General features: G+C 38.2%; 1 long non-coding RNA gene across 1 annotated transcript; it reads right to left on the bottom strand.

Moving 5' to 3' along the window:
* Positions 1-45645: 45645 nt before the first annotated feature.
* LOC145806758 (uncharacterized) lies at positions 45646-49066 on the bottom strand. Its single transcript, XR_014350244.1, has 6 exons — positions 48793-49066; positions 48500-48552; positions 47429-47522; positions 47040-47120; positions 45871-46123; positions 45646-45778 (listed from the first exon to the last, which is right to left on the bottom strand). It is a non-coding gene; the product is annotated as an uncharacterized LOC145806758 (long non-coding RNA).
* Positions 49067-72089: the final 23023 nt, after the last annotated feature.

Below are 72089 nucleotides of genomic sequence, written 5' to 3'. Positions count from 1 at the left end.
TTGAGATAGTTAGGGAGTTGTGTGGACCAATGGCTCGGGGGGTCCAGACCCCTGTGTATAGAAAACCATACCCAGAATGGGTCGATAGGGTACATGAATATCCAAGAGGTTTCAGGATACCAGATTTTGTCCTCTTTCATGGGAATGGAAACCAATCCACAGTAGAACATATTGCTAGGTTTGCCGCCCAATGTGGTGAATTTACCAATCATGACTATATAAAGTTGAGACTATTCCCAAATTCTCTAACCGGAGGAGCATTTGTATGGTATATTAACCTTCCACCTGGCTCCATCCAGACTTGGCAGCAAATGGAAGAGGCATTTCATGCCCAGTTCTTCCAATCAGAGCCAGAAGTTTCCATGGCAGACTTGGCCAGATTGAGTCAAAGGCCTAAAGAGAAGGCTACTCAGTTTATTTCCAGATTTAAGAGGGCTCGAAATAAATGTAGAGTAATCTTGCCAGAAACTGAAATTGTAAGATTGGCCCAAAATGGCCTAGAGTTCAGGCTTCGAAAGAAGTTTGATTCAACAGAGTTTAGATATTTAGTGGAACTGACTTATAAAGTATCTAGATATGAAGCATTACTAGAAGAGGAACAGGATCGAAATAATGCATCATATAGGACATACTACAAAGATCCAAATTATGAGATTGATGCAGCAGAGATTGTGGGAAAAGAGCCTATGATCTGTGAAGCATTAATCCATAAAGATACAACAATTGACCAGCAGTTTAAAAAGAAAGATCTCCACAGGAAATATTCTTTCGATTTAACTAAGGCAGATGACATTTTTGATCATTTGCTTGCGGCCAACTTCCTTAAGTTACCAAAGGGTGTTAAAATTCCATCTCTTGATGAACTTAAAGGAAAAATATATTGCAAATGGCATAATTCTTGGTCTCACTCGACTAAAAACTGTGTTGTTTTTCGAGACAGGATCCAAGAACAAATTCGGAAGGGGAGTTTGAAGTTCCCAGCCAAAGCTGAAAAAGCCATGGGGATCGATAGCAATCCATTTCCAGAAATTGGAGAGGTGGCAGCCAATGTCATTATGTCAGACTTTCAGAACTTGTCTCTGAAAGAATTGGAGGAAGTCAATGTACAGATGCATGTGGCCAACCAGACAGCAACCAAAAAAGACCTTAGAAGTCCACCAGCCATGGGACGAGAGTTCCCACATCAGAAGGAAGACTCTGATGAAGAAGCACTGGATGATGACTCCCTAGAAGCAGCCGTGATGCAACGAATGTGTCCCAGGTGCAGACTGAGTTATAAGTGGTTGAAGGGCCTTCCAGTCGATGGGAAGCAGTATTACAGGGATGTGCAGAGGCGTCCCAAACCAACCAATGCTTATAACAAAAGGCCGTATCCGGCTAATGTCAGGCAGCAGCCATTAGTGGTTGAACCTGCAGTTGGTAGAATGTATGCTAAAGGCAAGAGGCCTTTTTATGAGTCCAGATCTCCTAACTATTACAGGTTGGAGAGTAGTCATTCTGAAAGAAGGCTGGAGAAGAGTTCAGGTTTTGGTATCAAAGCCAGGAATTGGCCCCTTGGGCCAGCTTCACGAAGGACAGAAAATGATCACCATCACCGAGAACCTGAATCAGGCTTAAAGCTTGGAGACAGGGCCAAACAATTGTCTTCACAGCCAGCCTCGAAGGTGATCTCGAAAGAAGAAAGAGGCGGTTCAATGTCTGGGTCAGTAAGTTCGTGGGTACCTGGAGTCCCAGATTGGTTTGTAATGCAAAACAAACCTAGGGAAATGTCTTCCCAAAGGAATTTTGGAAATCAAAGTAGGATGGTTAAGCCTCCTTTGGTGGCCCCCAATAACTGGGTATTGCTGAAACACCCAAGAACGAAGGAACCAGATATGGTCCCCGTTATTTCCAGATCACAAAGGAGAAAAATTCAGCGTAGGTACACCCAATACCAAAGAGACCTGAAAGAAAGTGGAGAGAGTTCTTCGACGATCCAGATAGGAGAAAAGAAGAATCGAAAGTCAGACCATAATTCAAAACTAGTTATACAAAACGAGGTGGACCGCAGCAGAGAACAGATGGCCAAGGTTCATTCTGAACTAAAGGCCAGAGAGAAGGAAAGTCTAGTAGGGATGGAGAAAGCTCTGATGGAGAGTGGTAGCGAAACGGAAGGAGATAGTGGCGTAAGCCAGAAGAAAGAAATGGTGGAAGAAGAAATGTTCGAAGCCTTCATGGCTGAGCAAACATTTCTGGTTGGAAAGCCAGCTGAGGAAAATTATTCGAAGGGACCCGTTAGAAATGAAATACCAGAATGCATCATGCAGGATGTTTCTGAAGAAATTGACCAAGGTGACCAAGAGGGAAAACAGGTACAGCCAGCCATCCAGTTTGGCTCGTTTCCCCCGGTATCAGTAAACATGGTACACATACTACCACAGGAATTCCAAGCTGGAGATGAGAATCAAGAGGGGCAGGAAGCTGATCCAATTCCGATCTCTAGTGAAGATTCACAAGCGAGTATGGTGCAAGATAATTTCGAAATGGTTACCTCAATGGAAGCTGAATATGAGAGCGAGGAAGTGGTAAACATTAACCTCTCGTATCCATTCGAATATCCCTCGAACTCCATGATGCAGCATGTTAAGCCTTTGTACATTAAGGCCTTCTTCGATGGGGTTCAGTTAAACCGAGTCTTGGTGGATAATGGAGCGGCGGTGAACTTATTACCGAAATCCTCCTTGAAGAAATTAGGAAAGAGGAATCCCAGGTTGATCCCAACCAGTACAACCATTGCTGGTTTTGCCGGAGACAAGCAGATGGCCCAGGGAATTTTACCCATCAACCTCAGTGTGGGAACCAAGGACTGCATGACGGCATTTTTCGTCATCGATAGCAATGCGAAGTACAATGCCTTACTTGGTAGAGATTGGATCCACACTAATAAATGCGTGCCTTCCTCTCTGCATCAAAAAATGATAATAGCTCTAGGCAATGGGAGGGCGAAGGAAATTAATGCAGATCCTCAACCTTTCGTAGCCTGTGCTGATTTCGCAGAAGCCAAGTTCTATATTGACGGTGTGGCACCGCTCAGTATACTGATGGAATTCGATGGTTCAGCCGAAGAAACCGCTGATAAGGAAGTAGCACGCCTGAAGCATTTAGTCCAGGAGAGTGCTGGTGAAGAATTAGAGGTTAAAGATGACAATGATGCCTGGTTATAGGCAGCAAGATGAAGCACCAGAAGCCAGGCCTTTGGCTTTAATCAAATTTTCAATATTGGATATAAAGTCAATAGTCCAGAAAGTTCGAGAGCAGGAGGAAGAGGTCATGATGATTGGCTGCAAGCGGGAGCAGAAACAAGCCAGAGTTTTAACTCTTGATAAATACTGTGCATTGGACATAGAAACAAAAGTCCAAGAAATACAGGAAGAAGAATCCTTTTGGACAGATTTTGTCCATGAGGAGGAAAATAAAGAGGAGGAATCAAAGAGCCTGGAAGCAAAACACAGCAAGGAGATTCCTGTGGAGTCAGAGAAGATCAAAGAAGGGGTTCCAGTAGGTACTCAGATACAAGACCCCTTAGAAGAAATAAATTTGGGGGAAGATTCTGTACAACAACCCATTTATATAAGTGCTTGGTTGAGTTCTCCCGATAAGGACCAGTTGTTGGTTATTCTAAGAAGATATAAAGATTGTTTTGCATGGTCATACAATGAACTACCAGGATTGGATAGGTCATTAGTGGAACATAGACTTCCCATGAAGCCTAACTTCAAGCCATACAAACAAAAACCAAGAAGAATGGGTTCAGAGGTGATCCAAAAAGTCAAGGAAGAAATTCTTAGACTACTCAAGGCAGGCTTTATCAGAACAGCCAGGTATGTTGAGTGGCTATCTAATATTGTACCTGTAGTCAAGAAAAATGGCAAAATGAGAGTATGCATTGATTTTAGAAACTTAAATCTGGCAACTCCAAAAGATGAATATCCTATGCCTATAGTAGATTTGTTGGTAGATAGCTCAGCAGGACATCACATTTTATCAATGATGGATGGACACTCAGGCTATAACCAGATTTGCATTGCGGAGGAAGATGTTCATAAGACAGCATTTAGATGCCCTGGGAATATTAGGACCTTCGAATGGGTCAAAATGCCGTTTGGCCTGAAGAATGCTGGGGCCACATATCAGAGGGCTATGAACACTATCTTTCATGACCTTATTGGTGGGTATTTAGAATGTTATATTGACGACATTGTGGTTAAATCCCAGTCCATGGAGGAACATTTGTTTCACCTAGAGGCAGCCTTTGAAAGAATGAGAAGGTTCAAATTGAAGCTTAATCCTCTTAAGTGTACTTTTGGCGTATCATCTGGAAACTTCTTGGGCTATGTAGTACACAAGAAAGGAATACAGATCGACCAGAATAAAGCCAAAGCCATCATTGAAGCCAGACCACCATCAAGTAAGAAAGAATTACAAAAGTTCCATGGTCAGGTTAATTTTCTTCGAAGATTCATTTCTAACACTGCAGGGAAAACTAAAATTTTTTCTTCTTTATTAAGGCTGAAAGATGAAGAGGAATTTGTGTGGACAACGGAGCATCAAAGTGCTTTCGATGGAATCAAAGCCTATTTGGCCAATCCTCCAGTACTGATGCCACCAAATGGCGTTAAGCCTTTAAAGCTGTACATAGCCGCAGCAGAAGACTCATTGGGAGCTTTCTTGGTCCAAGACAATGAGGAAGGCAAGGAGCAAGCTGTTTATTACCTTAGTAGGTTTTTAAATTCTTGTGAATGTAAATATTCAGCTGTAGAAAAGCTTTGCCTTGCACTGTATTTTGCTGTAATGAAATTAAGATATTACCTTTTGCCTACAACTGTCTTGGTAATTGCAACCACAGATTTGGTTAAATACATGTTATCTAGACCTATGTTGAGGGGAAGAATTGGCAAATGGGTATTAGCTCTGTTAGAATTTCACTTAGAATATGTGCCCCCAAAGAGCAGTGAAAGGACAAGTTTTAGCCAATTTTTTGGCAGACCATCCATCTCAAACAGAGAGTCAAGAAATAATGGAACTCAGTATGGCTAGTGTCGAGCCATGGCAAATGTGGTTCGATGGGTCGAAAGCCAATGGCCTAATTGGAATCGGTATAGTAATCAAGTCACCACAAGGAATAGAGACCACACATGGTTTCAGAATAGATGAAACTGCTTGTTCTAATAATCAAGCTGAATATGAAGCTTTGATAGTAGGATTGGAAATTCTTATTGAATTACAAGTACATGCAGTTGACATATTTGGAGATTCCCAATTGGTTGTTAACCAAGTAAACAGGATTTTCAAGTGTCAAAGTATAAGTATGCTGCCATATTATGTTGTCGCATTACATTTACTCTCTCAATTTGAAATAGTAAATGTAACTTATGTCCCGAGATTCTTGAATAATAGAGCTAACGATGTGGCATAGAAAGCTTCGAATTTCAAGAGTAAAGATGGTACCCATTGGGATGTAAGCCAAACGACATACCAAAAACCTATACCACCTCTAAGTAAGAGGAACATGGTTCTAGAAATCAATTATAATGATTTGCAGGAACAGGATTGGAGACATCCAATAATACAATACTTGGCTGGCCCATCCTCGAAAGCCAGCAGAAGAGTTAAATTGCAATCTATGCAATATATCATATACAACAATGATCTCTACAAAAGAGGGGGAGATGGTCTATTGTTAGAATGTTTAGGGCCAAAAGAAGCATTAATAGCTATGGCTGAAGTTCACGAAGGTATCTGTGGTGCACATCAGCCTGGTGTAAAAATGAGATGGCTGCTTCGAAGACATTCCTATTATTGGCCGACTATCCTTAAAGATTGCATAGAATATGCAAAGGGCTGCCAGGCATGTCAAAAGCATGGTACAATAAGACATGTGCCCATAACTGATCTACATGCAGTAGTAAAGCCTTGGCCATTTAGAGGATGGGCCATGGATATGATGGGGAAAATACACCCTCCCTCGTCGAAGCATCATTGTTTTATTTTGGTGGCTACTGATTATTTCACCAAATGGGTCGAAGCCAAACCATATAAAGCTGTAGATCAGACGGAGGTTATTGGGTTCATTAAAGATTTGATCCATAGATTAGGCATCCCACAAACGATAACGGTCGATAATGGGACTGTTTTGGATGGGAAAATGGTGAAGTCTTTTGTGGCTGAGTTCGGGATTAGCCTTGTGAATTCCACTCCATACTACGCACAAGCCAATGGTCAAGCTGAGTCGTCTAACAAGTCCTTAAAAAAGGGAATACAAAAAGTTGTGGAAGATAATCCGAGAGATTGGCACAACTTATTGTTAGATGTATTGTGGGCTTATAGAACTTCCCCAAGGTCAAACACAGGAGTCACTCCTTATGCCTTAGTTTATGGGCATGATGCAGTGTTACCAGTGGAGATCAATGTTAAATCCTTAAGGGTAAGATGCCAAGACCAGTTGGATCCTGAGCAGTACTATCAAAGTATGTGCTTGGAATTAGAAGATATAGATGAAGCTAGAATTTTGGCATTAAATAGCATTCTCTTTCAGAAGAAGAAAGCAGCCAAAAATTATAATAAGAAAGTCAAACACATTGGCTTTGATGAAGGTGATTTGGTGTGGAAGACAATACTCCCAGTAGGGATTAGAAGCCATAGATTTGGCAAATGGTCACCTAACTGGGAAGGACCATATCAAATTCATAGAGTTTTGCCTTTTGGGGCATACCATTTGAAAGATCTAAGTGGTCATGTGCATCCCAAAACGATTAATGGCAGATATTTAAAACCTTATTTTCTAACTATTTGGGAAACACAGGGAATAAAATAAACAGTGAATACAAGAACATAAACAAGGAAATGCTTTATAAAGAGTCAAGTACATTGTGCCACAAGTTCGCCCAAAAATCATTACAATGTTTTAGCTGTTTTTGTACAACACATTTCCTATTGGTAAACGATGCAAACAGTTGAATAGCTGCAGTCATATCTTTCTTTTGATCAGCCAGTCCTTGATTGGTGATTTGCAGTTTGAGGTCAGTTCGGAGTAAGGCTTGATTCACTGCAGAAAGCTCCTCTTCGAGTTGAGCTTTCCTCTCCAGTAATTGAGTTCGGAAGTGAGAGGCAGAGGAGTGTTGTTCCTTAAGCGTTGATACTTCAGTATGCACTTGAGAAACAAAACTTTGATCTCTGACCAATTTCTCATCTGCGGCCTTGGCAGCATGACAGATGCTGATGTAAAAATCAATGGTAGCTGCTGCCTGGGATAGATGGTTAGAGACATCCATACCAGACTACTCAGCAAGTTTGCAGCATTGAAGAAACCCGTTTTTTATTATAGGCCTTTGTAGAGCCTCGAAGGGAATCCTCAAAAAAGAAATTAGCAGGTCTAGACAGGTGTCCAAGTCTATCGAAGGCACAGAAGGTTGGCTGCTGGAGGAAGGAGAGCTCTCAAAGATTTCCAGCAAAGAATCAGCTAAAACTAATGGCTCAGTCTCCTCATCGAATGTCGGAGAAGTAAAAGTGATGTCAAAAAGACTAGCTAATCTTGCTTCAAAAATATCAATCTCATCAGTAGACATAAGGGGAGCAGAAAGAGTTGCCTTGGGAGACACAGAAGATTGCATAGCAACAGGAGAAATGGGTGGAGCATCTTTGATGGTCTCCATGGTCCTGGTCACCAATGAATCAAGAGAAGGAGGGCTGGAGCTAGGTAAAGATGGTGAGTCACGAATTGGAGAGCTGTCAGCACTCATCAAAGACAAGGTAGCACTTGGAGCCTCCTTGGAAGGGGAGAGAGGAGAAAGACTCAGTAAAGAAGTAGATTGGGGAAAGTCAAGAGTCAAGTAAGAAAGATAGGGAGCTAGGCCAAGAGGAAAAGGTACAGGAATGCTTGGCCTCAGGAAAAGTGTAGAAAATCTAAACCCCAAAAATGGAAGTATGGTCTGAGTAGTCCCTACATCCTGCGTCTGATCTGCCTTGAATGAAACTGAGAGAGGTTCCATCGGAAAGATGAGTTCAGAAGTTGCTGCTTCATGAGGAAGAAATGTAAGGCAATGTCAAACCTTGATACCAAAGGCTAATAGAGGAAAAATCGCAAAAGCGTAAAATTACCTGCTCCAGAAGTATCGGCGATAATGGGGGAACTGCGAAGGGTGTAATCTCTGGCAGTCTGTTGTCTTCTTACAGTTTCCCTTTGCAGTATGTCAGCAGCAGCAAGTTCATCTCTCAGAAACTGTTGCTGCCGTCTCTTCTCAGCTCTTTCAAAGACAATCATGGCTTTAGGATGTTCTTGCTCCATTGTCCTGACGGCTGCTTTATGGATGGTATCTTCGACTGAGATAGGAGCGGAAGCAGACACCTTTTTTCTCTTCTCTATGGCTTTAGCGATTGTCTCAGAATCAGAGTCTTTGACCATATCGAAAGGAGAAACAGTCATCTTTCTTTTCCTTTTCCTCTGTATTGGCAGGGTCTGTTTTTTCTCAATTTCTTTCTCAACTTTTCCCTCAAGTTCTTCAAGCTGCGATCTAGATTCCAGAGAAATGAATTCATCTTCTGACTCTCTGGCAGTTACCGAGTCTGACGAAAAGACGATCGCTTTCTTCTTTCTTTTTAAAAATAACTCTTCCTCTTCATCTGATTCTTCCTTTTCTTCCCCTTGAATATTGGATGTTCCCTTCTCGAGTTCAAAGAGGCTCCTTTTCTTTTGTAATTGGCCACCTCCACAAAAGAAGAATTAAAGATAAGGCAAAATGCATTATGAAAGACAAAAGGAGAAGAGACAAGGGTATACCTTTCTTCGAGGCAGCCCGAGTGACTCTGGGAGGAATTGAAGCAGCAGGAGCAGCATGTGCCAATTCTGAAACAGTGGAAGAAGTGACCTCCCCGGTTTCTTTGGGCTTGGTCACATCTAACACTGTTAGTAGGCTTAAAGGTGGAATGGCCAGATAAATCTCCATGTTAGTCACCCACCATTTTTGGTACCTCTTCAACACGGTACCTTGAGGAATGAAAGGGGTGTATTCAAAGTTGGCCAAGTCATCTACAAATTTCAAAGTTGCCTCTTCTAGCCTGGATTTCCGGACTTTCAAGTCCCTTCTGGTGAGGCTGAGATTTGTGTTGCTACAGAGGGGTATTGGGACCCCTTGTGAAAGGCCAAATTGTCTAGCAAACTGAGCTGGACAGTAAGGTTCAGCAATATATTTATATGCCTTTGGGTTTAAAGTCCCGATAAATAGCTCTCTGGGAATCAGAATGGAAGCCCATATATCCTGGTGAATAAGTGAAGTACAGGATTGGTCACTTAGAAAATTCCTCAACCAAGATGGACCAATGGAAGTTTCGAAGGGACGAAAGCGGTAAGTAGGAAGGGAGGCTGGAAGCTGATGAAAGAAAGAGAAGTAAAAAGCAAAGGTAGAAGGGTAAAGTGAAGCATTGGCTATCCTTATGCCATGAGTAAGAGGGTTTGGCTCGGAAAATTTAAGGCATTTGGATTGTAATTCGGTAAAATAGGCGAAAAGCCAAAACTGAAGGATCCAGAATGGCCCCCCTTGATTAGCATCTAAGGGTTTCTCACAAAAAAGGGAGCAGACTCTATATACATGCCCTAGAACATGTGGGGCTAAGGCCACATTTTTCTGTAAAACAAAGGCTTTAGCAAGAGGGGCAAATTCAGGCATAATTCTCTGAGAGGAAGTGCAAAAAAGGAATTTACAAAGCCAATACAATAAGAAAGAAAAAAATTCCCTATCAGTCACAGGGCCCTGTCTTTTATTCTCAGCCCTAGCGAAATCACTATAAGATGAGTTAAGGGAGGGGAGAGAGAAAGGGACTGCTAAATCAGGATAATCTGGTCCAAAAGGAGTGCCAATAGGAGATAGTCCCAATAAATGGCAAATATCAAGAACAGTAGGGGCCATCATCCCACATCTAAATTGGAAAAAGTTAAAGACAGGATTCCAAAAACATAGAGCAGCGGGAACAAGGAAAGGGTCTTCTGAAATAGTTACCCTAGACAGTCTGAGAGCATCGAGAAGGCAGAGTTCTTGAAGGTCCAGGGTCCTAGCAGGGATAACCTAATCATACCACTCTTGTCACTCTGGTCTCACCGTGGGCCAGCATCGGTGGGGGCGATTCATCCTCCAGTTCCTCCAGTCAAGACCACCTTCATAGAGAAGACATTGGTTTTCCAGTCGGGGATACAGGGCTGGGAGTTCAGTGAGGACTTCTTTGAATATGGGCCCGAGCACATAGTCTGACTGCACATGGCGACGAGGGACAAAGATGCGTCCATCAATAGCGCTCTTCTCCCCAGCTTTGTACTTTTTGCATTCCGCGTCAATAATTCTCTTCAGGGCCACAGATGGGCTCATACGCTCTACGAATGATCCTGAAGGAGAAGCCATTGACGGTATGTTTTTCTTCGGGAAAGGAAATAGAGAGAAGCCGACGATTGGTAATAAAAGGGGTTTGTGCGATTAGAAGAGCAGGTGATTTCAGAACACAAAACAAAAGGGTTTTTAAAGCCCTCGTATTTGAAAATATATTACATGAGCTGTTAAGTATAAAAAGTACGAGTACAAAAGCTTCTTTCAACATTGATGCTTTTGGAGGGAAAAACAAAGCCCGGTTGTTAAGGCTAGCTTCGAAGTAAGATATTTTGCTTCGAAGCCGAGTCAAACGGCTTCGAAAACAGAGAAGCCAGCTTCGAAGTGGGTTGCCCTACCCAAGAAATAAAAATACTCGAGTATTTATTTTTAAAAGGGCTTAAAGACCTGTTTTTAGAGTTTTTCAACAAAGATAATGTCCTTCGAAGCAAAACTTGAGTTTCTTTAACAAAGGTAATGTCCTTCGAAGCAAAACTTGAGTTTCTTTAAGGATGGGATTTGGTGTTCAAAACATCAAAAGCAATGATGACAATGATTAGATGTTGACTGTGGCCAAAACAGGTTTTGAATGAAAGATTGTTAGATTCGAGGCACTGTTTCCAATTGAAAATCAGCCAAAACTCAACTCCACAAATTGGAAAGGTTACAATTGGCTCATTTAGTGTTTTATTTAAAACAATTAAGTCCAAATTTAAAGGATGAAATTGTTCGAAGTTCGAAGCTCTGAGTTGACTTTTAAAACACAAGTAAATACAAGTGAAGACAGAATCAAACAAAGACAAATTTTGTTTATATTAAGATCAGAGTGATTACATCTGCTGACCCTATCTCAGTATGAACTCGAGGTCATAAAAATAAGGAATGGAATAAATAACAAGATCATGAAATTTGGTCCAACAATGATCAATGAACTTTTGTTCTTTCCTTATTCTATCTTCTAAATTTTCTACCATCGGCTGCATAAGTTGATGTGCTCTCACTTCATAGTAGAGCTCTTCAGCCTTTATTTCGAAGGCCACTTCTCTTAACCCTTGTTCCAATTCATCAATGTCTAAATCATCCCAATAGGCAGAATCTTTATTCTTGAAATCATTGAATTCTTCAACAAAGTTCTCTGCTTCGTATTGAGCATGAATTCGAAGGGACGAAAGCTGGTCTAACGATTGTGTAGTAGCCATAGAATTGCGATGCCAGTGAAGAAGCAATGGAAGTTGGTCCAGAAACATATGAAGTTCTGCTTGAGCAAGGGGATTAAGGACATGGCCCCTAGTCATGATGTCACAAACCCATCGAAGGTTCTTGAGAGGGACTTCGTCCTCAAGAACATTAAAGGGCAAGTGAGAGAAGGCTGCAAGCAGAAGTTGAGCCTGTTTCCGCTCAGCTGATGTAGGCGAAGGCAGAGGTTTATAAGGTGGAAAGGCATTCTCCGTGGATAGGGCAATCTTCAATTTTTCTGTCCAGGAAAGAATTGGTAGGGGAGAATCAATTTCGGGAGACGAAGAAAAAGGTATGGACGCTTCTGTTTTCGAGGATGATACGGGAGCAGAAGGAACAAAGGCATTAATATAATCAAGCCAGTCAGAAGAACAGATCTTCGCCTTCTGGGCTAAGAATGATGGGTTATACCCTTGTGTTTCTTCTGGGCGAGGAGCAGAGTGCACTATCTTTGTAGGCATGGAAGATATGTACCATGCTACAAGAAGATTCTCCTCCAGACTACGCCGATGGTCAATGGGCACATAAGGATAAACAACTGAACTTCGAGCATAGGAGGGAAACTCTAAAGGGTCAGTAAACTCAACAAAATGGTGGTTGATTGGCCCCTTTAAATCAGAAGTCTCAGGTACTGACCAGTTTGTCCAGTCAGAACCTCCAGAAGAGCCAGAGGAGGAAGCAGCTGCAGCTTTATCCCATACAGAAATTTGCGAAGAAGAGTTGCTCAAATCCATGTTTGCAATTTTACGAATCAAAGGTTTAAGAGCAGATTGTTCGAATTGTAAAGGTAGGTCAGAAGGGAAAATTCTTATGTCTTTGTTTGTAGCCTTCTGAATCGAAGGATTAAGAGCAATGTGTTCGTAATCCAAAGGTCGGTAATTTGCAAAGGCGTCCATGACCTGAATATAGGAAGGTGGGTAAAGGTGCCTAATAAATGCATGCTTTCGACGAAGAATAGTATCGACATATGACTCTTCGTATGCTTCATCATTGGAAGAAAGAATTAATTTGGCCATGAAATGTATCAGTCTGTTCGAATAATAAGACAGTGAAAGTACTTAAGGATCAAGACGAGAGTATTAATACAGATGGTGTGTGACAGTTGCATTTCTGGGAAGATGCAAAACCCATGCACGTTCTAAGACGTGGGAAAAGGGACTCTGATCCACTAATATCACCAAGTCTTGGGTATATTAGTGCGGGGGGTAATGTTGGCTACACATTTTGTACTAAGCCAGTGCCATCCGACGCGTGGCGAAGTGAGGGTAATATGGGGAGACCAGGTAGGTCTTCGATCCTGATCATACACGTGGCAATTAATATTGGTTGTTATAAGATCTGAGTAGTAGCAGATCAACAAAGAGACGTACAGTGACGTGGCTTCAACGGTTGCTCACATTTCAAATTCGAATATAAGGGGGAAGCCTAACTACAAGTGAAGGCGTAGTGGAACTACTTATAAGGTAGCATGATCAGCGACTATGGAGGAGCAGTTCGACGGTTTGAAGAACAATTCGATGGTTATCTTTGGAGAGTATAAATAGCATGAAGGACTTCAGAGGAAGGGACGGCAAAAGATCTAAAGAATTACTTTACATAGTCCAGTGTTATTTCCTGTCCTTTATATTTCTGTACTTTAAGTTTCTGCGCCGCACTTCATTTATAGGAGTAGTTTTCGAGTATATTGCCGCTGTAATTCTCTACGGAACTAAGATCATTGTAAGTTTTTCATACTAATGAAATATTTCAGTTTATTTAATTGTTCTTATGTTCAAGTTTTCTGAAGTCAAATTACCAGTAAGCCACCAGTAAAAGTCCTCTTTATTGAGGCCGAAAGAACCATAACACAATCGTCTGAATAATTGTTTGGCAATTACAATTCTGTAAGGACTGATTGATCCTTGCTGGCACGCTCATAATTACGAAAGTAACCTTCGAAAGCCAAAAAAGCCAACAGAACTTCAACAAAGTTTGTGATCCACATTATGCTCGTTTTAGATGTCCATTGTTTCAAATTGTTGACAAAATGAACAATGTTACATACTACTTTACCTACAAATATCAATATGTTTTTTAAATTTATTTTATATTTATGTATGAACCTTATATTAATTAAATCTTAACTACACTATTTTATTCCACATAAAATTATTTATAATAGTTCTATCAAATATATATGGTGGAACTTTTCTTCATTTGGCAATGGGTTGACCCCAACACAACATTCATCTCAATAATTTAAGTCGTTGAGTTGATCATTTATGAATAAATATTTGATTGGTTTGGCAATCAGACATATCACTTTATTAAATTTGTCTTTAAAAATATAAAATATTTTATTTTCAAAATTATATTTATCATTTATTTTTTATAAAATAAATTAATGTGGCTATAATTATTGAATTATTATTATTATTATTTATTATTTATGAATGATGTACATATTAACACCTGAAAACTGAATAATTTAAAGGGTTAATTAGCGAAAAGTCCACACCGATGGGCCATATGTTATTTGGTCTTAAGTTTAATCGTTTTTGGTAATAAATACACTTGTTGAAAAGTCACCAACATCAAAAAATTGGTTGGAGAAGTGTTCGAAACATCTACGGACGATAATCAGCGATGGATAACGACAGTGGTTGGTAGCGATGAAGCGGACAAATAGGTGACATTGGACAGATATATGAATAGATAGATAAAATGTGTATATATATATGTGACATTTGAATAAATAGTTAGATCGATAGGTAAGCTTTTTTGACAAATCAGTATCCTTTGACCCAAAAGATTTACGATTGAGCCAATTGGCCCAAAAATTTAAAAAATGAACCTCTAACCAATATTTTAAAAAATAGATCAGACGGACTAGTCGAACTGGTCCAAATAAGCCTTACAACTATTTCAACTTGAAAATCGGCCTCTTTTTTAAAAATTGGATAAACCCATAGCTAAATCAATCAATGGCATGACTAAGTACCAGTTGAAGTTAGGGCTGCTCGCGGGTCGGTTTTGGCCGGGTGCGGGTCAAAATCGACCCGACCCGCACTTATGCGGTTGGGGAAAAATGGACCCGCAACCGCCCGCGATGCGGTTCGCGGTTTGTGCGGGCGGGTGCGGTTCGGTTTGCGGTTTAGTGTTTTTTTTTTTTTTTTTTTTTAAACTTAAGCAAATTTGACATTTTTTGTTACTTTCTAAACATTTTTTTTTTTAGAAGAGTTATAAATTAAATTACAAGATATACAATTCATGATCATAATAAATAGTCCACATGTTAGATAAGATGATATGGAACCATGCTTGAGGATAGTAATTAATCTTCCTCCTTAGCTTGCAAAAACAAACCCTTAAAAGTCAAACTAGTAACACTAATTTAAATATGTAAAAACAAACCCTTAGAAGTCAAACTAGTAACACTAATTTTAATAGTGGATTAATCTTCATTGTTTAGTTTTTAATATGCAATAATGTGATAATAGAATGACAATTCAAAATATCATATTTAACTGTGTCTGCTAGACTAATGGAATATAATGATTTTTTTTTTTATATATATAAATAAAAGTCAAACTAATAACACTAATTTAAATATCATTAGATCATGATAATGTATATAAGTGCCCATATAATAAATTTTACTTTCATCCAAAATGTAAAAATAAAAATAATAACTAGTTATCTCCATCCATCCAAAATCCAAAAAATAATAATAATAACTAGTTATTTTTTCTTTAAAAAAAAAAAAACAAAAAAAAAAAGATGCGGGTTGCGGGCGGGTCGGGTTCGACCCGAACCCGATCTTTTGCCAATTTCTTGACCCGCACCCGCCCGCCTACCTACATCAAAACCGCCCAAAGCACTGCGGGTAGGGTAGGGTCGGGCGGTTTGTGCGGGCGGGTGGGTTTGTTGCCCAGCCCTAGTTGAAGTAAATCGACCAGACCACTACGCGTGTGCAGGCATGGAAAAAGTGTATCCATTGAGAGTGTAACACAAAATCACCTCAAAGCTTGGAGAAGGTTACTTGCTTCCACTAGGCCGCAAGTCCTCCTTGTGATCATATAGTATATATATATATATATATATATTATTTATTGTTTAAATTTATTTACTTTCAAACACTAGCATGACTAACAGTTCTACAAATAAAATTAAGATAAAAATATATGTATAAACATATATATTCGATATATATATTAATATAAATATAGTGATATGATAATATAAGGACTATATCAATTTCAGCTTTTGTTTAAATTTGATAAATATATATATATATATATATTTATTACATTTTTTTTTTCAAACATCATACATAATTAATATATTTTACAAATAATAAACATAAATGTATATATATAGAATTATATATGTATCTTAAAATTTAAATAAATGCATTTTAATTCTTATCTTATTATTAAGTCTTATTTTTAGCACGATTTGAATTTGATTCAATTCGACGATTGAACCAATAACCCATCTAACAGGTCTCTTTTTTAATTTGTTGACCGACCTAGTTTTTAGAACATTGCTCTGACCTAGACACCCTAATTTAAATCATCAATGTGGGCCTTGGGGTGGCCTATCAAAGGAAACTATTTGATCCAGTCTTCTCTTCCAACTACAAAAAATTGGGCCCATTCAGATATTTTGATTCCACAACTCTGCTATGAGAGTGGGGGTTCTTATGGGCCGGCATCGACTTCTAATTATGGTACCTAACAAACCACCAGCATAATTTAACGAGAGAGTTATGGGTGATTCCCATTAATCAAACTTAGACGTCGTTTGGCAAATGACTTTTTTTAATTAAAAAATTAAAAAGTTATTAAAAAAATTAAAAGGCTAATAACTTATATCAAAAAGTCAAAAATTATCTTTTCTCTCTACTTTTTGCATATTTTTTCGTAAAAATCAAAAAATCATTATAAACATACTATTTTATTTTACATCATATTTTAATCAAAAAGTCAAAAAATTACTAAAAAAGCATGTTCCCAAACGAGGCTTTATTTATATATGTTGTTTGATAAAGTTAAAAATTAAAAATTGAAAATTAAGTATTAAAAATTAAATATTGAATTTTTAATTCGATAAAAATTTAAGTGTTAAATTAAAAATATATTATTTGATATGTATAATACTAAATTTAAAATTTATTATTTTCAAATTGTATATTTCAATTTTTATATTGTGATAGTGATGGTGGTGGTGGTGGTCGTCGTTGTTGTCGTGGTAGCGATGGTAGTAGTAAAGATAGTGATGGCAATGGCATGATAGTGGTGGTAGTGGTGACAGTAATATGGTAGTGATAGTGGTGGTGGTACTAGCGGTAGTAATGGCGCTAGTGGTGGTGGTGACATGATAATAGTGGCGATGGCAATGGTAATAGTGGTAATGGTGACAGTGGTAATAGTAACAACGGCGGTGATGGTACTAGTAGTGAGTTTATAATAGTGTATACTGATATTTATATTTAGTATTTTATATATTCGATTAAAATTAAGTTTCATATGACTTAAAATTTTTTTAAATTTTAGCCTACATTTCAAGAGGCACTTAAATTTTTAAGTGATATCAATTGTAATTATCAACTAAATTTAATTAATTATCACTTAATACATTCATAGGTATTTAAGTTCATTACACAGGGACTAACCCTTAATTTAATCTAATTTTAAATTGAGTCAATTTGAAATAGTCTCTTTATTTTGGGATTATTGTAAAAATATTTTACTTTTTTAGGTCTTTTTAGACTAGAATATTCCAAAAAAATAAAAACAAAAAATGGACCAAATTTTAGAAAATAATTCACTAAAAGAAAACAAAGAAAACCAAAAAAACAAATTAGTTCTTTTGTCTTTTGTGAACTTTGTTTAAATTATTATTTTTAAATAAAGGTGCTCTAGTTAGATTTTAAAAAAAAAAAAAAATTGACAACCATTTTACAAATAAATAAATAAATAAAATAAATTGCTAAACAATATTTGTCAAACAATACATCTAGAGGTGATAAATGAGCTGAAGGTGATAAACAAGGCAAACGAGCTGAACAATTAATTATTTAAGTTTTATTTGATAATTTTAATAAGTTTTAAAATTTATTTAAATTTGATTCGTTAAACTTTTGAACCGATTTTAAACGAGTTCTTGTCGAGCCAAACTCTGAGTAATTTGATATTTTTATATAATTTTTAGCTTATCAAATCAAACTGAATGAGCAATTGACTATCCACGTTTGATTTAAAAAATTTAATGAGTTTCAAAATATGTTTAAGTTTGACTTGTTTACTTAACGAACTGAATTCGAACTATTTGGTTCGTCTATCATGAGTTCATTACTTTTATTAAAAAATACTATAATGACCATATTTATATGCCATATAAAATCATCTCATGTCATTAACCAATTAATCTAACAATAATGTTAAAATAATTATATTTATCTATTATGTTTTATTTATCTTTTCATGTATCACTAGACTAATAATTCATATGAATAGTGAAACTTACTAAATCAATGAAACTTTAATATATGAGATGATAAATAAAAATATATAAATAAGTACAATTATTGTAGCATTATTGTCGGTTTAAAGAGTACCATCACTCATATATGTTATTTAAGGAGCTTCTGCAAAGCCAACCTTTAAAAACAAAAACAAAACAAAAAAAAATTGTGTACTACATACTAGTCATGACGTATTGAGGGTTTGATATCACAAAGGATTATAACTAAATCATTTTAAGTATAGTTAAATGGACCACAATAAATCATAATCAAATATCACTTAACATATAACTAAAAATCTTTTCAATTATAACCTAAACTAAAATCACAATAGGTCATAACTAATACTATAATACGTCATAATCAAATCATAACCTGCACCATAATTGATGATACTGGGTGCTTCAAATAGAACGGGTCGGATTGATCCACGCTTCCCAAGCCGATGCCCGAGTGTCGAGCCCGTAGAGAGACCTACACAAGGGTTCAACCGGGGAACGGGGAGTTCCCCAGCGAACCCTCCGACGATCAAGTTAGAGAAGAGAGTGATGGAATGTAGAGATAGGATGCTGATAGAGAACTTAACCTTTTCTTTTTCTTAGAAACCTACTTATATCATTTGCTCATCATTTCCTTGTCCACTCCGAGCTGTCACGTTGGCCAAAAGTCTATGTTCTAACTTGCCTTGTTCGTAGTAAGCCTGTTCTGTTCCGACGTGAAGGGTTATCATAATAAATGCTGCAGGGAAACTCATTAATGGCTGATGTGTGGTGCAATAACTCTGCAGGATCTTTGTGTGCTAATATGGTTAGTTCTTCACTTGCCAAGTGTTTAGATGTCATTGGTGCTTAGTGTAACGTTGGGTTTCAAGAATGTTGGGTTTTAGTATTTGAATCATGGATTGGGCCTTAAGTGGTGGACCATGTCTTTTATGGGCCCACCCATGTCAGTAGTCCCCCATTCTCAAGTGCAGCTTCAGACCAGCGAAGGGAATAAGGAAGAAGTCAGGGGTTGTGAGCAGTCGATGGAGAGAAGACCGACTAGGAGGTGGACCGACCGTGAGTGGTGACCGAGTGGAGGACCGACCACAAAGAATGGCCGAGTGGATGGGCCAACCGCGGGAGGGCCGACCGCGAAGGGTAGCCAAGTGGATAGGCCAACTGCGGAAGGGCCTACCGCGAAGGGTGGCTGAGTGGATGGGCCGACCGCGAAGGGTGGCCGAGTGGATGGACCCACCGTGAGGAGGGCTGACCGCGAGGAGTGGCCGAGTGAGAAGGGGAAGTGGCGGTGCGCGGGGCTCGAGAAGCGGCAGGGCGCGTGGTGAGGTGAAGTGGAATAGACAGGGAAGGGGAAGAGAGTAGTGGATCGTGGTCGTACACATGGCATAATCCTTTAATGGGGGAAGTGACACATTAGTAAGAAGTGAAAGGACAGGGTGATTTAGGGCAGTGAAAAGACAGGTGCGGGAGTTTTTCAAAATTTTTCAAACTGGCGAAGTTGAATCTTGACCCTTGGAATATAGGTAAGCCGTGGACATTTGGGATTATTCGCTTTACCTATTTTATCGCAAAAAACCAACACATCCCTGAAGTGAACTCATTTGTTTCGTGTGATATGCCTCTGCGACACTTTGTGAATTTCATTGTGCCAGCGTCCGAAGCTATACGCAAACACGTAGGAGGAATGGCATGAGATGAGGTGCCAACCATAAGACTAGACCCTTTGGGGGAAGACGACGCAGTAGAGTTGGCGGAACAGTATTGGGCGGGGCGGAGGGAGGAGAGGGGGGCCGCACAAGGGGCGCGGGCTCAGCCGACTACGATGATCGCGGCCGCTAGGCCGATTAGCCAAATGGAGCCGGATCACTGGCACACGAAGGCAGACAGATCTACATTCACAGCGGGGGAGTTGGAGGATGTACGGAAGGACCAGATTCCTGAGGAAATAAAGTTGAGGTTGCCCACATCGAAGGAGAAGGCGTCGGATGTACAAGTGGCAGAATTCACCTTATACGAGGAAGCACTACGGGGAGGTCTAAGGCTGCCACTCTCCCAAATTGTGGTGGAGGTACTTAACAAGTTAGAGGTGGCGCTAGGGCAGTTGATGCCGAATGCCTAGAATATACTGATGGCCTGCGCGAGCGCCTTAATTTTACATTTTTAGTTTATTTAAAATCCAAGTCCACAGTCGTCCACGCCAATCTTCAAATTTTCACATTTTTCACATTTTCATGTATGCCCATTTTTTAACGTTCTTTGCATCATGGTTTTCTCACAACTAAGGCTGGCTGCCCATTTCTAAACTTTTTACATCACAATCCATGCACAAGTCTTATTTTCACACCCATTTTTCATTGATTTCGACTCAACCATTCCCATTCTTCCAAATTTACAACTCAATAGAAACAAGGACAACAATAATACAAAGGAAAATTTGTTGTTTTATTTACACACTTACGATTTCATACACTTCGCTGCAGGAATTGCACAAAATAAATAAATAAACACATAAACACGAAATTTTTACATAAATCACTCTTCCTCACTAGAGGCCAGATCTTCATTCTCAACCCCCTTGTCTAGGCGGGCCTGGGCAATGTTGTCTTCTCCTACCTTCACGCGGCTGAAGTCTACATCTGGGAACAGCTCTTGTGCTTTATGTTTGAAGGTCATCCAGCTACTGTCCCATAACTAGCCATTTCATGCTTGTAGAAGTTCGACCGTTGGAAGCTCTGGATCATTTCCACCTCACTCATACTCTCAGCGGCCGCTCCCGACGGCCCAGCCCCCCTATCCCCCTCTTTTGCCAAGCTCCTGGCGACTGCAGCATCAATGGTTATCTAGAATTCGGCAGACTCCTTGAATTGCTCCACCGCCGCCTTGCACAGGTCGGGGTATGCCGCTCTCTTAGAAGCCAATTTAGCCCTTTCCTCCGCCAGCGCCTTAACGATCTGACCGTCTGCCGATTCTTTGTCCTTGATCGCCTGGTCACGTAGCTCTTCATTATTGGTCATGGCTTCCTCCCACCTCTCGTTGGCGGTGGTGCAGGCTTGCTGGACTTCCACCAGTCTCCTCTTCTCACCCGCCAACTCGAACTCAAGCGATATCGCCTTCTGGCGTTCCGCTTCCAGCTCTGACTTGGTTGCAAGGGGCTCGGCACTAGCTCGTTTTGCCGAATAGCCCTGCACCAGTGCCAACACCTTCATGCTCTTCGTCCTCTGTGCATATTCCAACCCCTTGGCGTACGCACTCCTAGCGACCTTCCTCTACCCCGCTGTCTCTGTCCTTAGATTCTGGAGTTACAATTTTTCTCCTTTCAATTGGGCCCTTAGCGGCTCTACTTCCACCCTAGCGCGCTCCGCCTTATTCATCAAGGCGGTCACCAGTGTCACTGCCTCCATCTGGGCTGAGTAAAACCCTTTCAGGAGATCGGCCTCTGACAAACGCGCCATCGAGCGCACCGTCGCATCTTCCACTACTCTAACAAGGCGGTCGGCTGCGACCTTGGCTTCCTTCCCTTCTGCCAAACGACCTGTCAGCGGGCGAGCGTGGTACAAGGCGGTCGCCAGCGCGGCACTCATCGCTGGTTTGCTGATCCCCGCCTTCCCCTCGCTAGGACTTGAAGTTATTTCTGGTGCAGGTGCCACCGTCAGCACCATAGGGGCATTTTGCTTCAGGTTTTCCTTAGCCACTTGGGCGGTCTCTTTTTCTGCGCTTTCCTTCATCTTTAACTTCTCCTTTTCGAAGCCTTATCTACCCTCATCTCCTTCAACTTCTTTCCAACAGGGGTGTCCTTACTCCCCTCAACTGCCACTGTCTTTCTCTTTGTTTCTTTAGTACTGCCTCTACCTCTTGTTTGCCACTCTCCTTCAGCGAGTCCACAGGTGGTGGCAACGGGGCAAAGTCATTCAGGTTTTTGTCCACCAGCGGCTTGGGGCGCGGTCGAACTCGTTCCCTCATCACCAGCTTTGGGGCCGGCCCCAACTTTGCCTCCTTATATTTGTCCGCCTTGGTGAACACTCTCCTTTCTTCCGCCTCCTCCGCCTTCCTCCGCGCCTCTAGCTCCTCCCTCACTGGATCCGCCTCCGTCAGCTGCAGCACCAACCTCAAGGCAAATAGGGTTAAAGGAAAGATCAGTTCATTCCACTTCAACCCTTTCTCTTCCCTCCACTTCTTCACCTTCTTCACCCTGTCTTCAATCTACATGCCTAGCTTTGGCTCCACCGATTTTGTGGGGAATTTCCATGTTGTGCGAACTCCTGCCCCACCATTCGCTGGCACAAAGAACCATATCGGTCTCCATCCCTTCACCAAAGATGGCAGGCCCGCCACCAGACCTCGGTCTGCCACTGCCTGCAGAGTCACCTACGTCTCCTACTAACCGGAGGCCTTGTAGCTGGAGAAGAACTTCTCCACCGCCATTGCCATCCCTCTAGTAGCTCGCGCCAGGCGCTCACGCAGGCCATTAGTATTTTCCAGGCGTTCGGCATCAACTGCCCTGGCGCCACCTCTAACTTGTTAAGTACCTCCACCACAATTTGGGGGAGCGGCAGCCTTAGACCTCCCTGCAGTGCTTCCTCGTATAAGGTGAATTCTCCTACCCGTATATCCGATGCCCTCTCCTTCAATGTGGGCAGCCTCAACTCTATTTCCTCAAGAATCTGGTACTTCCTCCATATCTCCTCCAACTCCCCCGCTGTGAATGTAGATTTGTCTCCTTTCGTGTGCCAATGATCCAGCTCCACTTGGCTAATCGGCCTAGTGGCCGCGATCATCGTAGTCGGCCGAGCCCGTGCCCCTTGTGCGGCTCCCCTCTCCTCCCTCCGCTCTGCCCAATACTGTTCCGCCAACTCTACTGCATTGTCTTCCCCTAAAGGGTCTAGTCTCATGGTTGGCACATCATCTCGCGCTATTCCTCCTACGTGTCTGCGTATAGCTTCGGACGTTGGCACAAGGAAATTCACAAAGTGTTGCAAAGGCGTATCACACGAAACAAATGAGTTCACTTCAGGGATGTGTTGATTTTTTGCGATAAAGTAGGTAAAGCGAATAATCTCAAATGCCCACGGTTTACCTATATTCCAAGGGTCAAGATTCAACTTCGCCAGTTTGAAAATTTTCGAAAAACTCTCACCCCTGTCTTTTCACTACCTTAAATCACCCTGTCCCTTCACTTCTTACTGACACGTCACCTCTCCCATTAAAGGATTATGCCACGTATACGACCACGATTCACTACTTTCTTCCCCTTCCCTGTCTATTCCATTTCACTTCACCACGTGTCCCGCCGCTCCTCAAGCCCCGCGCACTGCCACTTCCCCTTCTCACTCAGCCACTCATCGCGGTCGGCCCTTTTCACAGTCGGTTTGTCCATTAGGTCATCCTTCGCGACTGGTCCTCCTCACGGTCGGTCCATCCACTCGGCCACCCTTCGCGGTCGGCCCTCCACTCGGTCCCCCCTCACGGTTAGCCCACCTCCTAGTCGGTCTTCTCTCCATCGACCTCTCACAGCTCCTGTCTTCTTCTTTATTCCATTCGTTGGTCTGAAGCTGCACTTGGGAATGGGGGACTACTGACATGGGTGGGCCTATAAAAGACATGGCCCAACACTTAAGGCCTAATCCATGATTCAAATACTAAAACTCAACATTCTTGAAACCCAACGTTACACCAAGTACCAATGACATCTAAACACTTGGCAAGTGAAGAACCAGCCACATCAGCAGACACTACACATCAGCCATTAATGAGTTTCCCTGCAGCATTTATTACGATAACCCTTCATGTCGGAACAGAACAACCTCACCACGAACAAGGCAAGCTAGAACATAGACTTTCGGCCAACGTGACAGCTCGGAGTAGACAATGAAATGAAAAGCAAAGGATATAAGCAGGTTTCTAAGAAAAAGAAAAGGTTAAGTTCTCTGTCACCATGCTATCTCTACATTCCATCACTCTCTTCTCTAACTTGATCATCGGAGGGTTCGCTGGGGAACTTCCCGTTCCCCGATTGAACTCTTGTGCAGGTCTCTCTGCGGGCTCAACACTCAGGCAATGGCTTAGGAAGCGTGGATCAATCCGACCCGTTCCATCTGGAGCACCCAGTATCATCAATAATGAATCATAATCAAAAACCACTTGAAACATAACTAAAGATTTTTTCTATCATAACCAAAATAACAACCACAACAAATCATAATTTAGTCATAACTAACACTATAATGAATCATAATTAACACTAAAATAAAATTTAATTAAATACCATAATTAAGATATATGATACATCTTTTTTTTTAGAGTGTGTATTATAAACTTTCCTGTCATTACTACATGAAATAATAAATATTTTTAAAATACAATAGTGACTAACAAGATGGTAAACAATTTAGGACTGGATTTATCTTTAGATACCGAATTGATCGATTTGAAAATTATAAAATGGGTTGTGAGCCCACAATAGTAAATTTCACAGTAAAGCCCATAACTTCTCTTATGATTTTCGGACAGGACCGTTCAATCAACTAAAATAAAAAGGTTCATTTAACAAGGAGAAACTCTATAATACACACGTTTTTTAGATGTTAGTTATAATTTAATTATAATTTAGTTATATATATTATGATATTAGTTATGATATTATGACATTAATTATGACATTAGGTTTCTTTTATGTTGAGATCTTAATATGACAGAACTTATGAGACTTATAGGGCCCATCACGGGTCTCGTTTTGATTATCTAAACCGCTTATTTTAGGGCCCATAATATATATTATTCATAAAAAATTTAATTCGATCTGATAATTATAATTTTTTTCATTTTATTGCATGTGTCCGAAAAAATGGATGACAAATATACTTCTGAAATAGACCATCTATTTTTTAGAGATAAATGTGATAAAATGAAAAGGTTACAATTATTGAATCGTCTTAAATTTTTCATAAATAACATACATTGCGGGCCCTATAAAATAAACGATTCGGATTATCAAAACGAGACCTGTGTTGGGCCTTACAAAGTCCTTAAGTTCTATCTTGTTAAGATCCTAATATGAGAGAAACTCAACTTATTTTAATTATGATGTGTAGTTATGATTCAATTTTTATTTTTAACTATTACTTAAAAAAAATTTAATTATAACATTTATAATAATTGACTATACAAATATTATAACTTATATATATGTTACATCCCTTTTGAAAACATGTATAGTAGGATAACTCCTCAACAAGGATGATTGGACAAGAAGCTAAATAAGTAACTTATTAACTTATTTCTTGATATTTTTTACATATATTTTTATAATAAATCAAAAAAAAAAAGAAAAAAAAAAAGCCATTCACAAACGACCATTACATATGAGATCCTATGTCATTATTATTGTATATATTATATTATTTCTTTATTTTTTAAAATATATTTTTATAATAAATAAAAAAAATAAGCCATTCACAAACAACCATTACATATGAGATCCTATAGCATTATTATTGTATCTATTATAATATTTCTTTATTTTTTAAAATATATTTTTATAATAAATTAATAAATAAATAAAAAAGCCATTCACAAGCAACCATTGCAGATGAGATCCTATAGCATTATTATTGTATTTTTATTGAGAGAGAGAGAGAGAAATAGTGGGGCAGCCCATTTAAAGGTTGATAGTTACGGGGGAAAGAGATGTTTAAACTTTAGGAGACATGCTTTTGAGAGTGTATGGCTTAATGGATGCGTCAAATGTCAAGTAACCAAAGAGAATATGCCTTTATCCATTCTACCACATTCATCATCACCGACATCAAAAGTCACTTCTGAGTGTTGCGCAGTTGGCCTAAGAAAAGATCTCAAGTTGCTATTACGTTCATGTTTGGGAAGTAAAGTTTTTTTTTTTTTTTTTTATAAGTTTTTTTTGTTGTAGAATATTATTAAAGAAATTTTTTTTTGTATTTAAGATAGTTGAATTTTTTTATGGTTGTATGTGATATTTGTGAGAGAAAAAATGAAATAATTATGGATTTGTTGTGACTTTTTGTTTGGATTGATTTTTTTTGATTTTGTAAAACATGTCATATAGTAAAAAAAATTAAAAAAAAGAAAACTTAAAAACCAACTTGCCAAACACCGCCATATGATATTTAATGTGGGTTTAACTCCCTTCTATTGTATAAGTTCTGATTTAATTAGAGTTTGTGTTTAGAGATCGATGTAAATTTTCATATTATAATGTTTCGTCCGAAACGAACAATAGAATACCTTAGTGATCTCGACATAGGTGTTCCCTTAAACTTGCGGGAGGATGTGAGAATTTCCCTATTACAAATAAATAAAAAATAAATAATCAATAATCAAAAGCCAAATTAATTTAGAAAAAATTACATAAAAGTTTACAAAATATTTATATATTAATAAAAAAATATTAATATTAATATAATTTTTCATTGATTTGAAATTTATTGAAAAACTACATTGATATGTAGTTTATCCTTTAATTTATATATACACATTTAATTATTTATTTTTCATTTTAGAAAAATAAAATAATCTCTGTGCTACTTGTTCCATAATCTATGGGAGAAGAGAGATGAGATGAAAGAGGTGATAGCAAAAGCAAGTTCCCAAAAAGTGAATGGAACCCACAATGCCAAAGCTCTGTCCTCTCTATATGGCTGAAGAATCAAATGGCATTTTTAGGGGTTGTTTAGGGTGTCCTAAATAAGTGTATTTTTTGTCTTTTTGAACTAAAAAATTGAGGAAGAAAATATAGATGTTTGGGTTAACTTTTTGACTTTTTATAGAAAAATATGTAATAAAAAATTGTAAAAATTGATTTGTAAGAGAAAATTAGAATTGGGAGTTGTGCAGCCGTAATTGTTGACTTTTGGTGAATAGTGTTAACTTTTTAACTTTTTGAGTAACTTTTTGACTTTTTGACTTATTCTGGACTTGCCAAACTTGGTCTTAATTTGTTGAACGGCTATGCTTCAGACCTTTACAACCCCCACACCTCATAGCATTCGTGAGAGGGAGGAAGGAAGGAGAGAAGAAAATAAAAAAATAAAAAATAAAAAATAAAATGAGTGGTTATAAATCAATTAGAGATTGTAGAGATTACTAAAAATAAGAGTTTCAAACATTTTTCTTTGTCGAGCAAAGTATTTGCCAATAGATAAGATTCCTAGGGTTTACAATGCAAATATGATGCCAAATGGCGACACCTCACATGGATAAAGATTTATGCCCATTTTTATAAAAACAAAAAATTTATTGATGGCTTTTGGTCACATATTCTTTGCTCTACTAATAATTTGATAACATTTGGCAATGTTTCAAAAATTCATTTTTAATCAAAATTTGTCAAAACACTTTCTCCGATTTTGGTTACATATTCTTTGATCTACTAAGAATTTGATAACATTTAGCAATCTTTCAAAAATTCTTTTTTTTTTTTTTTATCAAAATTTGTCAAAACTCTTTCTCTCATCTTTCTAATAATGGGAAATATAATTAAAATTTTAATTTAATATTTTGTATAGAAAAATAAAGGAAAAGAACATTTACAGTTTTATAACAAGATTGTCAAATTGTAATCGTTTGGTATTGTATTTGCAAAAAATTAATTGTACTATTATTATTTTTAACGTCAATTAATAGAGATGCTCTAAACCTAATAACGCCAATGATATTATTCAGCTTGCTTGTTTTTATTTTTCAAAAAATTTTATTTTCTTATTTTTCGTGTTTTTTTTGTTTTTACTGAATTTTTTTAATATTTTAAGCAATTTTTTTACTTTTTAGACACACTTAACATAAATACACCTAAAAAGTAAAAAAATTGTAAAAAAAATCTTTTAAAAATTCATTAAATACTAAAAATACAAAAAAAAAATATAAGAATTCAGTACATTTTTTATATTTTTATGTATTTATTAAGTTTTTAAAATATTTTTTCGTAAATTTTTTACTTTTTAGATACATCTAACTAAGGTGTATCTAAAAAAGTAAAAAAAATGTTTAAAATTTTAAAAATATTCACTAAAAACAAAAGAATATGAAAATCAAAAAATTTAATTTTTAAAAAACTTAATCCAGAAACTCAAACCAAACACACTGATTGGTTTCTTTGATCAATATAGTGATGATCATATAAAATGCCAATAATATGTTTCAGACAATAAATGTTAGTTATGATACAATGTGCGTGAAGTTACAATATAGCATGCTCGAAATTAAAAGTCAAACATATCATATTGTAATTTTAAGTAGCTCATTGAACTATTAGATTTATATGTAATTTTGAGCATCTTATGTCGCTATTTTACACACATCTCGCTATAATTAAAAATGATATGTATCATATACATACCTTTTAGGATTAAAAATAGAAAAAATTACAATTTAACGTAGAAGATTTAAAAATTAAAAAAAAAATTATAAATAAGTGGAGGTGTAAATTTTTAATGGTCTTTTGTTTAACATACTGAAAACTTGAACCATAAAGATTTATGCCCTTTTATAAAAATGTACCTCATTTCCCCCTCACCAATTATTCCTTTAAAATTATCATTTTTCTTTGCTTAATAATATTATAAATCAACTCAAAGAGCTTGCCTGATAAATGAGGCCTGAGACTCAAAGGTTTCCTCCCTCTAAAGTTATAGGTTCCACCTCTCTTGTCAGTAATAATTCTTGAAGCCACGGACTACATGACTTAAATCCTGTTTTTCTTAAATCCTGTTTTGAAAAACATGATCGAGCTGTAAAGATTTCGCTCTCGTCTGATGCACATAACCTAACTCATGATACCCTATATAAAAATAGGATACCACCAGTGGTGGAATCAAAAAACTAAATCAGGAGAGGTACTTATTAATTATAATTTCATTTTTTTTTCATAACCAACAATAAGAAGATAATAAATTTTTACAAAATTATTTCATATAAAATTTTACAATTAATTTCGAGTAAAATTGAAAAGAAAATATTGCGTGTAACTAGTATATCATGGACAATGTAAAAAAGTTATATATTTAAATCGTAAAATAAATTATATAATAGTAAGATAAATCAAAATTTGAGTAAAAATTTTATATAATAGTGATATCACGTCATTATTGACATATGATATCATCAATCAATAGTAAAAGCAATATATGAATGGTGAACTTCACATGTAAATATAACTAACACTCTAGAAATTTTTACATGTATATAGTGAGATTAATTATATTTGCGTATCAATAATGATAGATATTACCTTTTTATTGAGATTTTTTCACAAAATTTTCATGCATAAAAATATAATTTGTTGTAATCATTTCATTTTTAATAAAATAATCACTATGGTTATCATAAATTAAAAAATACCCTTGATATTTTATTCTAAATATTATTTTTGTTTAAAATTTTATTTATACACACATGTTTAAAAAAAAAATAAAAAAAAAAAAAATTTCAGGAAGGGCACGTGACCCTCCTTGCCTTCATGTGGCTCCGCTACTGAATACCACTACCTGTAATATTGAAACCCAAAAAAATTATCTAAAAATATAAATGTATGATTCTATACATAAGCATCATGTATCCATCCATGATATTTTTCTTGAACTTTTTCTAGAATAATAGAATTTTACTCTCTATTATTTTAGACATTTTTACACATTTTTTAACCCTCGACATTTTCTTAATATTATTTTTAATTTCTTTGGACAATATGATGATGATAGATAGAAATGTGCTAATCACATCTAGAATGATAATTTTTGGTGGTGGTGAGTGCTTAGTTGGGGGAGGAGAGGGGGGGACAATTTATGTACAATTGCAGGAATCGTGCCACGTAGTCCCACTATGCCAAACAATAAAATGTTGCTTTTGCACGGTGTCAATCTCAATAGGACATTCTCTGAACTAGTACTACTTGGGTCATAGCCCTATCCACTATACTTCAAGAAAGCTCCATTTTTTTTTCACATTGGTAGGGTATCTTTTGATTAGATATACTCATCATTCTATATACCAACAATTATTGAAAGTGTGCTTCAAAATAGAATCTCATATGCTGTCATTTTAGTTTGCCAAACCATTTGATAGTTGCATCAATAATTGAGTAACGTGGCTTTTCTTTTGGGTTCCATCATGATAGATAAATACTGGGTAAATTTACACTTTTTAAAATTTAGATTTAATATATATTATCTTCTAAGGTTTAAGAAATTATACTAACTCTCATATTATTATAATTATTTAAACGGAATGAAAATATTGAACTCATACACTTTCTCTTTTCTTACTTTACTTTACTTCTTCTGTTTTTTTTTTCCCCCGTTTCCTTTCCTTTACTTTTTTTTTTTCCAATGTAATTTCCTCTATTTTTCTGTTAGAAGTTATTGCCAAGGCTATACTTAGCTCGAATGCTGCTGGCAGCATGGACTTGTTGGGTTAGACAGATCAGTGGGCTTGACACTTAATGGCAGACCAAGACTTATAATTTCATGGGTCAAACTTAGGAGGATTCAAAGGCTGAGATGGATAGGCAGTTCATAGCAGTTCTATTAGTATGATGCAAAGCTGGCAGACAGGGCAGTTATTGGCAGTTAGGCTTGCAAGAAATCATGACAAAGAATGCTAGAATTAAGGAACTGGTCCAAGACGGTTCCAGGCGAATACCAGCAGTAATATTTTGCAGCAACCTTGTTGGTTTGAACTTACCCTAGCAGTTGGAGGTGTCAACTGCTCATAACTGATTTGTAAAATGTCTATAAAATGTTAAGACATAGAGAGTTTAAACAGATCATGTTATCTATACAAATACTCATGTATCCTTGTATTATCCGGTGGTAATAAAGGTTGGGAATGGTTCATGTAATATATTTGTGCATGGTTGCTTGTTTACAAAACTCATAGTGGGTAATTCGTGCATGTTTGGCAAAGACTAAATGATGTAACTTAGTGCCATTGCAGGCTGAAAATTTAAAATGAAAATTGACCCTGCACTTAGGTTGGCATGCGGTGGCACCTTGCACTTATGTCAACCGTCCAAGTCAAGCATGAGGGAGACATGCCTAAGTCAAGGTAGCAATGTGGTAGTGGCAATGCCACAAGAGTCAAAGACAAGTGATGCTTAACATGGACAAATGAAAGGTTATACTTAGCCCGAATGCTGCTAGCAACATAGACTTGTTGGGTCAGACAGATCAGTGAGCTTGACACTTAATGGCAGACCAAGACTTACAATTTTGTGGGTCAAATTCCGGAGGGTTCAAAGGCTAAGATGGATATACAGTTCATAGCAATTCTATTGATATGATGCAAAGCTGACAAACAGAGCGGTTATTGGCAGTTAGGCTTGCAAGAAATCATGACAAAGAATGCTAGAATTAAGGAACTGGTCCAAGACAGTTCCAGACGGTTACCAACAGTTATATTCTGCAGTAGCGTTGTTGGTTTGAATTTACCCTAGCAATTGGGGTGTCAACTGCTCATAACTGATTTGTAAAATTCCTATAAAATGTTAAGGCGTAGAGAGTTTAAACAGATCATGTTATCTGTACGAATACTCATGTATCCTTGTATTATCTGGTGGTAATGAAGGTTGGAAATGGTTCTTGTAATATGCCTGTGCATGCTTGCTTGTTTACAAAACTCATAGTGGGTAATTCGTGCATGTTTGGCCAAGACTAATTGCTGTAACTTAGTGCCATTACAAACTAAAAATTTAAAACAAAAATTGACCATGTAACAATTGGTATCAGAGCCCGGTTGTGCTCTAATGGTTTCTGGCATGGATGCCTTGAAGGAAAGACTAACGCGGTTGGAGAATCTCATGGGTGAATCTACTGATGAGAACCACTCACTAACGGATCGATTGGATGCTGTGGCTTTTGCATTTCTTGCCCTCGAGACCTCGACAGTAGATCAGTTCAAGGATGTGATGACTGATATGCTCACCATTTTGGATGCATGGAAGGACAAGTTACAGGAAGTTACGGACAAACTAACCCTTGTAAAGAAGGATGTCTGTGGGCATACAAATTCTGGTGAGACTCATTCGAAAATCAAAGTTCCTGACTCTAAAGCTTTCGGTGTTAAGGTTGCTCATGTGCAAGAAGGGGAGAAAGTTACCATCACAAACATGTACCTTACTGATGATGCTAAACATTCGTGGCGTATATGTGTCGGGGATGATGCTCGACCAGAGATCCTAACATGGGAGACTGTTAAGAAAGAAATGAAAGAACGATTCCTTCCTTGCAACACATCTTGGATTGCAAGAGACGCCTTGAAACGATTGAAGCATTCCAAATCGATGAGGGAATATGTGAAAGAATTCAGTTCGTTGATGCTTGACATCAAGAACATGTCTAAGGAAATAAACTTTCAACTTTATATCTGGGTTGCAAAATTGGGCCCAACTAGAACTTCGAAGACTCGATGTCAAAGATTTGCCTTCTATCATGGCTGCGGCAGATAGGCTGTTTAACTATAAGTTAAGCAAGAAACCCACATGTGAAACCAGCAAATCCAAGAAAAAGGGGAAAGAGAAGACTGGAGAGAAGAAATCTAGTTTCAAGAAGGGTAAAGGTGGTTCCAAGTATAAGCAGAAAGGGGACTCTTCTCAGAATAACGGTGGAAAATCTAACAAAGGGTGTTTTATCTGTGACAGACCCCATAGAGCAAAGGATTGTCCCAAGCGTGAAAAACTTAACACTATGGTTGCAGAATATAACAAAGTGGAGTCGGATTCTGAGAGGCTGACTAGGGTAAATCCCTTGTAATTGCTTAATGCAATTCACGCGGACAAAGCCCTTATGAAGAGCTTAATGTACGTTAAGGTAACATTGGCGGGTACGGACATTGCAGCAATGGTAGACACTGGTGCCACACATAACTTCCTATCGGAAAAGGTTGTCCAGACCCTCAGGTTGCAAGTTACCCAAAATGCTAGTCAAATCAAGACGGTAAACTCAGTGGCTCAATTGGTGCAAGAAATGGCTTCTAAAGTACAGATCACAGTGGGAGATTGGACTGGACGGATTAACTTGATGGTAGTTTCTTTGGATGATTTTGATGTCATCCTAGGGAAAGATTTCTTTGTGAATGCAAAAGTGGCTTTGATGCCATATTTGGATGGAATACTTATTTCGGATGAAGACAAGCCTTGCTTTGTCGCTGGTTGCAGTAAATTAGACAAAGGTAAGGGCACAAAGAGGAAGATGGAGACCCTCTCAGTAATTCAAATGCACAATAGTTTGAAAAAGGGCACAGAGACTTATCTTGCTGCCTTGGTGGAAATCAAACCCGATCTGTTAGTAGAAATGCCAGATAAAGTAGTAGATGTGTTGAGGGAATTTGAGGATGTGATGCCTCCAAAGTTACCAAGGTCTCTTCCTCCTTGATGTGCCACCAATCACAAAATAGAGTTGGTTCTGGGTGGTAAGCCTCCAGTGAAAGCACCTTACAGAATGTCTCCAATGGAACTCACGGAATTACGAAGGCAATTGACGGACTTATTCGATGCTAGATTGGTTCAACCATCCAAGGCCCCTTACGGTGCCCCAATGCTTTTTCAAAAGAAGCAAGATGCATGCTTTCACATATGTGTTGATTATCAAGCTCTCAACAAAGTGACAATAAAAAACAAATACCCAGTCCTTTTTAGGGATGGCAATATGAACCCGGCCAGACGGGGACCCGGACCGCTCCATCCCGATAAATAGGGTTTTCTTCGAAAATTATTTCCCATAGGGCTGGGGTTGGTATTAAAAAATACATCCTCGATGATTTTCGGGCCGAGGACGGTGATAGGTCCTCTAGCCTCGGCTCTGCCCCGAAAAATCCCCGTTTGTGTGTTTAGTTGTATTATATATATATATATATATATATATATATCTATACCTCACTCATTCTTTGACTCTTTTAACTCTCTCACTGACTCACTCTCTCAACTCTCATTCTCTCTCTCAACTCTCTCACTCTCTCGTTCTTCTCATTCTTACTCTCACCGACACAGCGACATAGTCACCAACTCTTCTCTCTCTCTCCCTCTCTCTCTCTTTCTCTCTCTCTCTCACCTCGTTTGCTCTCTCATCTCTTCCCTTCAACCGCTGATTGCACACCAATCATCGATACAACCACCACCGCTGGTCCAGACTCCAATCTACAGATGACAACATCGACTTAGGACAAAAACCTCGGATCTCATTTTCTCCATCGTTGATCTCAAGTCTCTCCATCGCCGATCTCATTTTCTAGATCTGTGTTTTTTTAATCTGTTTAGTGGATGATGATGATTCTAGATCTGTGTTGTTTGAATCTGTTTAATGGATGATGATGATTCTAGATCTATGTTGTTTGAATCTGTTTAGTTGAGGATGATGATATTGGTGATGCCGGGGAATTTTCAGGGTCGGGGAAACCCAATCTCCGTTAGAGAGCGGGAGAGGGGACGGTGATAGGTTCCCCGTTGGGGATCGGGGTCGGGAGACGGGGAAATTTTCACCATCAGGGATCGGAGACGGGAAGTGTGATCCCCGGCCCCTCCCCGGCCCGTTGTCGTCCCTAGTCCCTTTGGTGGTAGACCTAGATCGATTGTGCAAGGCCACTTACTTCATGAAATTGGATTTACGTGCTGGCTATTAGAAAGTCTGAGTGGCTGAAGGGAATGAGTCAAAGACCACATGTGTTATGAGGTATGGGTCTTTTGAGTTCCTAGTAATGCCGTTTGTGTTAACTAATGCCCCAGCTACATTTTTTAATCTTATGAATGATGTATTCCATGATTATGTCGATCGGTTTGTTGTTGTTTATTTAGATGACATTGTAATATATAGTGAGTCCTTAGAGGATCATTTGACCCACCTTCAGATGGTGTTCACTCGATTGCAAGAACAATAGTTGTATGTCAAGAAAAAAAAATGTGAGTTTGCCCAATAGGAAATAAAGTTCTTGGGGCATGTGATTTGCAAAGGCCTTGTGAAAATGGACAATAGAAAAGTGCAAGCAATCATGGATTGGCAAGCACCAAGCAAAGTGGCTGAGTTGCAATCCTTTTTGGGTTTAGCTAATTATTATAGAAAGTTCATTGAGGGATACTCAAAGAAGGCAGCACCTATCACAGATTTGCTTAAAAAAGACAAATCATGGAAGTGGGATGAAAGTTGTCAGGTGCCCTTTGACAAATTAAAAGTTGTTGTTGCAAGTGAACCTATTTTACGGTTATCTGATTTTGAACTTCCATTTGCATGGGTTTCAAGAGTTGGAAGTTAAATGATGCTGAGAAGAAGTATTCTGCCCATGAGAAAGAAATGGCAACAATTGTGCATTGTCTTCAAATTTGGAGAGTTTACCTATTAGGAACCAAATTTGTAGTGTTGACAGACAATGTCGCAAATACTTTCTTCAAAACACAAAAGAAGTTGTCTCCAAGACAAGCCGGATGGCAAGAGTTCCTTGAAGAGTATAACTTCAAATGGCGACACAAACCTGGACGTCATAACTAGATTGTTGATGCTTTGAGTTGGAAGGAAACTGTGGACTATGTCGCTGCAATATCAAACATTGAAACTCAATTGTTGGAAAGGATTTGGGCAAGTGTTGCAATTGATTCTGAATATCAAAGGTTGGTTCAGCAAGTGAAGGATGACACTATGCGTCGCTATTGGTTGGAAAACGATATACTCCACGGCAAAGGAGATAGATTATATGTCCCTAGTATTGGAGGGCTAAGATTGGAGTTGCTTAGAGAAACTCATGATCCGCAATGAGCGGGTCACCCCGAACAACAACGCATGATGGCTTTACTATCTCGTTGTTATTGTTAGCCAAAGATGGAAGAAGATGTAGAAGCCTTTGTCAAAACTTGTTTAATGTGCCAACTACACAAGACAGAGCGAAAGAAAACGGTTGGACTGTTGCAACCGTTGCCTCAAGCATGCACAAACATATTACAAGAACCATTCCCAACCTTTATTACCACTGAATAATACAAGGATACATGAGTATTCATACAGATAACATGATCTGTTTAAACTCTCTATGCCTTAACATTTTATAGGCATCTTACAAATCAGTTATAAACAGTTAACACCCCCAACTGCTAGGGTAAATTCAAACCAGCAAGGCTGCTGCAGAATATAACTGCTGGTAACCGCTTGGAACTGTCTTGGACCAGTTCCTTAATTCTAGCATTCTTTGTCATGATTTCTTACAAGCCTAACTGCCAATAACCGCCCTGTCTATCAACTTTGCATTATGCCAATAGAACTACTATGAACTGCCTATCCATCTCAGCCTTTGAACCCTCATGAGTTTGATACGAAATTGTAAGTCTTGGTCTGCCACGTGGCACTAAGGTTCATGATGAGGCATTCGAGACTCGGACGCTGATGCATGCCTTATTTGAGCAGCATTTTCCATCACTGTCGGATCCAAATCAATGATCTCTGTTCTATTTTCTTTGTTTTATTTCTTTATTTATTTTTGTTTTGCTTTGTTTTGTTTTTCTTTTCCTTTTATACTGTACAGTAAAAAAAAAAAAAAACAAAACAAAACAAAAACAAAAGAAACAACCAAAAAAAAAAAAAATGTGTGTGTGTGTGTGTGTTTGGTTCGTCATTACCTTACAGGATGTGCACTTACACCTTATTATAATACCATCTCTCTCTCATTTTACTATCTACTTTATCGTTACTTACATTGTCGACAATGTTGTATTCCAGTTGGGGGTGAAGGTATTTATAAAAACAATTCATGTTTGTACTTGCTGCACTTGATTGCACCACTTCACTTGATATTCACTTTTTACCAGTATGGTGGTGATATAAGCATATGTTAATTAGGAAACATAGTGGACCTGTATGAAAAGGGTTTGTTGGGTAAATACTCGCATGTGATGTTTGCACTAAGAGAGTTGTTTGTGTTTGTAGTATTAGTACACTTGTCATGAGTGTGCCTTAATTCACATAAACACACTTTCATAGCGGTGACCCCTCTATTCTAATCCCTAGTGTACATCATTGGTAATTGCTAGTGTTGTAGAAAATAATAAATGAGTAGCCTTGATTCTCACAAAGAAAAAAATTAAGAAAATAAAAAACTTGACTTCTTTGGGTTCCTCTTTAACTCGAGTTATTAAGCCCGTAGGGGTGTCTCTACACATAGTGCCCTAAAACCGTCTGGTTTGAGAGTCATTAGCCCAATACTTGCTACATGGGTTAATTAGAAAGCCTAAGGGACCTAGACATTGCCCAGTTAAGAAAAAATAAAGACTTGTTGGGGTTCGTATCCTTTTCAGCTCGAGTTATTAAGCCCGTAGGGGTGTCTTCACACCTAGTGCCCTAAAATCGTCTGATTTGGGAGTCATTGGCCCAATGTTTGTTACATGGGTTGATTAGAAAACTTCATGGATCAAGACATTGCAGAGTCTTTCAAAAGAAAAAATGAGAATCTTGGTTGCAAAAGTTTAGTTTTTTTGTATATGTTTGGTGTTATTGTGAGTTACACTAGGCTATTATAATGGACAGTTAACAAGTTATGGGGAATGCACTTTACACCAGGGCACTGATGATGTGTTTACTAGCATTCACAAGTATAGGGGACTTAATTTTTGTATTAATTGAATTGTGGTTCTTGCTCAATAGATTCCTTCATGCTTGTCCATTGTGCCTTCAATGACTCATTATGTCTTAATATCACATTGTAGTTAACACATAAGTTAATTGATAGTTAGAGCAGTGTGATTACTTATTGTTGTTGGGCACCTGTGAATATGTTGATGTTTAGGGATATCATTTCTGGAAACCCTCACGAGACTATACTTGTCCACTTGGGGTAACCTTGTGGTTTAAAGGCTTGTTGCATATGCTAAATGTAATTGTGATCCCTACGAAAGTGGCTTAGAGTATTTTCTTTTTCTTATTTCTATTGTTTTGCTCAAAGACTAGCAAAATGTAAGTTGGGGGATGCGATGTAGGCCGAAAGGTACCACATTGAGGCCGCTTGAGTTACATTTATAGTCTTTGAATTTTGTTTATTTGGTGGAGATGATGTGTTTTGTGCATTTGCACAGATTTGGCAGGCAATACGCAAATTCAAGCAAAAAGTGGCACAAAAGCAGATTTTCCATGCAAGTAGTGAAAAGTCCCAACCTACCACCTCACCGCACGTGCGGCCCACATAGGCACTCAAGCAACCTACCTAGGGTTGCGCGCATGAAAATTTAAGGATCTTCTGTTGGGAATAAAAAGAAGAAAAAGAAACTGTAACCAGGTTCGAAAATATTGTAAGGAAAAGGGAGGCTAGGGTTTGAAGAGAGGGATTTTTCAAGCTTCAAGGGCAACTTTCATGGGGGCTTCTTCCTCTTCCACCTCTTCTCATTCTTCCATGAGTGGCTAGTCTTCTAGTTTTAGGGTTTTGATGAAACCCTAGCCATGTAAAGAGATTTTTCTTAGGCTTTGATTATGAAATAGTTTGAATAAATGTATACATATTTTAGAAGTTTATAATAATTTTCCTTTTCATCTCCTCAAGTATTTTATTGTCTATGATTGTTTAATACTTTCCATACATTAGTTTTCTTTGTGTTTGTGTTCAAAGTATGAGATGAGTCATGCTACAAGAGACGGGTCGTGTTACTTACTATAGTTTAGAGCAAACGACTCATGCTACTTGGGATGATTCATGCTTGTATGTTGAATGCAACAATTCTCTTGATCAATGTTTCAAATTTATAGTTGTGAAATATTACGTAGTTCAAACTGGATTACAATTGATGGCCGATGTTAAGTCTTATTTATGCGGTTAGTGGTGAATTCTTTGCCATAGGATTTTTCCAAAAAGAATTAGCATCTCAAACCCTACTTTTAATTGTCAATTCAATTTCTCAATTTCATTTAATTCTTGTCTATTCATGATATCCCTCAATCTTTATATCAAAATTAATTTGGGAATTTAACAATTAAAGTAGTTTAATTTCTCGTTTGTCCCTGTGGATCAATACCTGGACTTACCAATATTCTAAGGAATTTGGTATAGTTTAGTGTTTATTTTGGTTTGAGAAACAACCCATCTGGCCTCGCCAAAAGGGAGTAAGGGTTCTTCTAGAGAAGGAGCATCAGGAACAAAGGAGTCAACAACCTTCCATACTGGGTCGGCGAGCCCCACAAAGTATGGGGCCCTCCTCCATTCAACGTTGGGTGGGATAGCCCTGTCAGCTAAGAATCTGGTAGTGGCCATAAAGAAAAATAAAGAAACAAGAAGAAGACTTTGAAGAAGGAGGCTAAAGAGAGAAGAAGATAAGAAGATGTGTTTTGGTAGATGTGGGGGACCAATGGATCCAGAGGAGACCTATTTATAAGAAAATCAGAGAAAGGGTGCCAAGACGCCTCCCCAGAACCATTATGACCCATCAGTCAAACACACTTTTTCAAAGTCATCATGACCCTACAAAAATTCGACGCAACTTCTGACCCAACTGACGCAACCCCAAGGTTACTTACTGACATCATGCATGTGCGGGAAACAAGAGACGTGTCCCCCACGTGTGCAGGGGGCAAATGTAGAGGGTTAGTAATTAAGGCCCAAATTATGTATGGACCTAAGTACTGGGGTCACCCCTTTTGGGCGACAAAGAATGACTAAAGGAGCATGGGCTAAAGCCCAAGGAAAGTGGGCCAACAGTGGGCCGAAGCAGGTCCGACCCACCAAAGATTCGAACAAACTCCACGAAGGAAAGTATCTAAATGAAATTACAGAGGCAAAATTTGCAGCAGTCAAGTTGTTGAGGCACTTTGCCTCAACGCCGCCATTCCTAGTATTGTTGGTTCCACCACCATCTAAAGTTGCTGAAGGAAAGAGAAAACCAAAGTAACTAAGTTGCAGAGGTAACAGTTGCAGTAGTCAAGTTGCTAAGGCATTTTGCCTCAGCGCTGCCACTTCCAATATTGTCAGTTCCACCACCATCTGAAGTTGCTAAGTGAAAGCGGAAGATAAAACTGAAACAACTAAGTTGCAGAGTGAACACTTGTAGTGACCAAGTTACGGAGGTACTTTGTTAGCGCCACCATCTTTAATATTGTCAGGACTGTCATCTAAACTTGTCGCGGGAAATAACTGTCGTAGCAACTACGACCGCAGCAACTAACTTGCAGAGAGAACACCCTGCCAAGGTGATAGCAACCTTTGGAAGAAGTTTTCCCTCCACATGTAAAGGCTAATGCATGACGCTGATAGCAGGCCTCGAGGCATTATTGGCCTGGGGTTGATTGCAAGCCCCCTCCAAAGTCGTTTCTAGCTCGGCACTGAAGCTCACTAGATTGGCGATAACAGCAGGCCCGAAGCTCACTAGATTGGCTCTGACAGCAAGCCCCGAAGCTTACTAGCTTGGCTCTGACAACAAGCCCCAAGGCTTACTAGTTGGAGTCGATAGCAGGCCTAGAGATACCAGTATGCTGCGGTGATCTAGCGAAGATTGGAGCAGGAACTCCCTAGTGTAAGGGACTCCCTTTCCATTACCCAGGTCATGGACCTGCCTTAGTCGCATAGGAAGGACTAAAGAAGTCCCCTTTGGGCTTGGTACTAAGGCACAACATGGCTGATAGTAGGCTTGGCTATGGCCTTTGCCTTGGGAAGTTAAGGAGTTTATGGTTAGGTGTCTGAGGGTGGAGGCTTCGCTAAGGTGAATACGAATATAGCCGATAGTAGGCTATGAAGTCCTAAGAATGCATATACTGGCTAAATAGAACTGAGAATGCAAGTGTAGCAGCAAGGTTTACCGCTGCAAGTCCACTTGTTGAGGTTCGAGCTGAGAAGGCAAGTGTAGCGACAAACACTTCCACCGCAACTATACTTGCTAAGGCTCAAAAGGTAGTTACAGCCCCAAATACTCCCATCGTAACTACACTTGCTGAAGCTCAAAAAGGCAATTATAGAGGCAAACAGATAATACACAGTACATGCAGAGGGATGCGTGGCACCTTCAGCCTGGTGGCTCAAGGCAGAATATTCCATGTGATCCTTAGGGACGCTTGTCTTCTCTTTATTTGGCCACTTGGTGTTCTCTTGGTACCAAGGAAAAGCCTATAAATAGGACCCAACTTCTCAAGGTCTAGAGAGGATTAATGAAAATTTGGGAGAGATGCTACCTATTTGTGTACTGTCATTTATTTCTTCTTGAGCTATTTGTTTCACCCTCACCTAGCTACTCATCCTCCAATCATTCCACCATTGTTGAACCATTAACATAGTTTTGCCTCTCTAATCACTACTCACATCGGACCCTTCCCTATATTTGTCACCTAGAATCTTGCACAATAAATAAATTTTTGAATAATGTTATACAGATAGGATTTGATGAGATTAGTAAACGTGTGGCCTATGGACTAAACAAGAAAGATATCAACTAGACTTCGAAGATAGTGAGATGGGCTTCCTCCTTGTAATACCTATGTGGTTGTCCTCCTCAATGGCCTTCCATGGTCAAGTTAGTAAAATGATTGAGAAAAAAGATAATCGGAGAGTTAAAAGTATAGAATAGAATGCATACCTCTTCCATTTGGCAAGATATGTGCATCTATAAGACTTATCTCTCACAGTGTGGATCCGTGTGAGAGAATAATTATGTGAGCCTTTTAACCAAGCTAGGAGTACTTGGTGTATTGTTATGATTAGACATGCTTAGGCTATGAGACATGTTTCCTATTAATTAGTGACAGTTGCAAGTGGACGTGACCATTTTATATTGTGCCACATGTCACAACCATTACAAGTACAAAAAGTGTTACATGCTTTAGATTTGATTAGCCTTTCCTAAGTCCCTCTAGCCCCTGATTAGCCTTCTGATCGAGTGGATCCTTTGAGTTTACTGAGCCAGATCCTAACTCTCACTGTCAAATCTACCTTTTGGCCTCATTGTCAACCAAACATGAGTTATGTAGGGCTCATAGGATTGCTAGTCCAATCCCCTCACCTATGGAACCAAACAAACATGGTATGTTCAAGTTGTGCCTACCGACCAATAGAATTATGGGAATGGAACCACCTAGACCTAGATTTGGGCTCTCTTGGGCTTTTATTGTGCGTTCTAAGTTCATTTTCTATCTATACACAATATAATTTGTATACACACTACAAGAATTTACACTTTTGGCAACAAAAAAATTGGTCGCTAAAAGTCTATTTTTGGTCGGCAAAAGTTATCTGCGACCAAATTTTTTGGTCGCTATTTTGGTCGCCAATTGAGGGTCGGGAAAAGTAATTCGCGACCAAAATTTTGGTTGGTCGGCAAAAGTCGGATTTGCCGACTAAATTTTTGGTCGCGAAATATATCATTACCACGACTAATTCATTTAGTCGCTAAAACACTTTGGTCGCGAAAAGTGATATTTTCCCGACCAAAAAGTTTGGTCGCCAATTATCACATTCAACGACCAAAAAGTTTGGTCGCCAATTGTGACATTCCGCGACCAAAAATTTTGGTCGCCAATCGTGACATTCCGCGATCAAAAAGGAGGGTCGCCAATTGTGACATTCCACGACCAAAAAAGGTTTTGGTCGCCATTTGTTACTTTTCGCGACCAAAACTTTTGGTCGGCAAAAGTGAGTTTCCACGACCAAGAGCTATTTTGGTCGGCAATAGATGTATTTTTTGCGACCAAAACTCTTGGTCGGCAATTGTCATTTTTTGCAAAAAAAAATTATTTATTTGTCGCGACTAATAAATTGGTCGCCAAAACAGGAAAACAATACACTTGTAATTCCTAATAATTTATTCAATCCATAATAAACCTATAATTTTAAAGCATCACTCAAATTAACTGAATCATTAACATTCGACACAATACATAATTCATTAACATTCGATTTATTCAATTTCTGTCAAACAACCAGACATCCCCACCATGGTGTTCCACCAGACATTGTTCACACAAAATAATGACAACCAAAGAATCCAACAACACCTTTCTAAACTGTCAAACAACCTACTTCCAAAATTTCTTAAATTTCCCAAAACACTAGTGTACATTATATACATCCTATTTATAGAACTACATTCCAATTCAAACTGAAACACCCTAGTTTTAGCAAGAACAAAAAGAAACAATTCTACGAGTAAATAATATGTGGAAGCTTTGTCTAAAACAAGAACTCTGTGTCAAAAACTTCGAGGACATTGTGGACGCCAATAGGGTTCACACCTGGCCGGAAAGCATTTCCTTCAATATACCTGTGACAACATTTAATCAATTAACATTTCACCTAGTGTTGGGTAATTGCAATTTGCTTGTACTGATTGAAGACAGAAACTCACATTTCTTTCAAGAAAGTGTGCATCTGGGATTCTCCCAGTAAATTGATTATGATCCAGGTACCTGCAATGAAAGCAAGCTTAAGATGTTATCACAGAGAGATTATCTGCAATGAGATACAAATAGTAAAGCATACAAATACTGTAGGGAATAGAACATGAAATTTACAAATGTCCGAGTTGTTGCAGAGTGCCCAATTCTGGTGGAATTCACCCAATAAAACGATTTTCATGTAGATAGAGGTAACGTAGCAGAGGAAGATTAGCTAATTCTTTGGGGATTTCTCCTTTGAAATTATTGAAACTCAAGTATCTGCAGAAGATTCATTATAACACATTAATGGTATATAGAATAAATAATATGAGAAAATTCCAACAAAACTAATACCCTCAAAGATGATGAAATTACTCACAGATGGGTTAGACTCTTTAGTTCACCTATTTCAGGAGGAATGACATCTTGCAACTTATTCCACCTCAAATTGCTGGAAAGAAATAAGAAAGAAAAATACTGTAAGTAAACAGAAAATTAGAAAACAAAAAAGATCAGAGCAAGTGGGCTAGAGTTCTCAAAATTGGAGAAAATGTTTTCCACATGAAGTGGTTGGAAAAAAAAATTTCAATACAAACAACTTGTTAGTGTATTTGAATACAGACAACTTGTTAGTTAATAATAGCCTAGCCTTGCCTTGCCATTAACGAAGTCGACTTTCCCAATCAGTGAACCTACAGTACTACCGGATGCTTCTCTCTCTCTCTTTTGCTCTCTTGTGTGAAATGTGAAGTGCTTATGGGCAATAACAGCAACATACCTAAGGTTATATATAAGGGTTGGCTTAATGAATAGAAATTAATCTCAATTTCACACGTCTCGACTATATATATGTGTGTGTGTGTACTGATTGGACTTGTCCAGTGAAAACCAGTTTCATCAAAAATCAAAACTAAGGGCAATTTCGACCAAATTTGAAGTATCATACACCATTGTTGCTGACTAAGGAGGAGGGATGAGTAGAGGATCATTTGGTTTGGAAGTCCCATGTAGGGTTGCTTGGCTTTTAGCTTTTGGATGCAGTGAAAAATTATGGGCCGGTGGTGCTAAGACAAATTTACAGAGTGTTTGAACTTAATATATCTATTATTATTATAAGAGTGAAGAATCTGTCATAATATTTGAACTTAAAACTACTAAGGCAGAACTGCTCCACTTTCTCAAACTGGTGAACTCAGAAAATCCCAAGAGTATCGCGACCATGAGAACCTGCTTCTTTGCAGAAGCAAGAAGAATATCCAGCATATCTAGTAATTCATGCAACATAAATTCAACAAAGCGCAGCCACTAAAGATTTATAGCCAAAAAAATAAAACATAAAAGCCACCATCTAAAACGTAGAAACACTTCTAAAAAGGTGTTGTTTCCATGTTCAACGTTGGACACAGACACTTGTTAGACACACACCCACATATATCGGACACATGACCAAGCATGTCCTATTATTTATTAAAAATGCAGTCATTATCATTTTCATGTTATAAATATTTTTAAAAGTTGTCAAAGTGCTCGTATCGTGTCATATCTGTGTCCATGCTCCAACATTCTTTAGTAGCCATAAAGGCAACTATCATTCATGGAAGTAGTTATAACCTTATTTGGTAGCTGTGAAGGATGGATCCAATCATCTAGATGATAAGCACATAGTGGCAGAATTATTCAAACTGTGGAGACAAACAGACTCTGTAATAACTCTAATTAAAACCAAATAAGACAGAATTATTCAAAGCTAACTTGCACAGGCAGTATATTTCCACAAAATACAAACTTTGGAATTCCCCTCGTCTTTGGAAGCAAAATCAGTGTAAACCACAACTTACTAATAAAGTAAAAAAATGAAAACACAATGTCCCAAAAGATAAAAACCACAGAAATAGGTCCTACTAAGTACTCATTGATTATTCGTCACCCTTTCATATGATTCCTTTTAATTGCATGCCTTTAAAATGAAAAAGAAAAAAAATGTGGCAATCCATTGTCTTGTTCTTTTCCAGTGAGCCAGAAATTGCAAACTTCGGAGCACCACAAGGCCTCTGCCCCATTCATTTTCTACCAAAGTAACAAGGCCTTATGTTTAATCCACTTTCTTACCTATTTGAATAATGCTGAGCATGTTATTTTTAGCACCATGTTTGTACTAAATATTTCTTCTCATCAAAAAGAAAAGAAAAAAAATGTAGGAACTTTGGTTAAAGCTTGCTTACCTCTTCAGGCCGGGAACTTTCTGTTGGCCTCACACGTTTTTTATGAACAACAACCTTCCGTTGCTTTAGTTCGTTATTCATGGGTCCAAGCCTGTAGAGAATATGCAGAGTAACACATGAAAATCCAAATCTAAAATTGAACATTACAATCACAGAAAATCGAGGATACCACTACACACATACATGGTGCAACATCCAGGAGCCTTCATGAAAACATGAGAAACTGCTAGACCAACATCCTTCCAAGCTATAGAGTTCCTACCATCCTCTGTGCTAGTACTTGCCCCACCTTGTCGCCCAAAATCTCTGAGCAGACAGTTTACAAAGTCTGAAGGGATAATTCCCTCTTTACTGTGTGCTTTAACAGATGTAACCAACGTGTTCGTGATGTTCAACAGAGCTTCAGCATCTGCAACTTGTTCTCTAGGTTTCTGTACTGAAAACCAAATTCAAGAAAACAATATTGTTTGTAGATTTCAGCCCACCAATAACCAGACTAACACATACACATAATAAATTTAGATGATTAAGCTAGAATCAACTTGCTTGAAGAACAACACCATTTAAGAAATTTAAAAAACCCATAAAGAATATAGGGCAAATTACACCGATGATCCCTATATTTTACCCCTTGTATCATTTTGGTCCCTACACTTCCAATTGACTCAATTTTGACCATTAATTTTAAATTTTGCGTCAATTTCGTCCAATTGATAATATCAATAGTGCTTTTTAAGAAAAATTATCACTAAATTAATTGAAGTTAACACACTGAGTTTGATAAGTTTATAATATTACCTTTAAAAATATGGCATATGACACTTATGTATATATTTTTTATTAAAAAAAATACTAAGAGTTATAACAAATTGGACCAAACTGAGACAAAATCATAAATTCAAGATCAAAATTGATTCAATTAAAATTACATGGACTAAAATGACACAAGGACCATGACACTTATGTGAATATTTTTTTATTAAAAAAATGCTAAGATTTGTAACCAATTAGACCAAACTGAGACAAAATCACAAATTCAAAATCAAAATCAAATCAATTAAAATTACAAGGACTAAAATGACACAAGTACCAAAGTACAAGGACTACCATCGTAATTTGCCCAAGAATATAATACCTTTTACCCACATACTAATAATCTACTGTTTAGTTTGATGGCTTTACAAAATGCAGGAAGCAAACACAGCAACACGTTCAATAGAAATCAACTATTTAGTTAAGCAACCCAACTTACCCAACTAACCTAATACATATAAATAAACACATACATAACTTCTAAGCACATATTATCTATACTGATTTTAAACTATTAATGTGACTAATTTTGTAAATACCTAATTGATGCAAGTTTTCCACTTCATTGATGATCGAATTGAACTTGTCCGAATTGAACCTTGATAAATCATCTCTCTCATCTACAACAAACAACAATCAGAAACACGAAACACAAAACAATAATAATAACCAAATAAAATTAAGAATTTGTTAAGAGGAAAGTTAATTACCAGAAATTAGGTGTTACACGAAACAGCTTTGAATAATTCTTTCTTATTTGGTTTTAATTAGATAAAAAAAATTGGATTAAAGTTTCCTGTGTGTTACAAAACTACAGCAAGAGCCTGGTAATCAGAGAAGTACTGCAGCCACATAATATACCGATATATCTAAATACTTTTTGATATACCCAGAGGAAATATATCACATGATTGTGGATATTAAATACCTTTGCCCTACAACTGACTGCATCTTCGAGTTTTCCCTCTTCTAAAGCTGTTTTTGATTGTCTGTCGTCCATCTGCAGATGAGCACGCTGCATGCTGCCGCAAAGAAACGGAGAATACAGAAGTTACACAGAGCACTGACCAATTCAGTGTCATTATTCTACCAAGCAAGTAACATGGTGTATTGCATTGCACTAACACTAATAATAATGTCTACTTTCCCGACATTTCTAAAACACTGTTAAACTGTGAAAAAAATACCGGTACGCAATGTTTTCGCCAACTATGCTGCCGTCATCTTAGGTTTCCGGAATCTTTTTATTTAAATCAAGAAACACAAAGAAAATAAACTATTTAAAAGCAGTTAAAACCTCTGGGATATGCAAGCTTTTGTACAAATAATAAAAGAGTTGCTGATCTCCTACTACTTAACTGCATAGAAATTAAATATTTAAAATCGTTAAATGGCTCTCCAAAGAAGATTATAAAAGTATAGGCAGATTAGTCCCCGTTAATGGGGGTCTTGGAAGGGTGGCCTACGTAACATTTGAACATTATGTACCAAGTGGTTTCCCTCGAATTCAAACCACAACCACAAGGCTATTGGACTGATTTTTAACCAATAAACTAGTGACCCCTAGTTTTCTCCAAGCAAGATTTTAAGCAAACAAATACAACCATAGGTCTTATGCACGAGTATAATTTAGCCAAAAATTTCGCTATCAGAAAAATTTTGAAAAAAAATATATGGGAAGGAGAGTGAATGACTAGGGAAATTTCATGTCAGTGAAGGATGGATTTTTTGGACTTGCAGCGGTCTATAAACAGGGTGAGGATTTGGCAATTTAATTAGGCCAGAAAAGAGAAACTTTTGCCATCATAACAATAAATCTACATGGTCACAGAAATTAACACTCTTGGATTGCATAATAATATTTACATGAGCTAAGAAATTAACAAACAGAACCTCATCAACAACCCAATTAAATGAAGAAATTAAACACAAATAAATCTACATGGTCACAGAAATGCCCAAAAACTAAGTAGGAACAAAAAAGAAATGAAATTGTTACTGAAGAATTGTCCTGGAACGACCCGTGCTTCATCACCAAAAGCAATAATAATTCTGGGGAAAAAAGAGAGTACAAAGTCAATCAACAAATAGAAAAAAAAAAAAAAAAATTGAATCTTCATCTATTATTATGCAATTTTCTGAAGCTTTCTAGGCTCTGCATTAACACAAATGTTCATAACTAAGCCTCAATTACTTATGTGCATATACATATATGTTGGATTGAAATGTGTGTGTGTTTGTGTGTGTGTGTGTGTGTGTGTGTGTGAGAGAGAGAGAGAGAGAGAGGTTTACCTCAGTCGGCGTTGCCAGGTTTTCGTTTTGGGGCAAAACCCTAATAGTTCAATCGGAGGGACGGGTTGAATCGGCAAAGGTATCTGAGACGCCACACCACCGCTGCCGCTGCTAGCTATCGTCTCTCGATGCTCACCGTCGTCGCTCGCTGCTCGCAATCGTCCCCCCTTGCTACTGCTGCCGCTGCCGCTGCTTGCAGACGTGAGAGTGAGAGAGAGAGAGATGAAATTGGGGATTTTTTTGTTTAAGGGAGTTTTTTGAGTTGGTGAGAAACAAAAGGAGGGGGGGGGAATTTAGATAGAAAGAGGGGGAAACGAAAAGAAAAGAAGAAAAGAAGAGGAGAGGCGGTGTGACGTGGTTTTATTATTATTATTATTATTTTTTTTTTGTAGTTAATGATTTTTTTTTTTTTAAAATTTTTTTTTTTATTTTTGATTGTTTTTTTTAGTTACTAAGGTTGAAAATTTATTTGTTTCATTTTTATTTTAATGAAAAAATTATTATTATTTTTATTTGGTAGAAATTGGGGTAATATTTTAATGAAAAATATTTTCTATTAAAATAAAGTTAATTTTTTGTGGTTAATTAAAAACATTTTCTCGCGGCCCATTTTTTTTGGTTACCAAGAATTAGGAACTAATTTTCTATGGTGGAAGAGAGGGAGCGGCAACAGTAATGAAGGTGGTAGATAAGAGGTAATGGTGGTGGTGGTGGTGATGGTGATGGTGAAGGAAATTAGTAGTGAAGTTGTGGTAGTGGTAGAGGAGATGGCGTGGCGGTGGTGGAGGAGAGGTAATGGTAGTAGTAGTAATGGCAATAGTAGTGGTGGTGGTAGTGGAGCGGTGGTGATGGTGGTAATAATGGTAGTTATAGAGGCGGAGTGGCAACAGTGGTGGTAGTGGAATGACATTTACAGTAATGGTGAAGGTGGTAGAGGAGATGGGTGGTGAGAGAGAGAGAGATGAGTGAAAGACAGATCGATGTGCCAGAGGTTATAGTAGTTTTGGCGAAGCTGCATCTTGTTCAGATGCTCTTGCGACGCCATTGACATCTTCGAAGAGCTCGAAAACCAGGAAACTCTAGCTGATGATGAAGATGAAGAAGATGAAGATTTTCAAAAACACTTCTGAGAGATCTGTTTGAATTAGCAATTGAGCGCGACTCCGACAATGCAAGCGCGTTTGGTTGATTTCATGGCAATTTGGGGCTCGAGAGAGGGTGAGAGGACTTCAATTGAGGGTTGAGATTGAGCGGTTAGGTTAGGGTTTAGCTTGTTTCGAGGGGTGTGGTAGAGAGAAGCTTGAGAGAGATCAGGAATCGAGACGATGACTCAAATTTGATTCAGATCTCGACGATCTTTCGGATCCGGCGGAGGCACCAGTGGAGGAGAAGGAGGATGAGCCCAGCTGGTGCAGTGGGTGTTTAGGAGGGAGAGAGAGGCACCAACAGTGAGGTGGTAGTCGTAGAGGTGAAGTGGCGACAGTGGTAGTAATGGTGGTAGTAGAATGGCGTTTGCAGTAGTAGTAAAGGTGGTAAAGGAGATGGGTGGTGAAAGAGAGAGAGAGATGAGTGAGAGACAGATAGAGAAGAGAAAGAGAGAGAGAGAGAGAGAGAGAGAGAGAGAGAGAAAGAGAGAGACAAAGACAGAGTGATGAACGAGAGAGAGACAAAGTGGTCGCTAAAAGTGCATTTTCTTGTAGTGGATAGATAAATCGAGAGGGAGCTCAGTAAATAGAGAAGACGGAATGGAAAGAGTGAGCAACGCCAACATAGTGGGAGAGAGAGAGAGAAAGAGAGAGAGAAAGAGAAGAGAGAGAGAAGGACAAAAAGATAAAGAGATAGAGAGAGAGACAGAAAAAGAGACAAAGAGAGAAGAGAGACGAACGAGAGAGACAGAAAGAGAGATAGAGAGAAGAGAGATGGGCGAGAGAGACATAGAGAGAAGAGGGATAAACGAGAGGGAGAGAGAGAGAGATAGAGAGAAGAGAGATGAGCGAGAGAGACAGAGAGAGATGAAAGAGATAGAAAGGAGAGAGATGAGCGAAGAGATATGGAGAGAAAAGAGATGAGAGAAGAGATAGATGAGTGAGAGACACAGAGAGAGAGAGAGACAGATAGACAGAAAGAAAAGAGCGATGAGTAAGAGAGAGAAAGAGCAGAGAGAGAGAGGAAGATGAAAAAACGGGTGAAAAGATATAGACAAAAAGAGGAGAGAAAAAAAGAGCGAAAAGAGATAAACGAGAGAGAGACAGAGAGAGATGAGCGAGAGAGATAAAGAGAAGAGAGATAGAGAAGAGAGACAAAGAGAGAAGAGAGATGAGAGAAATAGACACAAGAGAGATGGACGAGAGACACAAAGAGAAAAATAGAGAGAGAGATAGATAGACAGACAGACAGAGAAGAGTGATGAGTGAGAGAGAGAAAAATAAGAGAGACAGAGACATAGAGAGAAAGAGACAGACAGAGAAGAGTGATGAGAGAGAGAGAGAGACAGAGAGACAGAGAGAGAAGAGAGACAGAGACAGAGAGATAGGAAGATGAAAAAATGGGTGAAAAAGTTCCGTGTCTAAAGTCTCCTTTTCTAGTAGTAAGTTGTCTCTATCATTCATGGATAGAATAGAGGCGCGGATTTGGGAATTGTATATTTTATATAAAAATCAAATTGAAATATTTTATACAATCACACCTATTTAGGGAGTGCGATTAAATATATATATATATATATATATATATATATATAATTACACTTATTTAAAAAGTGTGATGAAAAAGTAGTAATGTATATATAATCACACTTTAATTAAAATGTGTGATTAAAATATATATATATATATATATATAATCACACTTATTTAAAAAGTGTGATTAAAAAGTAGTAGTGTATATATAATCACACTTTAATTAGAATGTGTGATTAAAAAATATATAAATAATCACACTTTAATTAGAATGCGTGGGTAAAAAATATATATATAATCACACCTATTTAAAAAGTATGATTAAAAAGTAGTAGTGTATATATAATCACACTTTAATTAGAAGGTGTGATTAAAAAATATATAAATAATCACACTTTAATTAGAATGTGTGATTAAAAAATATATATATAATCACACTTGTTTAAAAATTGTGATTAAAAAGTAGTAGTGTATATATAATCACACTTTAATTAGAAGGTGTGATTAAAAAAATATATATATATATATATAATCACACTTAATTGAAAAGTGACATAAAAAATAAATATTATCACACTCAATCAAATTAAGTGTGATTAAAATATCAATCTAATTTTTTTTATCACACTTCCAATAAAAATGAGATCTTTTTTTTTTTTTTTGTCAAAGTGTGATCTTTAACTATTTTTGTAGTAGTGGAGAAACAGAGAGAGCAAGAGACTGAACTTATTTGGGTCTATGTACATATTGATAGAAAATAAATTGGGCGGTAATGTAAGAGTGTATTCCCACCAAAAACATGAATCTGTGTTTTCGAAATTGTTTAACTTTATTGTCGACAAAATGTTTTTTGGTCCCTAAAAATAAGTATTTTGCCGACCACATTTTTGGTCGGCAAAGATCAAAAGTAAAAAAATTTCATTAATATTTGGCGACGAAAATATTAATCGCAGAAAAGGTACCTTCGCCGACAAATCTTTTTAGTCGTCAAATCTCAATCAACGGCGACTAAAATATTTGTCGCTAAATGTATTAATTTGGCGACTAATTTTTTTGGTCGCTGAAAATAAGTTTTTGGCGACCAAATTTTTGGTCGCCAAAGAGAAAAATAATTTTTGGCGACCAAAAGACCATAGTAGTCGCAAAAAAAAATACCTTCGCCGACAAATATTTTTAGTCGCCAAATCTCAATCAACGGCGACTAAAATATTAGTCGCTAAAAGTACTAATTTGGCGACTAATTTTTTTTGGTTGCTGAAAATAAGTTTTTGGCGACCAAATTTTTGGTCGCCAAAAAAAATGTGACCTTCCGCGACCAAATTTGTAGTTGGTCGGCAAAAGCATACCACTTTCTGCGACCAACTCATTTTTTGGTCGCCAAAATATAACATTTTGCGACCAATAATATTTGGTCGCCAAAAATAATGATCATTCGCGACTAATTAATATTTGGTCGCCAAATGTCATTTTTTTGCGACCAAAATTTTTTTGGTCGGCAAAAGTGGTCGGCAATTGTGTAAATTCTTGTAGTGACAAGAAGTCTATACAAAATGATGTATCATATTTAAAAATCAAAATGTCCATCATTATAGTATAATTATTTTTTTATTAAAGGCTATATCCATTCACAATTTACATCAATTCTCAAATGTAATTTTTTATTGCTTAAAATAATAAAATAATAAGGTTTGTGGTTCTATTGGAGTTCCAAACCTCAGAAACAGCAAAATTGGATATAGAGTAGTAAATCAACACATTTGCTACCCACTTTAAAATGACTTAGTTTATACTAAAGGACATTACAATTTGGCCCTATCCTTTGTGCTTTGTTGTATGAAAAAACTATTAGACATAGAAAGTTGAATAAGACATTTTAAATAGTATTAAAATACAATTGCCAGACGAATTTTTCATTCCAATTTTTTTTTTGTTACTTTTTGTTTCAAGATCAAAAAAGTCAAAAACAGATATAATAGAATTAATTACAGTTAATTAATACCCCTGTACTTACATAAATTTAAAAGGGTAGTGCTAGATCCACACAGTGATTCACCCCGACCTTGCCCCTATGACACGACTTGATAATGTAGCGCTGATGTGGAAAATAATTTAAAATATTTTGTGAGAGCAGAATAACTGGATTTCCTAATTGGCAAATATGGCACATCCAAGCCCATTATTGATGGGCCAAATTCAGCCAAGGCCCGTTGGGCTTAAGAAATTCTATGTAGAGTGGATCCAAATAGGTGGAAGTATGTACTGAGTACGAGATGCAGAACTAATTAGCGTTGGGGCCAAGTAGTGGAGTAAGGTCGACATATTAGTCCTCTATGTGGGCCCAAGATGTCCCACTCTGGAGATATAATAGGAGGATGGGTCTCGACATGACAATGATGATAAACTACAGGGGAAATTATTTGAGGAATGATGACTATAAAAGGAAACTGATAGTAAGAAAGAAGGTAGGCTTTAACTACTTAAACTCTCAAACATATAAAAACTCTTTTTTCTCATCCAAAGACTAACTTGCCCATCGGAGTGCTAATTCCAGCACCCTTGACTGGAGTATTTTCTTATTTCAAGCATCAAAGTTAAGATTTTTCAAGGACTTGTTTGGAATGAAGGAGTATTGTAAAACCACCCCTCACAATTGGCGCATTTGTAGGAATACTCAAACTTATCCATGGCAAACCTAGTTCAAGATCCTCCAATCATTGGAGTTGATGACATGGCAGCAGGAGGAACTTTCAGTCTAGAAGAAACCCCCGCATGAAGGTCCTTCAATTTTGACCCACTAACTCCTTCTTTACCATCAACCTCTGCAGATGATGCCATGAAAACCTTGATAAACCAAGTAAAGTGTAATAAACAACACTTAGAGGACATGGCGCCTGAGAATGAAAATCTACTCCAGGATTTGGAAAAGTCTAGCAAATATCACTACGTCGTGAACAAGGCCGATCGCCAAAAAGGAGAGCAAGGCAGCAACGTCAGCCTCAAAAGCGTGATGTTAGTAGCAGCATGATGAATTCATATTAGGAAGAACCCAGAAAATGGAACTGGGATGGCGATCTAATTTATCTGATGAAGGGAATTCCTTGCAAGCACGATGCACACGAAAAAAGAAGGATAATGATTCCGACTTAGAAGACCGGCAAAATCCTTTTGTCCGATGAATAGCAAAGGTCGTCTTACCTAAGAAGTTTAACACACCATCATTCACCCTTTATGATGGAAAATCGGATCCCACTAATCACGTATGTCATTACAAACAAGCCACGACGTTGCATGCAAATGACGAAGAGCATATGTGTCATAGCTTTCCCAACAGCTTAGGGCCTCTCGCTATTAGCTAGTATCATAAGCTTGAACTAGCTTCAATCAAGAGCTTCCATCAACTCCAAAAAATCCTACCGGGCCAAATTCATCACTAATGAAACACTGCCCAAGCAAGCAAATTCCATGTGGGCAATAAAGATTGGAACAAATGAGACCCTACGTGAATACTCGGTGCATTATTAGGAATGTTTTAATTTGGTGGATAACGATTGCAATGACTCTATGACAGTTACAACTTTCAAGATGGGATTGAATTCGGATAGCCCACTTCGAAGTTCCTTGACCCGGAGGCCCACAAAGTCAGTTTGAGCTTTGATGAATAAAGTGGAAGAATACTATAAAGTCAATGATGATGCGCTTAAAGTTAAGGTTGTGCTTTAAATTACAAAATGGGCAACACCAGTCATGGTGTAGCCATTGGCCATCGTGCCTTCAAGCAGGACCACACTGCTGAGAAGAAGCTAGAAATCGAGGAAGTCTAGAAAAGATAACTACCGAGACTCACGCCAATGTAACGAACAGTATTAACTGGACATCAGGCATCCACGACAGTCAAATAAGAAGTATATTAAGTTCTCTAAGTTGATTAGTCAAATTCTACCAAAGATCAAGCACCGTACCTTCTTTAAATTGCCGACTAAGATGACTGGGCCCCCAGGTATGAAGAGGAGAGACCAGAGATATGAATATCACAAAGATCATGGTCACTTGACTGATAAGTGTTATGCCTTGAAGGATCATCTAGAGGACTTGGTTCGGGATGGATCATGTAGAGGACTTGGTTCAGGATGGTTATCTGATTGATTATCTCCCAAAAAGGTCTATACCGTCTAATGTATTAACCATACAATCCGAGTCTCCCCCACTTGGCATGATTCATATGCTATATAGCATCCCACCTTTGAATAAGGTAAACACAATCCAATCATATCTAACCCCAGAGTCCTCCTAACTTTGTCCCAAATCAAGCATGCAATCAAAACAGTAGCAAATAACGCCGACTAATGAGATCAATTTTTCTGATGCCAATTTAGTGGAGCTAACCCTAGCTCACGATGATGCTTTAGGTATTGAATTACGAGTGAATAAGTTTGTCGTTGAACGTATCTTGTTTGACTAGGGCAGCACTTTAGAAATTATGTACTACAAGACCTTCCTTAAACTCGGTCTCAAAGATGCAGATCTTAAACCAGCAGATTACCCACTTTTTGGCTTTAATGCCAACCCCGAATATCCCGTGCGCAATATTATACTGCCAGTGCGTGCTAGCACTAGGACACTAGATATGGAATTCTTAGTTGTCAAACTTTCTTCCTTCTACAAACATGATCATGGGCCGAACTTAGATCTACGCAATGAAAGTCATACCAAATACTTACCACCAACGTTTACGGTTTTCGAATGAGCATGGCATTGAGCAAATTCGTGGATCGCAGAAATTGACAAAAGATTGCTATCTTACAACTTTAACTAAAAAACCAAAGGAGCTTAAGGTTAACTCCATAGAAATTTCGGACCAAGAAAGTCTTGAAAATGTACGAAAAATTCTAGAAGAAAAAGTAACTAAAGATTTAGATCGGGTTGCAAACCCTGATGATCTCAAAAAGTTTTTCCTTGTTAAAGCAAGCCTCAATAGTGCCGAGCAGTAAGAATTGGTAGCTTTTGTCTTCTTGGCATCATTGGTGTCTATGCATGGACCAAGTAAGACATGCTTGGGCTCGATCCAGAAATAGATGTGCACTAATTGAATGTCAACCCAAAAGTCAAGCCCATTATTTAGAAGAGTCGCCGTTCGGCCACAAAGCATGTCGCCGCCGTTGTTAAGGAGGTTGATAAACTACTAAAAGTCAGGGGAATTCGGGAAGTCATTTATCCTTCATGGTTGTCCAACACTGTGGTGGTTAAAAAGAAGACAGGAACATAGTGAGTTTTTGTTGACTTCATAGATCTAAATAAAACTTGTCTAATAGATTGTTTTCCTCTTTCCCGAATTGACTAGCTTGTGGATACCACTGCTCATCATTAGTGAATGAGTTTTTTAGATGCTTATCAGGGTTATCATCAAATTGCCATAGACCCCACTAACTAGGACAAAATAACATTTCTCACCCTAAAGGGAGCCTATTTCCATAAGGTCATGCCCTTCGGATTGAATAAGCTAGGACAGCTTTCCAGAGATTGATCACTACCATGTTCAAAGATTATTTCACCAAAACTATGGAAGCGTACATCGATGATATGGTGGTGAAGTTCAAACAAAAGAGTTCTCATTTGGCTGATCTTACCACAACTTTTGATATATTTCAAAAGTACAAGATGAAACTTAACGCCTCAAAGTGTGCATTCATCTTGGTTCAGAAAAATTCATCTGCTACATCGTAAATCATCATAGGATAGAAGCCAATCCCACATAGATTAAGACTATCATGGAACTCAACTCACCTAGATCTGTTAAGAAAGTCCAGAAATTGATGGGTATGATAGTAACACTCAAAAGGTTTATTAGCCGATCCTTTAACCGATGCAGGTCATTTTCAGACACTTCGTTTGGGTAAACTATTCAAGTGGACTTCGGAATGCCAATCAGCTTTGAAAGGACTGAAAACTTATCTCGGATTCGTCCCTCTCTTATGTACTCTTATGTCGGGTGCTGTGCTTATTCTGTACTTGGCAGTGTCTGATCATGCAGTGAGTGTCATCCTTCTTCGGGAAGAACTCGGTGAGTAAAGGTCTATCTTTTATATGAGTAAATCAATGGTCGATGCAGAAACATGATACTTACCCCTAAAGAAGTTGATTTTATCCCTCGTCGTGACGACCAAGAAGTTAATGCACTACTTTCAAGCTTATACCAGAAAGGTTTTGACAAATCACCTTATTCGTTTGATACTTCGCCAAGCGGAGTCCTCAAGGTGAGTCTCCAAATGGGCACTGGAATTCAGAAAGTATGACCTGCAATTTTTACCAAGAACAGTTGTCAAAGGACAGGTTGTGGTCGATTTTATTGTTAAATTTACCAAGCTAGTGAGCAGAGCCTAGTTACCCTACCAGCCCAATTCATCTCCCAGCCTTAGCAGGAATGGCAAATGTATGTAGGGGAAGTTTGGCAGTTGTATTGTGATGGATCATCCAACCAATATAGTAGGGGGGGCAGGAGTTGTTATCATGACCCCTGAAGGAGTAGTGGTGAAACAATCAGTCAAACTTGGCTTTGACACCTCGAACAACAAAACTGAATACGAAGCTCTCCTCGTCAGTCTTCGAAACTCACTCTAGCTAGGAGCTAAGTGCTTAAATGTCATATGTGATTCCAAACTGGTTATTAATCAATTAAATGGAGAGTATGCTGCTAAGAATGATCGTATGGCAGCTTATATGAGAATGGTTAATTCTTTGTTAGGCAAATTGATAGTCAGAATGAATCAGATAACACGTGATCAAAATACTCACGCCGATGCTCTAGCTTGTTTAGCCTCAGATGTGAATTCGAAAGTCAAGCGGACCATTAAAATGAGTTTCATTCCGGAGCTGAGTATCAATACTCCCCAAGAAGATCCCGTTGTGCATGTCATTTTGGAATCGAGTTGGATGGATTCCATTGTTGCATTTTTGGCTTCTAAGTAACTACCAGAGGATAAGAATGAAGCCCATCAACTAGAAATAAGACTTTGAGGTATTATTTAGATCTTGAGGGGAAGTTGTATAAAAAATATCTTTCAGAGCCATATTTGGAATGTGTTCATCCAGACAAGGTTGAAAATTTCCTGGCCAAAACACATAAGGGTAGCTTTCTCCACTAACACATCTACTTGATGAAGAATTGAATTCCTTGACTAGTCCTTGTTCTTTTGCTTAGTGAAGGTTGGATACTATTGGGCCATTACCGAGAGCTTCAGGCAACAAATGATTTTTTACTGTTATTACTGACTACTTCACCAAGTAGGTCGAGGTGGAGCTGTTGGCATACATTCCTGATAAAGACATTAAACGCTTCGTTTGGAAGAACATTATAACTCGCTTCGGCATTTACAGAGTGCTCATTTCAGACAATGACACCCAGTCTGATTGCGGTGTTTATCGGGAATTATGCAACATGTATAGAATTAGGCCTTATTTTCTTCACCAGCATTCCTGCAAAATAATGGGCAAGCCGAGGTTTCCAACAAAGTAGTGTTGGATGGCATCAGAAAATGGCTGGAGATAGCAAAGGGCAAATGGGTTGAAGAGTTACTGAGTGTATTATGGGCTCACCGAACTACGTCGGAAAGGTCTACTGGGGAGACTCCATTGGCTTTGTCCTTTGGCGATGAAGTAATTATACCTTTGGAAATTGGTCTACCAACTCTTCGAACAAGGGCCTTTGATACTAGGAGAAATGATATGATGTTGGCACTTGATATGGATTTAATTGAAGAATTTCGAGACAAGGCACTTATGAAAATGACGCGATACTAACAGAAACTTGCTAAATCGTATAATCGACGAGTGCATCTACACCTATATAACCCAAGAGAGTTGGTCCTCAAGAAAGTGTTGTCTGCTGGTAAGAATCTCGCCGACGGCAAGCTCGACTCTAATTGGAATGGCCCTTACCAAATTGATTCCATTGCTGGGGAAGGGACATATCACCTCTCAAATATGAACGGCAAGAAGTTACCTCGACCCTGGAATTCTACACATCTTCGCAAATTTTGTCATTAGTATTTATTATTTCTTGTTTCCAGTATATATTACTTTTCTTCCTACAAACATTTATACATATAGTCAATGATAGAGGAAGTTCTATTCATTCATTGTTTATTTAGTATTGTTTCACTTTGATTGCCATTTACGCATCAATAAAAGTCTTCGAATTCGGTGTAACCTCCGTGCTCAGCATGAAGCGCTATCAATAAAAGCCTCCAAATTCGGAGCAATCTTCATGCTCGACACAAAGCGCCATCAATAAAAACCTCCGAATTCAGAGCAATCTCCATGCTTGGCATGGATTGCCATTGGTTAAAATGCAAAGCATCGCATTTAGGGACATCATATCATCCGATTTAGCAAGAATTCAATTTTGAATGCAATTTTCAATTCAAATTTTATTAAGGAAGCATCATAACAAATACAAATTGTATGATAACATTACAAGTACATCTACACTACGCTCGATATTTGTACTTCATCATATTCAACATCTAACTCATTATAGCTCGGCATCAATCGGTTGAAACCAAGAATCAAATTGGTTACAGCCACCGTTTAATTCTTGGAGGTAGTTTCTTCTTCATCAACAGTTTTCTCGGCATCATATGCCTCGAACGACATTGTGCAGCTCTTGCATAGCGGGGAAGCAGAATCTACACCTGCCGCTTGGAGGGCTTTTGTCCATTCATACTTGAAGCCATGATTCTCATATCGGCAAACATCATCGGCTAGCTTTTTCCTTAGGTTTGCACCCTCTTTTTCCCTTCGATGAAGCCCTTATTGTAAAATCGACTTTCGTTGAGGTCTTTTAGAAAAAAACTAGGTCGTTTCTCGATCGGCTATCACATAATCCACTTAGCGTTTTGTTTCTTTGTTTTTTATCATTACCAAATCGACTGCCCCGCCACTTTTATCTTCGCCACTCTAGCTTTTCAAGCCTTCGAGTTAGCCATTTTCTCAACCACATCCAATCAGCGGTCTAAGTTTTGAATTTGCCCATCTTTATGATTGATCTCCCTTAGGGTGGCATGGAGGTGCATGCCAATTTTATACAAGCAATAGAGCCCCCTCATCGTCCCATGAATTCATTACCAGAAAACCATATAGTCACCCTGATCCATTATTGATTGATGTACTTTAGCAAGGGAAGATTTGTTACATAAACTCTATAGTCACATTTGCTTCGGTCATTGGTTTGTTCCCAATGAAAACCGTGAAGCTCAAAAGACGTAGTGGTCTACCCGACTCATTTCGAACTTGGGTGCCAGCTGTTCTGCTGTCCCCTTTCTCATGGACACCACTTCTGGAAGATCTCCTTCGGTGTTCTTTTCTGCTCATCCATTGCTACCTTAGGGACCGTCATCTATTCTGCTCCTCTAATTCTATCACACTTCTACAACCGGAGTCGTTGGGCGCTTGCTAATTCATTTATGCGTCTAATTCTGCTAAACTCTTCCCTTTCCCTCCCCTTTACTGCTGAAAAACAGTCTTCTTGACATGAACAGTCTTTAACAGATCTGAGCTTCGCACTTCTGAGCTTCGCCGATGATAGATTTCCATAGGGAATGATTGAATGACCTTCGTGAACCTAAGCTGTGTACTTTTAAACTTTGCCGGTGATGAATTTCCATAAGGAACGAACGACCTTTATGAATTTGAGCTTCACCGGTGCAGCGGTTGTTTCGATACCACAAATAGTGGATTCAAGGGGCATGTCACTTTAAATGAGCCTCATAAGGCTACTTTTGATGTCATCAAGCAGATGCCACATGTCTACTATGCCATGATTTATCAAAGTATGAGTCACCAATTGCTTCATACTTGCTCGGCTTATTTTGGTGCTTTTCCAGTTGGGGCAAAAGAAACTCGACACACCGCAATCGGCTAATTGTATTGCCTTCATTTTCAAATCGGGGTAGGGACAAATAAATGTATCTACTAGCATATAGTTTACCCCGTTTGTGAAAAAGCATGGTGTTTACTCAACATGTGATATACTTCAGTTGTGAAATGATTTTGAATCGGCTAATTGTATTGCCTTCTTTTCCCAATTGGGGCATGTGCAAATAAATATGTCTACTAGCGTATAGTTTACCCCGTTTGTGAAATGGCAGGGTGTTTACTTGGCATGTGTTATACTTTGGTTGTGAAATGAGTTCGAATTTCATTCATTGCATACAGGTGCTGAGTTGTTGTTATATACTTTGTGATTTGAAATTTTTATTTCTAGCAATTTTTATAGAGATCCCAAGTTCTTTTTAACATAATTATATCGTATTGAAGCTAGCACATCGATGGAGACAGATTATTGAAATGTTGAGCATTCATTTGCATATTTTTTGCTAAAAGGATTGTTTTCATTCATAAATTGACTTGTAATAAGTTTGGATCAATTTATACATGAAAACATCCCTAACACATTCTAAGAAAGTAAAACAATACAAAAAAAAAAAAAAAACTAATAACAATTTAAGAAAATAAAATAAAATACAAAAAACAACAAAAACACACTAAGGAAATGAAAACATGATTGTGTCTTCTCAGCTTCAAGCTTATTTAGGGTCTGATTCTAGAGGTTCAATGTCTTCTTGTTCAAATAGAATCGGCACGTCCAAAGTAATTTACGCAGCTGAAAGGGCTTTGACCCAGTCATTCTTGAAGCCCCGATTTTCAAACTTTAAGGCTTCGTCGGCATATTTTTCGGTTGCCGTCATCTCACCATCTTTGAAGGCCTTTGAAGCCGCTGACTTCACCTCCGCCACTTTTCTTTGTGCTTCTAGCAACTCGGCTTGCACTTTTTTCAATTCCTCATCCGCCATCTTGAAGGCGGTATCAAATATGTTTGCCTTTTCTTTAGCGGCACGGCATAACAAGTCGGCATGTTTTGTCTTTTCCTACTCAGCAGCAACTTTTTGTTGTTCTGCATCAGCTCTCTTTTGTTCAGTTTCCGCTTTTTCCTTTACTATCACAAGCTCAGCTGCTGCTACTTGGGCGTTCTTCCCTTCGGCCGCTATTTGTTCTTCGAGCCGGTTGATCAACTCCACCGCATTGTGGTGATGGTGGCTGATGTCAGCAATTCATTCTGTGGCCTGGAAAAACAAAAGGTTTGAGATGAAATTATCAAAACAAGTCAATAATCAAATGCGGCATGATCAACTTAGAAAATTGTCGACTGGGCAATAGACACAACATTCTCTTCAACTCAGAACTTGGCTTCGTCTAGCAGAAGGGTGATGGTTGTGGCTCTTTCAGACTAACCCAAGGCTCTTTCAAAGTTGAAGCACCCCTCGATATGTGCGCCTCCTTCACCTTCGGCTGAATTGGAAATGGAGTCGTGAGGTCTATGATAGGGGAGACTCTTACTCTTTTTTCAACCAGATGCTCAGATAACTAGTTAGACTCCACAGGTCACTTGGTGCCCCTTTGAGCAGCTTTAGCTTCTTCAACCATCATCACGGGAACAACTTCTTTTTGTGTTGACTCTGTAGAGACAGTTTGCTCGGTGACCTCCATTTGGATCACCACTTGCACAAGAGCTTCCTTACTAGCGTTGGTAGCTTCCATCAGCTTCTTCTTTACTGCTAGCCTCTCGGCATTTCTTTGCTTGGCGAATTGTGCAAGTGAAAGTGTCTCGCTGCCCATGTCTTTAGCTCTAGATCCTGGCAGATCGTCTAGGTCAAAAAAGATATTAGTTTCCTCTTGAGTATCAACTTCAAGGTCTACTCGACTAAGAGAAGGCACAAACTCTAGATCTTGGTCTGAACTGTTGACTTTTTCCATACCAACTTCTCGCATACCGACTTCCTCAATAGCTATATTTGGTCCTGTGACCCCTAATGTGCATATTATTTTTATATATTATTTCATTGAGCATAATTGCATAATTAAGTATTTAATTTGTTCTTATCTGTTTGTTTATGGAAAATTTGTCTAAGTGTTTACTTTGAATTGGAAATTGGAAGCCAAAATGGATTCAAAAACTAGAATTGACTAGTTCAATAGGCTAATTAAAATATTTAGAATCATATGGCAAATTTGATTAAAATTTGATTCAGATCAAAATAATTAGAATAAATTAATTAGAATTAAGCCTAATTAATTAAGCTTAATCTCACTTAATTAGTCTAACCTAATCCAACTTTATATATATGTTATATGAGCTTAATTAACTCATTTACATCAACTTCTTGAGCTGAAATTTAGGGAGAGAGGTAAGCAACACTTGCAGAGAGAGATTGGAGAGATTGTAGAGAATTTGAATGGGATTCAAAGAACTTTAGCTAATTCAACTTCAATTCAAGCTCTATGTATGGAATTCACCCATAATACTTGTAGATAATTCATGTAGAAAATTGAATTCACCAAGTTGTAGGATCATTTGCATGTAATTGGAAAGAAAATGAAGGAATCAACTTGTTCATGGAAGAATTAAGTTAATTGTGTGCATGCATGCATAATTCATCATTTTCAAGCTTAATTTTCAACAAAATCCTTACATGCATGATGTTTTACTAGCTATCTTTGAAGTTTCTTCATGATTTCACACTAAACATCTCACATGAACATGATTTGAAAAGAAAAAAGTTTAATTCAACACATGCATGGCAAGAACTTTGAATTTGGAGCCTTGTTTTGAAGAATTGAAAGAGAATTTGAGATCATGGGCGCTTAATTTTCATGAATTCATGTTTTATAAAGTGTTTCTTCATATTCTCTAGAGCCATGCAAACTTGGGAGTTGAAACTCATGTTTTTGAACTTCAAATTCAATTATGGAAAACCCAGAATTTGTGCACTTCACTCGAGCGATGAAGTCGTCGCTCGAGCTCACTTTGCATGCATCCAGTATTTTTGCAGACACATTGCATATGGCTCAAGCGACCTAATTACAGCTTGAGCGAATCCACCCTTTATTCCACATGGCTTGAGCGACCATCAAGCACATATTTTGACCATTCAGTACTTTTGCAGACATGCCACACTGCTTGAGCAACCAAAGATGCGCTCAAGTGAACTACCTTATTTTCAGCATTTTTGAAATACACTCCCATGTGCATGTTTTCATTCCCATGCTCTTTTAGGCATCAATGGGTATTGTTTAGGCATTCTTAATAGGGAAATAAACTAGAATTAGCGGAAGTAATAAAGGAATATAACTGAGCCCATTAAGTAGTGCATACATGCCAAAATCACAAATATTAAAAAGACTTTAAACTTCATTTAAAATTATATACAATACACCAAAGTTGGACTTCTCATATATCGTCATTCATATCAAGTTCCAGAACATCAAAATAAACAAAATAAAACAAAAGATAGGTTAACAAAGCTCGATTCCTCTTGAGTCCAAGCAAGCCCCTTCACGGAGGCACTTCAAAAAGGGCTTCACAGGGGTAGACACCGAGGCTACCTTAAATTTGACGTCCCGTTTGCTCACCTACATATATATAAAGGAGATGGGTGAGCTGAAACCCAGAGAGTAATATCAGTATAAAGGTTTTATATGAATGAAGTCCAGCATGTTACAAAAGGTATCTTTCGTTTCCAAAACAATTCATGTCAATAAGCAAACCATTACAATATACAATCATATCAATCTTTTCTTTTCATAACAATAAACAATCATTCAATTTAAGTGGTACATCCAATAGAGTATCAAAGAGGCAATGTATTGAAGCCAATAGGACCACAAGGGTCAATCCAATGGGACCATGATGGGTCAATCAATAATTCATAATTCAATGTGGACCATCAAGGTCTAACATCAGAGATCTCTGTGTTTCAATTAATCCAATGGGCCACAATATTGTTTTCCCCAAGTAAGGGCCTATTAATCAATGGGCCACGGTATTGTTTCTCCCGGGTGAGGGCCTCATTAACGGATGCCACAAATACAATTCAAGAGGGACATTCATTTATGGACAGCAAAATAGAATTCAAAATACCAATCTTGGGCAGTTTCAAAATACATTATGAACATAGCTTTATAAAGACATTACTCATAGTGGGTTAAATCGATATTAGGCCTCAACTATCCACCTACACAATATACATATTGAAACACAAATCTCAATCAAACGTTCTATAATTCAATTCCCTCGTTATTATGTTATGATGGTTTTTGTCATTGAGAATGAAAGTAATCCGGGATTATTGGCCGGTCATAACCTAACCCTATAGAAGCAAGTTAGGGTCTTGACAGATCCTCTATTCTTGGCATCTTCCTCAACATTCGCTTCACCATTCTTGCTACTTGATGATTCAGCCACTCCTATATCTCTCAAGTTAAGGTGGTTTTCAAATACGAGGGTTGTAAGCTGTTGTTCACCTTTAGGAATCGGCACGTTGTCAGTAGTGATAAAAGAGGAGTATGTAGGATTATGTTGAAGTGGAATGTAGGCAACACATCCTTGGTCTTGTAAATTCTTTCGGGCAGTGTAATCGAGGGTGGTTTTGATTTGGAGAGAACTTTTTCGTCCCCTGAAGTGAGGGCTTTCTTGAGTTCGATACCTGCAGGAAGGAACCAGATAGCAAATTGTATATTGAAGGCTGATTAATATTAAAACTAACTAAAAAATACTTGGTCACCTGGTTCACCCTTCTACCTAGGAATGGGGTTCCTTTTCTGCACCGAATTCCCAGTTCCCTTGGACGAGGACCATAACGTCGTCAACCTTTTTTCTTGAACTGGCAAGCATGGTTACTAGTTGACGACCAGCATCTTTAGCCCTCAAAAAGAACTATCCTTGCCGACCAAAAGATTTGGTGAAGGCGTAGCAATGACGAATGACAGGAATTTCTAAGTTAATACTAGGACAATGATTGAGTTATGTGATTCCCAAGGTGATTCGAAAGAAATTAACATTCAGCTGAAAGAGAATCAACCCCCAGAAACGGAGAACAGACCTAAGCAAAGAATGGAGGGGGAAATGAACTCCACCTTCATCAATCGCCAGTAAAGAAAGGATGATGGTATTTACGTCGGCCCTCTCAAGGTTTACCTCTTCTTCCCCAACAAGTTCCAGTTGAATGTCGTCAAGGATTTCAAAGTGACGACAGAAAGAGGTAACCCTAGTCTTAGAAATGAGGTTTTTCAAATGATTCGCCATGGATAGATTGAGGGCAGAGTATGCAAAAGAGATAGGATGGAGTTTAAAAACAGAAAAAAATAAAATAAAATAAAATAAAATAAAAAATAAAAAATAAAAAAATTATGAAATGAAATAGAAGCAGAGCTTAGAGGACTTACAATTATGATTGTGAATGCACAGACAATGAAGAATAGGGGGTGTTTGTGGTTCGGTTGCGGCCGGAGAACCTCCAATTCGCTATCCGTCCGCTGGATTGGCAGATTGGGAAAAATCAATCTACATCCATCCATTGAATTGGCGAATGTAGATTAAGCGGATTAGCAAATTGGCGGATGGATGGGAATCAATTTAGCGGTTTAAACTTTTAAAAATTTTGAACATAATACAACAAATTGTCAACATTTTTTTTTATAACAATCCAACTCAACATAATCAAAAGATTATCAAATAATTGTCAAATACCAATAATAAATACATATAAGAAAACCGTGCATTATCAAAACTATTTCATTATTTTTTTTATTAAAAAACTATTTAATTTGAATTTTTTTTAAAATGACAAAATTAAGCCTTATATTTTCCACACAAAAATATCAAATATTAACACTTGTCATTTGATACAAGGATTTTCAAATTGAAAACAACACAGAATATCTAAATTCTTTTTCAATTGAAAACACAAACAGAATATCTAAACAAATTGAAAACACAAAGTCTTACAAATTACTAGGGTTGCTCGCAGTTTGACAGTTCGGTTGCGGCCAAAGGAACCTCAAATTCGCCATCCATCCAAAACTAGGTGGATTGAAAAAAATCAATCTGCAACCGTCCGCTCGTCATCACGCATCCGTCTAAAATGCGGTGGATCAGTTCGGTTCAGTCAGTTTGGGCGGATCAGAATATCCGCTAAACACCTCTAATAGAGATTGTGAAGTAACTGCAAATGAAAAGAGTAAAAATGAGAAGTTATGGAGTGGAGGCTATTTGGAAGTGAAAGGGCAATTAAAGGATGCTTTTTGAAATGGCAATTAATAAGGAGTGAAAAGAGAATTTGAAGAGGCAGGAAACTTTGCGTATTCCCTATTCGTCGTGTCAGAAGTGAAGTGACGTATCCATCACGCGCCCAGATTTCAAGGCGCTTCAAATGTAAGCTATGATTGTCAACTCGACCAAGTGAGCAACCCAGTGAGAGCCAAGCACGCAGGCTACTTGGTATTCTAGGTAGCCAAGTGCTCAAAGGGTAATTATGGGAGCCGAATACATGGATTTCCTAATCTGCAAACAAGGCACATCCAAGCCCATCATTGATGAGCCAAATTCAGCCAAGGCCCACTGGGCTTAAGCAATTTAATGCCGAGTGGATCCAAATAGGTGGAAATATGTATCGACTACAAGATACAGAACTAATTAGCATTGGGGCCGAGTAGTGCAGTAAGGTCGGCATATTAGTTCATTATGTGGGCCCAAGATGTCCCACTCTAAAGGTGTAGTAGGAGGATGGGCCTTGACATGGCAATGATGATAAACTATAGGGGAAAATATCTAAGGAATGATGACTATAAAAGGAAGGTGATGGTAAGAAAGAAGACAGGCTTTAACTACTTAAACTCTCAAACATATAAAAACTCTTTTTTCTCATCCAAATATTGACTTGCCCGTCAAAATGCTAATTTCAGCACCCCCCGACTGGGGTATTTTCATATTTCAGGCATCGGAGTTAGGATCTTTCAATGGCTTGTTTGGAACGAAGGAGTATTATAAAACTACCCCTCTGTAGCACTCGATTTTCTTCACGCGCCCCCCTTTTCGGAGACGGCGCGAATTCGGTCTTACTACAGTTCGGACTCCTGTCACGGTTCTGAATCTAATCTCACAAAGTGTAATGTGAGACTGATAAACACCAAAGAGTCCAGATCTGGTAATTGGTTTTGAAAAAATCAATTTTGAATTGAAAAGCGCCAAACATGGACTGCTTTGCCAGATACAGAGTCGCCACCTAAATATTTTATTTTTTAGAAATTTAGGAAACCCTAACACGTGCCTAAGGCCACGTGTCCGTCATCACCAAAGTTGCATCGGCTCGTGCACTTGGATATGAGAGGGGAAGGTCCTGAAATGACCACCCCCGCTCGCTCGATCAAAGGATCGGCCTCTACTAAGCATGATATGTTGTTTTATAAACACATGTGTTCTTGTTCTGATTATTAGCTAACTTACTATGTGATGCGCACAGCATACAAGTATAGACTAAAATCGCAAGAATTGGAACAAAACAACTCATGTTTGTTTTTTGAAAATGGTTTAAAAGTGCCACCCTTAAGGTGGGCTAAAGCGCGGATTTGCCACCCTCAAGTGGGCTTAAAACATAATGATTTGCCACTCCGCAAAGTGGGCTTAAAACTCACATTTGATGAATTGTCCCAATTCAAGCAATAAAGCCTCCATCCACAGGCATTCATGCAGTTAATCAAATAAGCACATAACCTCATGGCAAGCATGCTGTCATGGAAACACTCACACTCATGCAAGTATGCTAAAGCGTAAACACTTACAGTGTACTCCGAGCTAAAACAAAAGCTAGTTAGAAATCAATGCATGATCCTAGCTATGCGAAATGCCTAATGCAACACATGCAATAATGTGATTTAAATAGGCTCGGCTATCTAAAATGGCATATGAATGCAACTTGATAACATGCCTTGAAACATGTATTCAAGTAAGTATTGAAATACAATGCAGTTTGAATGATGCGCCGAGCCCCGGTGCATGCAAGACAAATGAATGATGCAAACATGGAAGTATAAGGTATGCTAATTGAAATATGCCCAAAACTAACCACCAAAAGCAGATAAATAAAAGGGAGAAAGACGTGGGGTTGGAAGACATGCATACACACACGCACACTTATTATAACATTGTGCCCTCTCGAAGGAGGGTCCGAATGAATACGCTAAGCTTATCTAAGCTAAGCTAACCAACTAATCTAATTAAACTAATTAGACTAATTATCACAAACCAAACGAATAACTAGTAAACTACTTACTAATTATTACAACAATTAACTAATTAACAAATTAATTAATTTAAAATTCAAGCTAACTAACAAGTAAAGCTTTAAAACTATGCTGCCTCGGCTCTGTTCGAAGAAGTAGAAGATGCATGCTCGGTTTTCGCCCCGAAAAGCTCTCCGATTTGCTCTTTAGAGACTCTATTTGCAGGGCATCCCCAAGAACTTCTGCTGAACCTTACCAAAACAATGCTGAGGAGTGCACCAATGACCTGCCGGCCATGAATGGTGGCTGCCGGCCATCTGTTGGCCAAAAGCATGCCTCTGCCAGCCAACAATGCAAGGGTGCCGGCCAACAATGAAAGGGTGCCAGCCATTGGTGTGCTGTGACACCAAACTGCAACAGAGCACAAAACAGAGGAAAATGGAGGGTCTCCCAAGGATGTGTATGTACTGTGCCACTCCTTATCATCTCAAAACATCAAGGGAGAGGCACCATTGGATCCAAGACCATCAATCATGCATGCAATGCATGATGGCCAAAGATCCAACTTGCACACATTTCAATAAATGCAAGACAAACAAGACTCTAAGACCACTACCTTATCATGGAAGATCAAAGGCAACGGAGACAAAGGGAATTGGCTCATTTTAATCACTTCAAGTATAAAATGAACCAATCTTCCTTGTGTTCAATATAATGTTCGATTGAACACAATGCAATGCACACAAAACATGTTTATCTTGGCATGTTTTACTTGATTCAATTCTTGTTTACACATTTTAACATTACCGAGTCATTCATTAACCAGTTAAGTCCAATGTGAAAGTCCTCTAATGGGAAAGATGGCCTCAGCCACAAGCACCTTGAGCATGAAAGAAGCCTCATGTTTTTGGTTAATAGAAACCCTCAAGAGAAGGCTAAAACCATTAGGCATGAGAGCCTCAATTCCATTCTCAAGCTAACAAGGGGCTTAAGACTACTTTCAAAGTAAATGAAAGAGTGAAGCATCTAGGAAGATTGCAGAAATTCAGTGCTAATATGGCATGAGAAATAAGACTATAACATGCAAACAACTCATGTACAACATGTTAAGAGCCAAAAACATTAAGGCTAGTGATGGACACAACACTAGAGACATGCAACACAATGCTCAAAAGGGACAAACAGTCCAAAACAGTCCTAAAACACCCTAAATGAAGTTCTAAAATATGCTTGAAATAAGCTAAGAATAGCTATATTAAGAAGCCAAAACAATAACACATGCTAGGCAATTTAGCCCAATTGCACTACAAGCATACAAAGCAAAGCTCATGTGATCAAACCAACTCAAAACAGAGCTTAATCATGCCAAATCAGTGGCTCAAACATGTTGAAATGGAAACATAGATGGCAAGAGAAACATGCACACATGTTGGCTCACAAACAAGGCACAAAACACACCTCTCCAAAGCAATGAAAGAGTGAAATATGTGAGAGTGTGACAATGACATATGCTTTGAAATCACATGTAAAATGATGCTATGGCATGCAAATACCTCAAGCAAAGCATGCTATGGGCCTTAAAACACAAAGCTAGTAAAGGCTATTTATACTATAGCTATACAAAGCAAAGCACATATGATTAAGACCATCCAAAACAGAGCTAAAGCATGCTAAATCAGTAGCAAAAATGTGCTAGAGTCAAGCTAACATATGCTAGAATGATGGGCTAACTCAATAGGCATGCTAGGCTAGTAAGCACAATTACACTACAAGTGCAAGATGCAAGAAACAAGTGACCCAACCAGCCAAAAACATAGTTAAAGCATGTCAAAATAGAGCCTAAAACATGCTTGAACAAAGCTACAAAAAGGTAGAAATACATGCTCACATGTTTGGTCATCAACACATGCAAACAAAACACAAGGAGGGGAGGCCACCCCTTCCTATTTTGATCCTCAAAACCAAGTTTTTGCCACTGAAAATCCCCTGGATTTCAGTGGTTAAGAGGCCAAAAAAGTTGTTTTAGAAAGCTTTGAAAGATGGCACAAAAGCTCAACAAGTAAAGAGACAAGAAGGGTGGACCACCCCCAAACTCAAAAGGGGCTTAAACCACCATTCTTAGGACTGAAAAATAGTGTTTTCTTCAGTTCAAAACCAAGCCAAAAACATTTTACAAAGGTAGTAAAACCAAGAATGAAAACAAGCTTAAAGGGTGAGCCTTATACCTCTTGAAGCCAAGCACACTTTGAGGCACAAAACCAAGTCAAAACAACCAAGTCAAAACCACCTTAAGGAGCTCCAAGAAAGCCTTCTACAACCTTAGCTCAAAGATCAACAACTTTGATCAAGGATGTACAAGCAAAGGGATAGTGTATCTACACTTGTAAGCTCTTATGCACAAAGGTTCTTTAGAGGGAGAAATGTAGAGAGAGAGTTGTAGAGAGAGAGGCTCCCAAAATTTCACTCCTCAAATATTCTAACCCCTTAATATGAGATATTTGGCTTCAA

This window comes from Camellia sinensis, chromosome 14 (assembly GCF_055761805.1).
Source record: "Camellia sinensis isolate YWXY chromosome 14, ASM5576180v1, whole genome shotgun sequence".
Lineage (NCBI taxonomy): Eukaryota > Viridiplantae > Streptophyta > Magnoliopsida > Ericales > Theaceae > Camellia > Camellia sinensis.
The sequence above is the reverse complement of the archived record's forward strand: the minus strand, read 5'-3'. Positions and strand labels throughout refer to the sequence as shown.